Raw genomic sequence first — 72,089 nt, 5'->3', positions numbered from 1 at the left:
TGCTTATTGCAATAGGTTTGGCGGCGATAGCTGTGAACATGGCGTGCGATGACCCGGGCGGAGATTTGCTGGTACTGGAATAAGAAACCGTGAGCACTGTCATTTTCATGCGAGACGGGCAACTACATACTGTTCTCGATCGCGCGCACATCGCACTTTTTGTTGTTCACATGGAATCTCGCGGCGTAAAAACATATACGATCGCAGTCTGCAGCAGAAAACGGCGGCGCATTTCGGTTATTGCCTATTAGAAGCGTGCTCTATGCTTCCGATGGCACCACGCACTATGAAATGGATTGGCGAAGATGCTTATCGCAATAGGATTGGTGGTGAAAGCTGCGAATGCCGTGTGCAATGACCCCGGAGAAGATTTGCCAGTACCGAAATGAGAAACTAAGTGCATGACAGCGTTTTCACATGAGATGAGCGGGCGAGTATTGCGGTGAAGCTGCCGCAGCATGCAGCTATATGCTGTTCTCGATCGCGTGCGCCTAGCACATTTTCTTGTTTACATAGCATTTAGCTGCCGCAAAACATATCATACAATCGCAGTTTGGCGACGTACTGAACATTGGTGCTGCAAATTGTGTTTTCCGGGAACGTATGAACCAGTAAAGAATAAGTGTAACTTTACTGAATCATTTTTGTGTTCTCAATTGTGTACGTTGGCGTCGGGAAAACATATGTAACAGGAACATGTCAACGAGTTCTATTGTATAAGGAACAAAGCTTCTTGAAAGCCTACACAGCGGGAAGACAGAATTGCGGAAGAACCCAAATGTACTTCCTTCGATCATGAACTGTGATTGGCTGCAGGAAAAATATCAGTTTTGATTGAACAGCAGTGCAGACTTCAAAGGAAAAGGTAGAGCCTATAGCATTAGTATTTCCAGTCTATCCTCGTGATTACAGACAATAATTAGATCCAGACACTATGCTGTCAGTATTGGCTCAGTGTGAAAGAAGATGGACAAGATTTTTGCAAACTTTGGGCATTTTTATACAGGAAAGGACACTTATTAGAAGGAGCGAATGATAGCAGTTAGTTGGGCTTTCTGTCCAACATGGCTAAAACAGAGCTTGATATTACTGGCTGCACAAATGTGGTGTGAGGCCCCACTGTTTGTTAGCAGAGGGTGCTGCTCACATTTTGTGCAACATTCACAGTTTTCTCCTTGCCACTAATGGCCAGGAAAAATTTGAAACAAGTTGCATGTCCACGCGTAGAAACATTCACTGTGGGGGCATCCATAAAGAGAAGGGCCAATGTATTCCGTACTGGAATGCATTCTATGTGCTCCCTTCTCTGTCAATCTGCATCTTTGTCTTTCGTCAGGTTAGGTCACATTTAAGAAATTTCATCCGCTTTTTCGTGCAAGCTTTCAGTGGATAAATTATGCATGAAAACAATTTACCGGTTCATCGTTGTACAGTCAAACCCTGCTATAATGAACCAATTCATGCATCTGAATACAGTTTGACACGTTCCTACTATCATTATATATAAATTTGGTATAATGAGCACATATGAGTTTGTTACACACACGGTAGACCAGAACTGTGCAACAGTGCTTGGACACCTCATGGTGAGCTGACTCTCGCAGCAGCACATGTAGGGTAACACCACAACCCTATAGGATCTGGCTCTCTACTGGTTTATGTGTCGTATTGCAAATTACATGGTTACCTCCGTTAGCCACTGAACATGCTGTCAAGATGCTCAGCTAAATAATGATGATGATGATGACTTGTTAAGAAAACAATGCTTGGAAAGCATGTGTGTTGTGTGGAGGGGGGGGTTGCTTTTATAACACACTTACAGTCGAAGTTCAATATACTCAAGGTTAAGTTTGTTCTAAGGGATTCCTTTTGCATGGATATTGATAACAATGTTTTGCATTTTTGACATAATTTGCTGTACCTGGGCATGTTATAATTGGTTTGACTGAGTGAGCACATTTGGCTGAATTAGCATTCTAACATTTTCTTGGACGACAATTGAGCTGAATGGCATAATTTTCAGAGCAGCCAGTTAGAACAATGAGCAAGGAAACAGTGAAGCTGATGCAGACAGCATAATATTTCTCACTCACTAGTGCAGGCATGGTAGCATGCAATTTTCTTTGACATTATGGCAAAGCGTTTTGTCATAATGTGACATAAATGACAAAGCATTTTGTCATTTTGTTCAAGGGAATTTGACCTGCTATTCTAATGACTCTGGCTTCAAGCTCTTCATGTGCCAATACATCTTATTTTCCCTTGTGTTACTAATGGTATAGAGGGCAGAACGTACATTCATACGTATGCTAAAAAAGTGTGAGCTACCTCCTTTGAAATATGATAAATGTTCTCCATGGGCCACATTTTATAGAACTCACTTTTCTGGTCCATTCTTTTTGCTGTTTTCATTGGCTCATGCTGGCACCACATGCTGTTACCACCGTTATTGGCCACTCAGCAGACAGGAAAAAAAAACATAATTCCATTACTACAGTCATTCTGACATTCACCTGCCTGTACCCATGTAATGTTTAACGTACGATAGAACTATTGAATAAATGAAATAATGCTTTCATGTGAAGGGCATTTCATGGTTCTCCTGCACACTCAATAACTTAAATGGATGGCTGGGCACACCTACCTTTACAGCCGTTCTCTGCACATTTGTGTTAAGCATTACTTCGCATAAGTACAATATCAGCATTCAAAATTTTCTGTTTCATTGCTGTAGGCTACTGACACTGCCCACGTGGCAAGTCAGAGCAAGAACTATCAGTGCCTCGTGCGGCAGGTCGAGTCAACATCAGCACGGAGGGACCAGTCTGCGCACATTGTGCTAGCATCGAAAGTGCACGGTCACTCTTGCTTAGAGCAACAGAAATCTCGTGAATTTTGCTTTGCTACTTCAAGCCAATAGCAAACTTATTTGCTTCCACCTGCGACAAATGTTGTACACTGCTGGTCACACTTTCGGCTTGAAAGAACATGTCTTTTTTTTGTGTGTGTGCTTGCCGGAGTAGCAACATTCAAAGTCATGGAAACACACCAAGTGTTCCTTCAGATGCCACATCATATATGAAGTCATTCTGTGACAAAGCAATTCAACAGTCTGCGAGCATGACTCAGCTTGGTATTCATGTAGTTCACACTATCGTGCCATTGCTTCAATACTCTTTCGAGTCCTCAATTTTCACTAACTTAGCGTGCTCAAATTGATTACCTCTGTGCATTAGCTTGAAAAGTGGCAATGATGAAGTGTGCCCATAAAATTCCTGCCACTGAAATGTCAATGCATTTCGCTGGATCACTGCTACTGCAGCCACAGTTTGAACAAAGCGAAATGGATAAATAAGATTTAGGGGCAGGTTAAGGTAAACATAAATTTGGATTTTCTGTAATACGGACTACCTCAGATGGACTGCTGGCGCATTATTAGTATGCATTGCAGCGTTATTGCAACTCGGTGACGGCGATCGCACGCACCAAAGGTAATTGAAATATATGAATGGAATTAACTTGTCTCAAGTTGCGAATCCAGGTGAATAAGTCCGGTTTGCCAGACACCATAGCTCCAGGTGAACAACACCTCGCATGCGGTGTGCTTCAATGGATGCTGAAGTGACAGGAGCCTGCTGTGGCCACTAGCATAAGAGTAGAGAGGCGATGAAGTCAATGAAGCCTCAGTTGTATAATCAGGCGAGGCATTAGATCGCCCGGAGCAATGATCTAGAGAAGATGTCTTATGTTAATCTCGATTTATTAGGCTGTTTTCTCACCCTAACATGGCAACGAGGACATCTTTACCAAGCCTCTTCGGCCAGGCAAAAGAATGACACAAACGTCCGGCAACACCATTAGGAATGCAATGTACGAGCACCGAAATTGTAGTGTATGACGAGTTGAGGACTGCCTACTAAAAAAGGCCCATGAAGCGGACTGAAAAGCGTAAGTGTCGGCTCCCGTGTTGCAAAAAGATTTGTTCTGCTATTGAATGCACCAATATCATGCTGCGCCCTAACTGTTTTCAAAGCCGTGAACTGTGCTGCCTTACAAGGTGCCTATTCCCCGTCCATCCCACAGTTGCACTTCTGCTGTGACAGCTGGTGCAGCCCTCGCCGGCAAACTCCACTGCCAGGGGCATATACCACAACGTTTGGCACGCACTCCTTTTTGTCTGAGCAACCTGAGCTTTTCATATGTACTGTCCAGAACTGAGGTGAAGTGCGAGTTTAATTAGGCACCTTAGGGTTGTGGGGTCTCTCACACCCGTACTCTTGGGACAAAGGAACGACAGTACACACTAGTGCAAACAATCACAAGGGCATTTGTTGCACCTTTCATAGATCAATGCCTGCTAGCCGAGCTATCCACAAAACATGCCAATGAGCGCGCGACAAATCTAGAAGTCTGACTCACCGCGACCGGAAGCGAGCGAATATGTTCGCCCCATGCTGGATCCCAAGGCCTGGTCGTTAGCGTGTATGGTCACGCGAATCGTGGCGCGTTCGAGGGCGGCTACGCGAGGCGGTCTCGCAGAAGCATGGGTCGGCGCGCACGCGGGATACGTCCCCGCCGCGCGCCGACCCGCCGGGCAAAAGGGTCGCTGCACGTGCGGCACGGCCGTCCCGCTTCCTGTCTCGAACCCAACAGCCCGAGCGCCTTGTCTCCCGACGCCCGAGTAACCCCGCAGCGGCGCGACGCTCGCGCCATCTCTCGCACCGCGCTTCAACCACATTGACCGCCGCTGACGTCACGCTGGCCACGCGGCGAAGTGGGATTACAGGAGACGCGCTATGCGGGAAAAACATCAGGGGACGCGCGAGAGTCGCGCATCCCCACAGGGTAAGGCCATATAGTTACCCATGTTCATGAAAGGGCCTCAACTCAAATCGCTTTTAGGATTTACCACAGACCAACATGCAGTGTCTCTGGACTGAGCTGCACGGACATTTCAAGCCAAATGGTGTGATCATTAGTTTCTTGAATAAGAAGAATAAAATCTCCTTTCCAGTGCCTTCAAGTGATCAGATGTGACTACATTGTGGTTGTCTGAGCTATAGCCATGCACCATTCTTCCCTTTTTATATGTCAACCCATAGAAGAGAGAGAATTCTCGCACACAGCCGTCGTGCTGCTGTAAGAAATGCGCACGGATTATCGGTAGCGTGCAATGAGTTTTAATGCTATCAGCATTTTTTTGGGAATTTCCCCCCGTTTGCGATATCTCTATGTATTTATATGTATGTCCACGTCTAACCTCTTTCCCGCCAACTTAGATCAAAGTTACAACTTCACTACAATGGGCAGTTTATAGTCAAACAGTTAGCGCCTCGGGCTGCTGTGCCGATCGAGGGAACCGGGTTCAAAACCAACCGTTGTACCAAGTTGGGTCATTTGCTACGTATGTGCACGGTGCTCCTCAATGAACATATTTCACTGCAACTTGTGTCAATGGGTATGTGACACTATGTGCTGCATTTTTTAATAAACATTATATAAGTCCTATAATAAACATTTACGCGCTACTAGCTCACAGATCGATCGCTAGCAATAAAGTCGCCAATCTCTGATGAATGCGCAGCCAATGTTATGGCGTAACGCCGACAAAGGATAGTCCCGGAAAATGAGAGTCACCTAGCTGATCCGTGTCCTCGATCCTGAGAAGAAATTTCCCACCGTACTTTCTTGCGAATAGGTAATTGTAGAGGGCTGTCCTTAGGCTTCCCAGGTGCATCTCGCCGGTGGGGCTGGGCGCAAACCGCACTCGAACATCAGACATGGACCGCCTCCAGTGGCACAAGTCGTGCAACGAGAGGATCACTCGCGAGCGAGCGTACTTCCTCCATGACCACATATTGAATCCCGCTTCTGTATCGGCCGAGACGAACAGATGCGCAAAATTAGAGCCCGGACATGGACTGTCACATGGCCGAAGTGGGAACACAACTTCGCAACGACTGAATTCAGGATTCAAGGTTTCGATTCGCTAACACTTTGGAAAAGGGATGCAGTACATACACAGACGCTGTCCCGCAGTCAGAACAAGTCGAAAACATCGTAGCGACAGCAAAATTGAATAGATCTCCTGTGGCACGGCGCAACAACAAGTTTCGTTCGCAAGTCGCGGTCATAGAATCGCAGCGACGCCATGCTGCACTCCCAGTTTCGGTTTTGTTGCTAAGATGCTATAGACCAGAACACAACAGCCTCGCACCCAGACTAACCGAACGCATACTCTCGCACACAGGTTGCCCGATCGACCGGCGCCATTTTGTACTGGGCTGCCAAAGTGTGTTCGCCGGCGACCGGCACACATGGCGAGCGTCAGCTCTAGGACTGCAAAGTGCGGAAATGTGCCCGTTCACGCGGATCCAAAGTACAGGAAGTCATCTGGGCATCATTGCGTCGTGTTTGGATGCCAAAACAACCAGCGCAAAAGGAGCAGGTTGCTTAGCGCTGTTTGCGAAGAGCACAACACACGTAGGGAATCGTGCCGGTGCGGTGTTTTCAGCCTGCACCGATTTCCATCCGCCACGAAGAATGCCAAGCTGCGCCACCGGTGGATAGCTGCAGTGAATAGGAAGATCTACCAACCCAGTGAAGATGCACGAGTGAGTATTCGATCTCTGTATATTTTGGTGCCACGTTCAACTTTGCGCCCTACGAACGTAATATGTGTAACACGCAGGTTTGCTCCGAGCACTTTCTGGGCAACAAGCCTACAGAGCAGAATCCCGTGCCGGTGCTTCGCCTTGGCTATAACAAAACGACAAGCCTTTTCGTGTTTTTAGTCATGCAGAGCTCCCGACGGTTAAGCGGAACAGTAGAGTTTGCGGTTAGCGATACTTGCAGCTGGTGCACGGCATGACCATTAAGCGTGAACGACAAGTTGTAGGCCATAGAATGTTGCCCTGCTGGTGAGCGTTATTGCTATGAAAGTAAACCGAAGCCTGCTCGTCACGTAGCATGCGTCCACAAAAACGTAAACGACGACTGCTCGTCGCCGAAGGTGCTCGTGCAGCGCGCCTGTTTTTACGAGCTGGTGTTGCAGGTGTCATTCGTAACGAGTTCATTTGAGCTTCCTGAGCTCTAAACTGCGCGCGGGCTGTTATGCGGGGTAAAGTGCAAGATTTTTTCGTTCATATAGCGAGGAAAATAAGGTGGTTAGTTATTGTTGTATTTTGTAACAAAATTTTGCTCGTTCTCGCCAGTTTTTTTATTTTACTGTTTTCTAAGGGAGCGCCAACAATCCGATATGGCCTCGCACAGGCGAAACAGGTCTGATACCATGTAGCTGCAGTTGGTGGGGCTAATTTAACGCAGGTGTGGTTGTTGTATTGTACAAAGGGGTCCCTGATGATGCAGATTTAAGTAGGGATGGTAATTTTATGTGCCCTGTCATGGTTTTTGCAGCAGCTGTACAACACTTGCATCTGTCACGCTCACCCTGTTATACGGGCTTTGACTGCACGTGTAGTTGAGCATTGTAACTACTGTAGTTCCTCATTTTCCATTGAGTGCAGGTTTAGCTTCGTATGCTGCTTGTTCGAGTGCTGTAGGCTTGTGTTCTGAATGTTGTACTCTTAAGTGGTTGCTCGATACAATTGGCCTGGTGTATTTTTCATTTTGAGAGGACTTTATATCTTCGCAACAGTGATGGCATGGGAAAGAACTACAGCCGTTCTTACTATAACATATATTTTGTTTTCAATGTGCAGGTGGTGAAGGGCAGGCGTCTGCTAATCAAACAGTCTATAAGCCCAGTCATACGACCTCGCCAGTTGGTTGCCAAACGCGGCCAACCCTGTAGTGACCATGACAAACAAGACCAAACTGAAAGTGCAGAGGACAATGTTCTGCGTGCTTTATTAATATATGGCACCAACACAGTGCTGTATATTTCTTCACAGGTTACGTGCCAAAAATGCGGAGATATTACAGCTCACACGTGTTCTAGCATATAGCGCGCGGTTTGTACAAACGTAATATCGTACTTGCCTGTATTCGCTTCTGCAGCCTGCACATCACTCAGTGTGGCCATTGCGGACTTGCATGAGGTCTTGAAGTTTGATTGGATCGAGACAGCGAAAATTACAGGTTAGAAAAAACGCGACACACGCCTTCCGCCCAGCTGAAAAGCCCAAGTTTCGCTTATGCGCCGGCTCGCATCTCCCGGCGTGGCAGCCCAGACCTGCTACTTCGCGGCGTTTCGGATAGATGGCGCGACGAGCGCTCATCAATATGGCGGCGCGCTTTGAATTCACGGTGTTCTGGTGTATAAGGGGACATTGCACTAGCGCGTAAAAAAGGACTCGGGCAGGAACATTAAAAAAGACACACCGAACGCTAGTTATTTTTTCTTACGTTTTTTTTAAACATGAAAGACACACCGAACTAGCGGTGTGTCTTTCATGTTCCTGTCCGTGCCCTGCTTTAAGCGCTAGTGCATCGCTAGTGCAATGTCCCCATAGAATAAATAAAGAACTAACTTATATGAATAACCACCAACTAGACCAGCTTTCTGCCTTAAGCTAATTGAGAAGAATTTACAATTTTAATGCAACATTCTAACCGGTGCAAATGAAGCAAACTCTAATAGGATTAGAAGAGCTGCATAGTTCGTCCTCTTTGTTTACCCTTTTACACTTTTGCTATGCAAGTGCTTTACTTTCTGTATGATTGAAAAACGATTGAAAGTCTCTCCCATGAAATTACTCCGGTCACGACCGCTGGATTAAAAAAAAAAGAAGAAAAGAGAAGGAGCGGCCGTGCTGTGTTTATGCTAAGTGTCTAGAAATATATATAGTTTGCTTTTTTGGTTACCCTTGCGCCCCTTGTGCTACACTCCGAAACCATAGTTGAGGGGGGGGGGACGAAAGAAAAATACATTACGTTCCTACTTGCGCTTCGATGCACCCGCCCCAGCGCTCATAGAACTTCGGGGTACAGCAGTGTTCTGAGGTTTTCGGGGCAAGGGCATCAAGGGTGTGATTCCATGGTGATTCCCAGTGACTCCGCCTAGCAGTCACATCAGCCGAGTATGGACGCTCGAAGATTCCAAAAGACGCAACGTCGTTATTCAATTGCTGCGCCCTGCGACGCTTCTCTGCAACACTGGCGGTGAGCTAAGAGAAATGCTTTTGTTCGTGCGTACCCGTCACGAAATGATTCGGGTATGCATTGACCAGAATGGCGAAGATTCTGGAATTGTTTGGAAGATTCTTTCCTTTCCTAGAAACCCGAAAATAAGGCCTGTATACAGACCTTGGAAAATTACTTATAATTTAGATCATTTGTTGCGCCAATGGTTGTACCTAATATCGGTTCACACTAGCACTTAATTATTTTGATCGCGATTAAGCTCGATCTGGATCGAAGTTCTCGACTGCGATTGGCTCCCTCGCGCAGCTTGCGCAAAGGAGCCAGTCATGACCGAGAAATTCGATCCGCATTGGGGTTGATCGCGATCAAAAGTGTGCAGTACGTGTTACACCCGTATTTAACACCAACAGATATATATGGTGATTATGAAGGAGGAAAGAGACGCTTAAATTCTGCAGCCCATCAGGACGGCGCAGCGTCATAGGGAGAGGGGAGTAGGAGGTAAAGAGGAAAAGAGAGTAATGGATCAGGGGGCTCGTCCGCACATGGCAGCAGAGGAGGCAGGGACAGGCAGGGGCAGGTGCGCTCAGTGGTATTCTGCTATCCCATAGCCTCCACTCCACTAACCCCACAAGGCTGTGTAGTGGCGGGAGATGGTAGCGGGGTGGGAACATCAGGAAGGCCCTGCAGTCTATATGCTCGGGTGACCCTCGAACATTCCTCTGCTAGGGCCAGACAGGCGCATAGGTGGTGTTCGAAGGTCTCGGGATCGCCGCGTCGTCGACAAGAGGGTGAGACCACCAACAGATGCTTAGCTTCGATGTGTCGATCATTTGCCTGCATGAGGCGCCTTCTCCACTTTCCTGTGCAGTCACCAACTGCGTGCGCCTCCTGCTCCTGCAAAAACACATATAGTTGGGCGAGTTGCTTCAGCACTGCAGGCGTGTAAATGCGTCTAAGACTGGGACGAAAGACACGTAGCGCGCATCGTGCGACTTGTCCTTTCTTTCGTCTGCATGTCTCTTATAGACGCATATACACTCCTGCAATCTCATGCACTACGTGTACTCGTCTTGTCATTCAAAGCAATAAAATTAGAGCTGAACGTAATTAAAATAAGTTAATCTGCAGAAAATCTGCAAGCAGGAGCATATATATGCTTCTGCATGCGTGTTATTTATACGTACCATGCACATTTTTTGCGGATGAACTTATTTTAATTATGTTCAGCTCTAATTTTATCGCTTTGAATGGCAAGACGAGTACACGTAGTGCATAAGATTGCAAGAGTGTATATGCGTCTTAAGAGACAGGATGAAAGATAGGACAAGTCGCGCGATGCGCTACATATGTCTTTTCTTTCGTCCTTGTATCTTTGGCGCTTTTACACGCCTGAAATGCTGAAGCAATTCGCCCAACTAGCTGTATGTGTTGCATAATATTATTTGCAAGATTTATATGGCAGTGCTCGTTTTGAGGTGCAGATGAATTATGCAGCCTCAGCCCTCGTTCGCGCCTGCCATTTCATAAGTTTCCTACGTTAACACTATATATTTCTGACCAGCAGAACCACTTTGAATGCATGCAGCTAGCTTCGAACGAAACCGTGCAGGCTGAAAAAAGCTCAAGCCATGGAATATTGGTGTTCCCCTTCAGAAAGGATCGAATGTGATCGACTGCTGGAATTCAGGTCACTGGGCACAGCTGTAAGTGGAAGTATAGAAAAAAGTAAAAGGCTGATATTTCTTACTTACTAACTTACATTTTCTCATTTTTAATACAGGCACACAAACATCGTGGCACTTAAAATTATAAGTTTGATAGTTGAACAATAGCGCATGCGTGACCCTCAAGAAGAAAGGCTACGTTTAGATAAAATAACTTTGTAATATACCGAATACCATTTATTGCTCGTGTTGTACCACGTAACGGCGTCCTGCAGATTCTTTATGTACACTAGGGTTAAGACAACAAAGCGCTTTTTTTTTTTAATTGAGTAGGTGTGCGGCGCAAGCGACAGAATCGGCGCCCCGAATGGCTCCGATTACGCCCCGACGTTGGTCAGAGAATGGCGGCCGCTGTTGCAGCAGATGGCGCAGTTGTCCCCATCCTAATAAGCAGAGAGTAGTTTGAATTAGAACTAGCGCCAAGGCGCCAAGATCAAGCGTTTGGGCCATAGTTTGTGCGATGCGCCGGTCCGACCTAAAAATTTGACAATGGTTTGATCTACTTCACTAAAGTAGAGGTCAGTTGTTTGATCTTGTGATCAAGCTTGCTAAGGCCACTCTGCCCGTGCTAAGTTCACTTGTTGCTCCGGTTAGCTTAACGTTAGAGAATAAAGGCCGCCCCACATTCAGCGTTTTCCCGGCGTTTTCTGGCGTTTTGTCACCCGGCGTCGCTCGGCGTCGACGCTGAGGCTGGCGCCAAGCCAAAACGTCGTGCTCAAGGGACACCAGATCTCGCCGCCGCCGTCGGAAGCGGCTCGACAGCGCCGACCAATCAGCGCATGGCAGGGCGTGGCCGCGCTGCTGGCAACTCTTGCAAGAAACTTCCGCAGATTCGCAGTTCGCGCCGCCATTGCTGTTTGTTTGGTTGCTTCAATCATGCTACCGGCGAACATCGATAACGAGCTTCTCATAGCCATTGTAGAAGCAAGGCCGATATTGTGGCAGACCAAACACAAGGAACACAAGAATCGTGTTAAAAAAAACGTTTTGTGGATTGAAGTCGCCGCCATCGTCCTGCCGGGTGTACCAAATGAGAAGCAGGAGCTTCTTTTTTAGCAGCAAAAGCTGCTGCCTTCTTTCCGTGATGTGGCGTATGGCGTCTAGCAATAAAAAGCACCTACTTCCCCCTCTATCATAGAATAAAGAACCCTCGATGCTCAGCTTCGCACGCCGACGCGCCGACCGCTCGTGATGTTCACGCCGATATTGCTGCCAGTTTTCTGAAGCTTAGCCTTGTGTAATTTTTCTACACAGCCCTGAATATTTTATTTAGCGTAAAACTATGCAAAAGGCATAAGTATTGCATTGAAGAATACTTATGACAGCTCTTTTCATTGATATTACACAATTAGCTTAGGAGGTATCTGGTAAAATAAATCTGGTCACATTGTGCGACGCTGCGCTGGCGCTGGTCCGCGTGCCCCTCGTGTGGCTCGTGTGGCGCCGTTCAGAAGACTTAGAAGACTAGCGTACCAACAATCCTCGCAGCTCCGAACACAGAAAATCGGCAGGGTGAGTTTAATTGTCAGTTTGCTTCAGTTTTAAGAAATAAAATATTGTTCTAGCCGGGTCTATCGCATGAAGTGGAGGGAACGGACGCAGATCCTTTTGCACTTGTGCATTCTCTTGTGCTTACGCCCTGGGCCCCTATTACTTTCGGGGATACTCATCCTGACTTTCGTAACAGTGTGATTACACGTCACTAGACTGCGTAAAGTGTCGGAAACGCTAAGTGATCGACTGCGAATATTATTCGGGTCTTCCTGAGTAAGCAAATAAATAAATAAATAAACAGATAGAAGTATGCAATATCAACTTGTCCGACCCAACGTCCGATCTGCCTCTGTGCTATTTCACACGATGTGGCCAACGCATCTGGGAGAGTGTTGTTTAGCGCACGGGCTAAGCCGGCGTTATAAATGTAATTTACAGCTTCCATCCTCCAACATTCACCGCAGTTTGAATTCGTGAGCCTGAGTAAACAGCGCCATAAGGTCTGCAGTAGTCGGTAACGTAAGCTGCACCCCGAACGGCCCGAAAGTTTCCAATCGCGCTTTTGACCGTTGGGAGGATCTAGAAACAGTTGCCTAGTTTTAAGATAGCCACAGCAACGCTTGTGTAAGAAACACTGCACAAGAAGAAAAGAAAGTGTGCCTGACAGTCTTCATTTTCTCAGTATACTTGCTTTGCATTTGGCACACTAGCGAGAATGCAAGGGTGCAGCTGTAAGTTTATCTAATAATCAGAAACTTGTGGAAACTTGTTAGGCATCTAAATTTTTACCTTATTGCGAATGTGGTTGTTTGCCTATTGGCGACAGGCCGGGATTGACTGGAGTGTTGACAGCGGGATGCGGAGGGAATCATTGTTGGTCGTCATTGAGCAGCGTGTGCTACACAAGTGGTCCGGGCTAGTCCAGCTATACAAAAAACAAGAGGTTTCCAATAAGTTGGCGTGCTAGAACTGCCTAGCGCACATGCACTGTCCATCTCAACCAGAATTATGGCCACTTTGAGATCCCCTGCATAAGCATATTTGGTTGGAGCCAATATGAAGGCAATAAGTCATGCGGAGTGTTACATGCACTGTGACAATGAGCATTCACTCCTAATGAGATTTTGTCCTACTGCAGTCATAGAAATGTCATAAGAATTTGCCACCTGTACAAATGACAGTATCATAAGCTTTCTGCTTTTTGAGGCAAGAGCAGGAGCATTGTAAACTCTCGCGTGGCAACAGCTATGCTATGAAGGTGTAGTTGAACGTATTGTGTAACACTCAGGACAGCTCAGCATTGACAGTTGCAATTGACATTCGGGAAGAAGCCCTTTGGCTGGTGCAAGTAGTGCTATATATGTCGATAAAAACGTTTCCCAAGAACTCGAAAAGTGCTAGAAAGGATCGCGGAGTCAGCAGCCAACTGTGCACTTTGCTGGCATGCAGATCTGGGAATAAAGCCTACTGCTCACTGGATTTCCTTTTTGGTTCTTTTTGGCCTGCAACTGGTATTGGTTATTTTAAACATTGCACATCATTTCAATCTAGGCAAAGGTCCATAACAGGTATCATTGTAAAAAATAAACTTAATGAACAGACTGGAATTCTCAAAGAAAGCTACATTATGAAAGATGTCATATTTCTTGGTTAAATTTTACTGCTTGGAGCTTTTTAATGTACCCTTTGCTTGGGGCTGAACTTGTTTTGCACTCCTCATTGAAATGTTGCTGTAGAAGTAATGAAGTGAGCCCTCTGTAGTAACCACTGTTAGGCAGCGGCTGAAGATGAATAAAAAGAAGTGCAGTGGAGCAGAATGTGTGCCCGAGCAATGTCGCAAAGGTTCAGAAAAAAAGAAATTTTCGGCCACGTTTCTCAGTTCTCATCTCTGCCTCGTCCATTATAGCTAAAGTGGTGATCCTGTCGAACATGCCGGCAGCCTAGGGTGGTGAACAGCACGCATGCTGCCAGTCACATGAATTCCACAGCCGCCTCTGCTGCCGGGCTCGCAGCTCGAATCGATTTCCCACGTTTCTGGTCCACTGACCCTGGCCACTGGTTCCTGCAGGTCGAAGCATATTTTACTGTGCAATGGATCACCCTTGAGCCACCACTGTAGCTATGACGGTTAAGGCAGAGATGAGAACTGACAATCGTGGCAGAACGTTTTTTTTTTTTGAACCTTTGTGATGTTGCTTGAACATAAATTCTGTGCCATTGCACTTCTTTCCCTTCATCTTTAGCTACCACTTCGTGTTGGTTACTACATCTATCTCTTGTGCTCAGCAGCAGCACTCCTAAAAAGAGTCGCTATGGGGGGGGGGTGCAGTTCGTGATACTATCTACCACTAGTAATTGTAGAAATTGTGCAGTGTTAGTGGTAGAAAACATGAGCGAGCTTCATTTCTAGTAAATGAACATCTAAATTTATGCAGGTTTCAAACACAGTTAAATTAGAACTTCAGATAATCGAAACCAGTTTTGTACATTCTATTGAGGTCAGATCAACAGGTGTTAAGTGTATGTTGTTTCCTGATTTCCTTTTAATATTGCATGCACAAGACTGCAATTCACTTCTACAAAGTACTGCACTCCAATGTGTTCTTGTTCTAACATTGTGTCGTAAAAAGGGCTTTCCTTCCTCCCCCTTCCCCATTAATATATCTTTAACTCGTTTACAAGTCATGCTAAATACTCCCAGACAGTGCTGGCGATTGGCACCATGTTTGTAAGTGCGAACCATCATATGAGCCAAATAAAATTAATTAAAAAAAAGAAAAACAAGAAACTGCACAAAACTAACCTGTCAATGTTTACTGGCTGTCAAATTGCCAGCAAGCATCATTTTCTGTTAAGAAGTATGGTAATACCTGCCCCCTTTTTTTGTTGCAGCATGTCAACCACTTCCGCAAGGTGCCAGCCCCAGAGGAGAGAGGTAGGGATGTGTGTCTGTGTTTGATGCATGGTTTAAACTGTGTTCTTAGCGATTTAGGGGATGGAGAAGGGGGAAGGGGGAGTATTCCTTTCTGTCAAGTGTTTTTTTGCTCTGCTGGAGTTGTGGTTTACAAGTGCAAATTACTTAGACTGCTATTTGTGTTATCGAAGGAGGTAGTTGACTTGCATGATTCACACTCCTCAGGACCATATCTTTAAATGAATTATCTGGAATTGAAGAACAGATGACCCAACAAATCCAACCACTCACTGTGTGAACACACATGAACAAAGGATCCTGTACAAAATGATGCATATGGAAGCAGATACAGAATACTTGTTGCAAAAAAGATGTGTCATTCACCAGTCGTAAAGTATTTAGAAATAAGTTGCCACTAGTTGCCTAATTTGCCAGCATTAGAGGCCTACAGGAACAATAAAGAAGGGCATTAAGTTAAGCGAGGTTATAAAGTCATTAAGGATTGCTAAGTTAGCTGTAGTCAAGCTAGTTAAGCTTCTGGAATACCAAGACAGGCAGTTCTATTGTGAATGGAGGCTTGGAAAGACAAACACATGAAAATAAAAGGTAGGTGGTGGCCACCTTGTTGTTCCTGCACCGGCACTGGCAGCGTGTGCTTAAGATTAATTAATCATTTAAGGCGGGGTGAGACTTTGAAAGGTGGTACGGAATAATTGCCGTCAGAGGAGTCATGAACATGGTTGTGCTTTTAAAATTCTTTGTATGGCATCAGCTTTAGTTGCGCTATCTATAAAATACAAAATTAAAAAGAAGTCACAATTCAGTGTTTGTTATTTTGCATTTTCACATATGTGCAATTCTTTAATGTAATTATTATTTGCAGAACTTTCATATTTTGCAGATGAAAGGACAATGGTGTCCTACACAACTAGAACTATGTGAGCAGCAACATTGTAGGAATATTGAAAAAGGCATCAAATAGATCCTTCACAGATGCAACATACTCTCCGAAGAGGGCTCACCGCCAGAATCAAACAAAAGAAGAGTGCACAAGAGTGGAAGAGATCCCCCTAGTGACTGTAAAACGCACTACATAGAAAAAGAAAGTTGCAAAGGCAAAACTTATGTCAAAGACAAGTTGTTTTTATGTGATGAAAGCTTCATACGAAATTGGGAGTTGATGGCAGGGCATGCCCACTTTCCGGTTGACACAGCCACTGAAAATTAATTAGGTAAATAAATATTTTAAAAGTTGTGATATGTATTTTTTTAAAGCTGAAGACATGCCATCAAAAGAATGCACAATGCGAAAATCAATATTTTGGATTGCACACAGTCTCACCCCACGTTACCAAGGTTTTCACTGCATTCTAAAAGAATTATTTAAGTGTGATAGCAACCTGAAACATGCGAAAATATTTCGAAATTTGTTTACTTGCTTGTTTAGTGGTGCCATGCTTTGGCCATGAAATTAAGAAAGGGGAACCTGGTCCTTCATTTTCTCTACTACTAGTAATGTCTTTCTGCCAGATAAACTTAAATGTAATCCTGAAAGAGCACTTCACAAATCTAAAATGACATAGCGTTGCTCTTTAATCTTGCTTTTACGGTATTTTCTGTGCAAGTTATGTCAAGGCTATGCAGTAGTCTCTCCTCATATTTTTTTTTCTGAACTGGCTTTGACTGCAAAAGCTACATTATTTTCTTAATGCTTCACCCATGGCAGTAGGATTTTTAAATTAAGCAGCCTTTAAAGAATACTGGCAGCACGTGTATATTATATTTTTGGTGTCATTAGGTAGCTGCTCACACTGCTATTATAGTATGAAGTCAGAGTTCTAGTATGGAACGAATGCACACCTGCCAACTCTCCCAAATTCTTTTTCAATGTTCACGAATTTATAGAGTTCTATGATTTTATGAGCGTCATGTTAAGCTCCTGAAAATTAATTTGGATTCACAAAAATGTTTCAAAGGTTCTGAAAAATCAGGTGGCGCAAGTGCGAAAAAAAAAAAAATTGTATTGGCACCTGTGCCACCCTGTTGCGTCAGCCTAAGGTGCCGTATGAACGAAAGAGTACTTGCTTGAGCAAGCCTATTCCGACAAGTTCCTCAAGCAGGTGAAATTGGCAACAGCAAAGTCTCTGAAAAATTCACTGTGTGTGTTGCTTGTCGATATGTGCTGTTTAATTTTAAATTTGCTGCTGCTTATGCGGTGCAAATAAAGGCAAATGATCATTAACAAAGTGCACATGTATGCCACAAAATGTGTGTGCTCAGGAGAAACATAGTAAAAAGCGTGCTATACCGCTGTCCCTTCTGTAATGTTCACAAAGTTCTTACAAATCCTAATGTACACAGGTTCGCAGGCATGCAATGAATAATGCATCACACGATCAGATCAAGATGCATGGTAAATCCAAAAATGTCTTCGGCAGAAGCTGGCCTCAGCCGAAGTTGCTGCAATCAGAAGTGGTAATTGTGTGACATCACAAATTAGTGTGGTCCTTACCAGCAAGCCCAATTGGGTGGTGAGTGCAGGCCACGCTGTGAATCCTTGACCAAACGCTGAGCGCACATGTTATCTCCTGCGCTGCCAGATTGGCCATGGCCCTCCCATCCCACTCTGCGGTCTTTTGCACTCAACATGGGACGCACCTCGATTAGACAGCCATCTGCAGTTGCTTCTGTGGATGTGCAGGGCATTGCCCCCACTTTCTCCTTCCTTATGTCCCACTTTTACAGCAAATGGGTGCTTAACTTTGGCAACACAGTTATAGTGCGGCCTTCATCAAAAGCATCAGGCTGTCTGGTGCGTGCTTCGGTGACTGCAACCACACCTGATTGCTGTTTTGTCAAATGTAGCCTGCTTGATGCCTCAAGCCACACTGCACTTGATACTGATTTTGAACTGACTGTGTTAAAGGGGATGTAAATGGTTAAGTTGTTACATACTGGGGGAATGGGGCTTCATACGGAACTGGCAGGTATTCAATGAAAAATAAGAAATGAAAACAATATAATTTTGGCTTCAGCAATGGAGATGGGGCATTCAGCAGTCCGCCATTTTAAACGAAATAACTGGCCAATCTCTAAAACTGAGCGACTACTTTGTGATGAGTGATTGATACATGCCACTGTTGTGTGCCTCTGTTTGCTTCATATGTTCGTGTACTATAATATAATTTGCTGCAAGTGATGTGGTTGCTGCAAGATACTAACACTGTTGCTTTCTCTTGCCATAGAACCCATTATCAGAAGTGTTTACACTGCACAATTATTTTGTTACAGTCTCAGCTGTTGATCAAAAACCTGGAACTACTGCACATAGATCCCCTACATGGTGTCAGATTTGAAGAGTAAGCACACCATAACATCTTTTAATATCCTGAAACACATTGTAGGGTAGCAAACTGGATCTTCCCATCTGATTAACCTCCCTGCCTTTCCCCTTTCTTGTCTTATGAAACACATTATAGTTTTCATCATCAGAATTGTCAAGTTTCCTTGTTTGAGCATTACAGTGTAATCATACCATTTGGAACTGAAACTATCTGGTGTCTTTTATTGTTGTATTTGTATTGGATAGTTGTATTTGTTTGTACATTTGTGTACCACGTAGTACACACTATTTCATTCCGCTCTGGAATACACCTTTCTATGTTAATTATCAGGAGCTTGGATAATGCAACACTGAATAGCTTACAATTCGCTACAAGCTTATGCTTTCATATGCTGGGAGATATACATGCAACAGTCATTTATCTACATTTTTTTTTAGAATCTTTAAAAAACTAGACACATAGAAGGGTAAGCCGGTTTGTCATCCAGCTGTCACCACGCGTGCTATATAATTTTTGTCAGTAGAACATTTTATGTTGGTGTACAAGGTATCGAAACAAAATTTTTGAGATGCAAGACGACATTTAATGTTTGACTTATCCTATGCACTGTTAATGTGCTTTCATCCACATTAGGCCAGAGAGGTAGCATTGTTTTACCGCAGGTTTCTCCCAAGAATCTTGAAGTTTCAGTGTGTACTGAAAACACTGCTAACGAAGCAAGACTTTTGAGATTTGTTTGAATCAACCAGAACTTGAAGTGATTCAAGCTTGAATTATTTCATGTATACTGCATTGGACATGATATCCACAAGGTTGCCAGCAATCTCAGGTTATGTACTTATTTGTTCACAAGTGCAATTAAAACTGTGTGTATAATATGTGGTAGCAAAACACAGAAAGTAAAAACAAGTGCATGTGAGCTGCCCCTTTTGTTACACCCTTTCTTTCTTGCTCATATGATGTAGTTTTGACACTCGAGCGATTCCAAATTTAGATGACTGCACAGCTGCACTGCATGAAGCATTGACATATTTTGTGTGTGCAAATGATGTGAGTATGTTTTGAAGGTTGTTACTGGCCACTTCACATTTCCAGAATACTGAATTGCACTTGAGTTGGCCACAAATTTTGTGCAATTGACTCTTGCTTTTATCTTGCTTAACCAGGGAAGACTTCCGAGGCAAGAATGCTTCCACCACCGTCCGACACGTGCTTCATGGTCTCTACTGTGCCTATGACAAGAAGGCAGCGCAAAAAAAGTTGAAGTAAAATATTTTGCTTTACTCAATCATGTAGTGCAATTTGCAAGCTAACTTAGCAAGGGGTCACCTTAGCTTAGATACCATATTTGTTTGAACTTATGTTCATATGCTGAAATGAGAAAATAAATAGTAATGTAATAATTTTAATAATAGTAATAACAACCAAATTCCTTGGATGAGAGCTGACTAGAATAATATGCGATGTTCTGTGAACAGGTGGCTTTATTATTTTATGCATGAATGCCATGCCTCCTCAAATTTATTAAATGTTTTCTTGAAAACCTGTTGTTACAAATAGTGCTTGAAAAAAAGGTAAATGTTGTGTTTTCACACCTTGCTGCTTTGTACATCTTGGACTTGTTAGATTCAAATGTTTTAAACGATTTCAAAACATTCACTTTTTTTGTCACATCACTCATCATCGTCACCCACACCAGCAACATTTGATTGGTCATCACTTTGTTTGCCACACAATTGACTTCAGTTCTGTCCATTGCTTACGAAATGCACCACTTTAGGAAAGGTCAGAAGGTGAGTCACAAGAAAGCGCTCGTCCTGTTTGATTCTAGTCTCCATCTGTGTCACTTCAAGCTACAATTCAAAATCATGTCACAAGATGAGTCAAAGCTAGAATGACTTGTCCATTTTGCCACCTATCCTTAAGATGCATTCGCACCAGTGATCCGCAGAGGTCACACAACCAATTGCGAAAGCTGACCAAGGAGCGAGTCACGGTGACCGTCGTTTTTACTGGTAAGCACAACCTGCACATCACCGTGCTGAAGTCTCACAATTGGTGACATCTGTGTCTGTTTGGACTGCCATCGTCATGTAAATTAAACACCATTGTATACTGATGTCCTGCTCCTATGCCACTGATGGGTTCAGTTGTTCTGTGACAGCAGTGTGTGACTGACCTGACCTGAAATAGTTGCTTTTCGATCAAAGCAACCACTTGTGATCGGTCACTTTGTGACCAACTTAGCCACGCGACCTCTGCGAGTCGTTAGTGGGAATGAGGCCTTAATGGCGTGTTGTTGCGATTCGTCAGGTTTAGTAAATGGACTTTGTCAGTCAGCCAACTTGTATAGTGATGGGGCTGTAGTCCTTTATCATATTGTTAAAGTGCACATGATTAACGCTTACAACATGTAGAAGCCTCAAGCCCCCATAATACAAAACCTTGAATCACACCCTTAAATCTAAGGCTTTTGTCTTAAATATTTTGTAATGTATGATATGCTAAGATTTGAATAAATACAGCACGTTTATGTGTGGGCTCATGCAGGAATGTCTGGCCAGTCAAGCCTGGGGAGCCTGACAAAGAATTTCGTGCAGTGATTGTTACCTGGATCTCAACGCTGCAAGTAAGTAGGATGTCCATCTTTGAGTGCTTGAAACACTCACCTCAGCTGTGACCAGACACAACATAACAATAACACTGGCTCTATACTCACCCTCCCCTATTGTCAGTAATATGATTTGCAGATGAACCGAATTTATGGTGCCTTTATTTATTGGATATCACCACAAGCAGTACCTCAGAGGAGTCTGTTACTGTATAGGTATTTACCACCGTTGCTGTACATTTTTAGTTGCCAAGTCATTTGGATATACTTGGACATTTGGGTAAACTGACAGCTCACAATAAAAGGCCATTTTCAGGCAATTATTGTTCATAAACATCAAGCCTTGCTGTGATCGTGCGAGGAGTTGGTTTGCCCATCTGTTTTGACAAAGTTACTGTAATGCAGTAGTTATAATGCAGGAAATTAGTCATTGAGCAGATAGCGTTCATTTGCTTGCGTGCTGGGAATTATAAGAGGATTGGGCATAGAAAGAATGGGTTATTTTTGCAGTCTTTACTTCTGCAGCAGGGGATGACTAATGCAGTGCAAAAAAATTACTGACTCAAGAAGATGACATGAAAACGTCAGTGTAATTATATTTTACTCTTGTGCCCGTGTTGTCTTTAAGCTACACAAATACTAATCTAATATGATGTACCAACGAGCCTGATTTGCAACTCTGGGGCCCTATAACATAAAACTATTCCAATCTGTTTTTATTCCAAATTGGCCATTAGCCTTCCTGTTCGGTCAGAATTGTTCGGGTTCAGCCCGTATGGGCAGGCGCCACACCCATATGGGTAAAGTCCGAGCCATTTTCACCTATCACGCAGGTCTGATGGCTGATTTGGAACAAAAACAGATTGGAATAGTTTTACATTATACCAACCTTGGTCACTGGTATGGGTTTAGTGAAGTTTATATTTAAGTTGAATTTGTTCCTCTGCAATATCTCCACCTCATGAATACAATTTTGTCAGGAAAAATTAGCTAGCTATGGTGGTAAGAATGAAACGACTGTACAATATTTCAGTGACAAAGTGTACTAGACATAGCGAACAGGCATTTTTAAGGCCTGCAATTAATGTTGCCATTTTCCCTTGCGTATCCTTCTGATAAAACAGCACCGAAAGTGATCTCCTTGCTCATAAAATGAGAAAGAAGGTCAAATATGCTGAGCTGACATTCTTAAGTTGCGTAAGTTCTGAATATCATGGTAGAGACCCTGCAAGTACTACTAGAAAAAGAAGTGTCTGAACTCGTGGTCCTATACTCGCGGACAACTTTCTGTGGCTGTGAGGGGAAAGCTACAAGCGCACCAGTCTTAGGGGGGGTCTTAGCTACGAGCGCAGCAGTCGCCAGTCATCTGCAAGCCTTCATGGAGTGTAGATCGAGTTTAAGGTGAACCCTTTTCAATGTGCCTTGTCATCTGCGCAGTGAATTGTTTGTTAAAACAGCGTTATGCAGTGAAGTTTTGCATCACACTGGGTAAAACTGCGAGGAAGACCCATGATATGATCAAGACTGCTTATAGGAGTGATGCCATGGGTCGATCAAGTGTTTTTGAGTGGCACAAATAGTTTTGGGAAGGAAGAGAGCAAGTTGAAGATGGGCAACGGTCAGGATGCCCTTCAACGGCAGAAAGTGATGAAAACTTATTGAAAGTGCGCAATCATTTAACTCTGACTGTAGATTAAGCGTGCAGATGATATCAGAACAGTTAAACTGACCAATAACTGCTGTGCACGAAATTGTGACCGAAAACTTCGGATTGAGAAAAGTTTGTGCAATTGGTGCCAAAGGTGTTAACCGATGAACAAAAACAAAGACGTCTTGTGATTTGTCAAGAACTTCTTGATTGTGTTTGTGACCATCCAAATTTTCTCGACAGTGTTGTCACCGGAAACGGGTTGGGGCTTTTTAAGTATGACCTCGCGACAAAGTGCCTATGCTCTGAATTGCACACCTCCGCCTCACCTCGCCCAAAAAAAAGCTTGCATGAGCAAATTGAAAATGAAATTGATGTTGGTTGATCATCTTTCTTGACGGAAAAGGAGTGGTTCACAGAGAGTTTGTACCACCTGATCAGACTGTGAATGCCACATTCTATGTGGCAATACTTGAAAGACTGAGAAAACGAGTCGCTCGCCGTGTCCGTCCAGAAATCGCTGGATCATGGAGGCTCCATCGCGACAGTGCGCCGAGCCACACCACCTTTGCTGTCATGGACTTCCTGACCAAACATGGCATCACACTGCTTCCCCAGCCACTCTGCAGCCCAGATTTCGCTCCTTCAGACTTTTTCCTCTTCACCTGACTGAGAAGGGTCATGAAAAGACAGCACCATTGCTTGGTCCAGGCCATTCAAGAGGCAAAGGGAGCTGAAGAACATTCCAGTTTCTGCATTCCAGGGAGCCTTCAGTGATTGCAAAGTTGCTGGAAACGCTGTGTTGATGCAGAAGGGGCATATTTTGAAAACTATTAAGTTTATGTGTCAAAATTGTGGATAAATTAACAAAAAAAAGTTCAGTCCTGCTACTTTTCAGACAAACCCTGTAAGACCAGCCACACAGTCAAACCTTGTTATAATGAAATGGGTTTTAATGAGCTAATTTATATAATGAAGTAATCATAATACCGTTTGTAACTCACATAGAAAGCCATGCATTTAAAATCTCATTTTAATGAAGCAAGTATTTTCTTTAAAATAGACATAACCAATCTTTTTTTAGTTCAGAATGAAGGTCTGCTGATCATCTTAAGTATAAATCTGAGGGTGTGCGACAGTGCTTGCGACTTGTCTCATACGGTTGTTCAAAGCTCCCTTGAGCTGTTGGCTATCTGGTAACACCGAAAACCGTCCAAGCTGCTGAGTCAGTGGCCATGCATGCGCTCTTCCGCGGCTGCTTCGCATTGCAGTCTACCAGTACTGCTGACTCCTGCACTCTCCTGCACTTGTGTTTAGTTGGGTGTGTCATGGGCAAAGGTTGTGTGCTATTACACCAGAATATAGAGCAAACATTGAAACGCATGGCTTGCAGTATGAGGAGAAAAAGTGCTTCGGAATATGCTGCGCTATCCGACTGCAGCTGAAACAAATAGCTGTACGTGCATTGTAAGGGGTCTTCCACGTCCTGGGATTGTATTTCATAATGATCCATTGCATTTTTCATATATATTTCTTTCTTTGTCATCAGTTCAGAAGAAGCCAGGGCAGCTGTCACTGCCAGGGTCAGGCACTCAGCACAACGAACAAGAATAGAAAATGAAATGGATTATTTCAAAATATGACGTCGGCTCATGTTTTTAGCGATTGCTATGCTTATCAGTGTATCATAAAAGTTCCAGTAGAACACTGAAAGCCTTTCATTTCGTATGCAATGCTCGTTGCTGGATGCCACTGTAAAAAGACCTCCTTTTATCAACTATATGGACACTCCAGGCAAATTTTCGCCATCGTTGTAGCAGTGATGTTTCGTGTGAAGTCCAAGTGTGATAACATGCCATCATGCCCTGCACACCGTATGCTGTGAGTGTGAGGAAAAGCATGCGAGGGTGAGCTGGGAAGGATGGTGGCCTGATGTGCACTGTCTTCTTGTATGCCCAGTGTTGGAGGTAATGTAATCATGCGTGCAAGGGGGAGCAAGTGTGTTTCCTCTTGTAGCCCATGCGTGGCAACAAGATGAAATTAATTAGTTAATTAATTAGTTAGTTGAATTGAACTTAATTAGTTGAATGTTTACTGCACTTTATATGACTCGTAATACTACGAACTTTATTTCGTGTACTTGTCTAGTACCTTGCTATCGCTATCAATGCTTTAGAACTACGGCTTTCTTTGTTTGCTTAGAAGCATCCACTCACTTACAGCGACAGCTGTTGTATGAAATCAGAGGCTTGCAGTATTCAACTGGCACACTCACTATATGTTGGACTAGTTGTGCCATTACTTTTGCTCTCACAATGACGGTAAAGACAAATTAGTGTTGACAGCAGCATTAGAAAGAGCAATCAGCTCACTGATGAAGACAAAAAAGAAAACAATCTTTTGCAATCCTTCAGCTATTGACAGTGTGTTTTTCCATTGGCTTACCTGGTGGTTACCAACTGCACTCAACCTCCTTCCTTTCCTTGCGGCTAATGTCGGCCATGAGGGCAGACAACTGCTATAGTGATGTTATATAACATAGTAAAGTAAGTGCCACCCTTCCTTCAGCTTCATTTAGGGAGGTCCTGCTGTGCTTCAAGGATTGGAGTAGAATTATTGCGCTTATCCGTCTTGTGAATTTATAGAGGACATCAAGGTACACAGAAATGACTTCAAAAAACAAAGCAACGCACCAAATGTAAAACCTTGCAAACAAACGTAGATTGCGACAAGGAAACAGGGCTTGTTTGGCATTACCTTGAAAGCTGCCATGGAAGCAGTAAATAAACTTCCAAACTTTTGCTTCAGCAAAATTTTTTCAGAAGAATGCGGGGTACTTATCGATGCTGTTTTGACTGCTGCTTACAGGAAAACCACACTGCTGCCCGCTTCCTTCAAGGATTCAGCGCAGCTCTCCTTCTGCGCCCAGGAACACCACAGTGCTCAATGTTCCTGACTGAGCTGTCCACCTTTGTGCTTCAAGACAGGCTAAAGGATAAAATAGACCTGGCCAATGACTTTAGTCATGAAGCTGTGAATCTAAATGTTATCAAGTTTGTTACACAGAAAAATAAGTCCACTTTTATCAATTTGCAAAAGCAACACAATGCAATTGAAGCAAACTATGCGGATGAGGAAAGGTTGGTCAGCATTTGTTACTTTGCGACTTCTTCCAAGCCTTTTATGTTTGTTCGTCTAGTCTGGCTCTCCTTAGCATGCTACGTAGCATCTGGTTAGCATGCTGAAATGCCATGTAATCGAATAGAAGGCAAATTTTGCATGGACCAAGCAGGAGTGGGAATAAGCAAGATTTAGTACATAGTAAAGGGGCCATGACACCAAATTTTTGAGCTTGAATATGCATTGCACATTAAACCGTACATATCCCACAGCAAGCCGGCAAAGTTTGAGCCCATTTGGTGTGGTGGAAAATTTGTATTTGAATTCTTTTATATCACTGTTGAACCATGCAGCTGTGTGGCAACACAGATGCATGATGAAATGAAGTGTGTTTGGCCATTAGTTCTGCATGGTCAATGTGCATGGTATACCCGTAGTTTCGTATTCGAATGCATGTATCAGCAGTGAGCCTGACATAGTTTCTGCAGGCCCAAAATAGTTTTTGTTTGTTTGTTTGCGCTGTTTTTATTTTGCAAGTGGAAGAATTCTGGGCACAATGTGATTGTGACACCTTTGCTGTGCTATTGGGTGCCAGAGTGTGCCGAGCTATAAAGGCCAACCCACATGTATGCTTGCCGGCGTGCCTACACATGCGCAGATTGTGTGGGACAGATTGTATGCATCCACATGTGGTGCAAGCACAGGTATCTATTCCAGACATATATCGGTGCTTGGCTGCTTTGCGTTTCTGCGCACCTGGCTATGCAGATACCGTTAGCACTTGGTGAGGCAGGTTTATGTCATGCGAGAGAATGCGCTTTTTCTTACATTTTGAGCTGATATAATGACTCTAGAAATAAAACAGTTGTATTTAGCAATATTTCAGCGTTTTGAAGCACTGTCAGTAACAAAGTACGAAACGATGTCTTTCAAAATGGGTATGAGTGATCCAAGCAGGCATGCACTGGATTGGTGAGTCTCTTGTAGATGCAAACTGTAATTTCTCGCGAGGCGCGGCAAATACAAGGTGTTAGGCGTGAGCTTACGTGCCTCAGCAACTACACATGTGGTCTGGCCTTAAGACCCTGGCGAGGCACATATGCGGTTTCTGAACGTTTCAGAGCAGACAACAGAGTAGTGCTCGTGCAGATCAGCCATGCCAAAATGCCGATTACTGCTGGTGGGAGGGCCTCAGAGGCAGTGTATTCAAATTGAAATATTTGGTTAAAATGTGCGCTGAAAGCCCAGTTAGTTTGTGTGTAATTGTTTTGGCACCTTTGCTCTAAATTACAATGATAAACTGATAATAGTTTAATAACCATGTTATTGCCCCTTGAGTATTCAATACAAAATACCCATCTAATAATACCAGGTGCATGTTTTTTTTAAAACTGAACCAAATGTTTAAAAATTGCTTGTGTTAAATATATAGCACATTTCTACTCCTGGAGCTTGATTACCTAAAGAAGCAGACATTATTTTCTTGAGAAGCTTAAATGCTTAATTCACTAATTAATCATATATTATTAAATTAGGTTTGTAATTAATTACTTTATGGCACATGTTGCAATTTATAAATTATAGCCATTGGATATGCAAAATATATCCATATAAAACATTGTGAGGACTCCAGTTTGGAGATCAGTCTGCTAAAAATCTGCGGCACAATATATTAGTGTTAGTTTGTGCTTCAATGCATGAAAAGGCGTTTTCATTAAAAATGAAAATGGATCAACAGTGAATCCTTGCCTTAATTTTGGTGGCACTTCTCTCAAAACTAGTGCCTTTTTCAAATTTTGTTCGAAGTGAATGCACCTTCAGAGCTCATTGGCTTGAAACATAGTTTGTATTTATTTTTATTTATTTGTTTAAGAATACTTACAACCTTATCAGACATCATAACTGGAAGGGTACATAAAACATGTTGTTTATAGATTCTGACAGCAAGCTGGCAAGAAGTGGGCAAATATGCTAGGAGCACGGGCATTAAAGAATGCGCATGCGCAATGCCATGTCTCGGAACCAGGCGCTTGGTTTGTCGGAGGGCGCAAGAATGCAGTCGGGCACATGCTCACAGATCCCATACTATTTGCCCCAACCTGTGCATGCGCGACATTTAGTGAAACACCTTTTTTCAAATTTGCGTGTGGGTATTACATGAAAGAGTGGGGGGGGGGGAGGCCTTACATGAGTAGACACTGTTATTGTGACATCCGTGTCACCGATAGCAAGTTTTGTTACCTATAACTTGAACTAACTTGAGCAAACAACTTATTGAAGTTCTCTGAATTTCATTGAAGTATATTTTTATTTTACTCGTATGCATGCTCACTTGATCCTTAATTTTGTTTCCCCGTCTTATTGTTTCTGGCAGGCACTTGAAAGAATTGCTGTCAGACTTAAATATGTCACTGCGATCTTTGAGAGCTGAGGTGGAGAAGTAAGTTACCATTGCATTTATATTACTTTTTGTGCTGTTTTTAACCTGGGGTGGATGCTTGGCATCGTTCATATAGCTTCGACGTGACAGATAAAGAGGTACGAAGATTCCGTACACGAGCGCAGACTTGTAAGCAAGTTTTACAGCATCATTGTTGCAATGCACGTCGTTCATTGTTTCATGGTGACTTGTTGACAGTCAGCCCTATCCAATGCCTCCCTGGGAATTCACCAGCATTGCAACTAATAAGCCAACCAAGTTTTGATGCAGTGATATAACTGATATCATTGACGAACACAATATCATCTACGCATCATGCACTAACACCTGCGAAGTGTATTTGGATGCTGCTATCTTAGCAGATGGCAGGAGGACATCATTCCTTAGTACTAGTACGCATTGTTTCATCAGCGCTGACTATCTACGGAAGCCAGCGCTCTAGTAATGGAACTTCAAGCCATCTATGATGCTGCACTAGATGTCACATGTAAGCTGCCTACAATCAGACAACTAGATATCTTTACTGATTCTTTAGAAGCTATTCAAGAACTCGACAAGGCTTACAAGGCGATGGAAATCTGCGAGATGATACACACTATGAACAGTAAAACAACTACTTGTGTCAGGGTACACTGCATTCAAGGCCGTTCTGTGAACCCTCACAGCATTGTGGCTGACCAGCAGGCACACTGCCTTCCTAATGCAGGTCGTCTCTCTATTCCCCTCCCACCTGAACCCTTAACTCACTCCGAGCCCGTAAAAATTTTCTCAGGCAGAACACGTGCTCTTATGCCACCGCTTATGTCTGCTCCCTCGCCCTTCACCTTACTAGGGTGGAGGAAGTTGTGTTTAGGAGGCTTCGGACCGGGGTGGCCATTACAGCGGCTATAATCTCCGTGTGGAACTGGTTGCATTTAGCACTGTGTGCTACATGTCCATACAGCTCGGCCCCAGTGATGGAGGAACATGTGTACCACCTAATGTAGACGTGTTCAGGCTTACAGTCGGTACGCTGGCGTTTCCTGCTGCAAACCGGCCTCCGCTACAGTGTCACAACCACCTATAATCGCTATGTGATAACAGATTTCACAAAACACTGCTTATATTCATACATAACATGGTCCTTGCAGCACATATATAATACACATACATGCATCAAAAGAAAAAAGAAAAAGCTGGCAGGAAATTTTTCCGCCGGGACTTACGGGATCCTTTGTTATACTATCCATGTGTTGTAGAGTCGTTCTTTGTAAAGGCATTTGGCTATATGTTCCACTTAGCATCAAGCGACAAAGAATGTACTATTGCTTGTTCTCAGCCTTTGCGTTGTCCTTCACATTTTCTTTCTTTCTTGACGTTTCTTAAACTTTGCACAATATCTTTATAGTATATATCCTCTATAAACAATATGAGATGGCACATGAGTTGTGAATGCCTGCAAGTGAGCTGCTGGGAGCATTATTGTTTTCCTTTTCTTTCTTCCAGGTACGTGCCTGATGAGTCCTTTGAAAGGCTGACTATGGTGCGTTGCCTTCAGTGTTTACAAGCACAGCAGCAGACCACTGCAATCCATAGCTAACAAACGATTTTCTGAGATCTTGTCTTTACTACAACAGTGGTTAGAAGCTTGAAACTGGGTTTGCTGTGACCATCACTCCTTTTTTATACCGTCTTCATATTACTGTTGTCATTATCTTCAAGCCATCTCTACTTCTTTATCTCCGCCTTCACCATATGAAGAAGCAAAGCAAATCTTCGCTTACAAACCTCCTTTATCTGTTCACTTCATGTGACAGTGACTAAGAGAAATTGGGCCCCTCATTTCCCCTTTTTCTCGTTCACACACACACGCACGCATGCATGCGTGCGCACACGCACACTGTGTTTGTTTGTATTCAATCACCTAAGCATTGCAGAGGGGAGTGGGCTAACAACAAATTAGTCTATTTCTAAATACTACTTGGCAAGAAGGAACATGTGGGAAAAATATCCACATGGCTATATATCACACCAAAAAAAAGTAACAAAAGAAGGCTGATAGCAAAGAACAACAAATATGTAATGCAAAATCATTAGAGAAATACGAATCACAGAAGCTCATAACTAAAATCAGCACTATCTAGTAAGGCAGCTAATCTAGTATAATAACTTTAAAAAAAAGCGCTAAGGGAGGAAATCTCACATAGAAGACAATACAGCTATTCACTGCATAGAAAGGGAAGAAACCAGAAATGCCATGCCTTCATTTATGCAGTGTCATTGCTGGAAAAAGAAAGAGTATATGCTGCTGGAGCAACTTGCAATTGGGAGCTATATGCACTGACCACTTGGCTACAATAAAAATTCGAGCTTGGCTAGTTGTGTCGGATATTATGCATTACACAGACTCTGAGGAGGGTGGCATGTGCGCATGTCATATTTTAGAGGCTACAGACGGCAGTAGTGCTGTAACCGACAAGTGCGAAGTTGTGCACATTGCAAAATTAATCAGAAGATGGCGGTGTTTGCTGTGAGAGCCTTTTGCTGTCTTAGTAAAGTAGTTCAGAGCCAGAGGAATGTCTAAAGTGTGCTACTGACTTTTTTTTTTTTTTCTTCCGAGAAGGGAGCAGGTGCTTTGATAGCAATTTTTAGCAGAGCTGTCTGTTTGACAGATGCTTAGTCAAGGTGTGCAAAGATTCCTTCATACTTGGCATCTGTCTGGCTGCTCTGCTAAACACGCTGAATATTGACACGTGTACTTATCTTTATCGGGCGACCACGTTTGGCCGCCTAACAAATGTTATCGTGCAGCGCAGGACGCGCCTGCATGTAAAAGAAGTTTCTGGAAAGTTTTCGATGCTTCTATCCGCTGTCTGTTGTCGTCGAACTTTGTGTTATCTGATTTTATCGCGTTACGCGAATAGTGTAGAACTTTGTGGAAGACACGCGGGTCTCATCGGTTAATCTGGAACATTCGACGGCTGATCTATAAAAGCCGACGCGCTTTACCCGCTGATCAGATTTTCGACGATCGCCGACCGTGTTCGCCGCTATCGTTGTGCTATAAGTGTAGCCTCTTTTGTGGGCACAGGTTCGCCCAATAAAAGTTAGTTTTGTGTTTCACAGTATTGCTACTGTGTTCTTTGACGTCACGACCACGTGACATCTGGTGGAGGTGCTTGTGCGTTCATGTACCGAACGCCCCCGCAAAGCCGCGACCCAAGCCCGAAGCCCGAGGATAAAACCCATATCGCCCAAGACCAGCGTGCTAGCCGCCGACTGCAAGGACTGCCCCCAGAGCACGGACTTCTACCTGAGACGAGCAGGAAGATTGCCACCAAGGCCACCCCAATGGCATCCCCAGCGTCGCCCGTCGTGCTGCAGCAGCCCAGGGAGCCCCCGACGTTCCGCGGTTCAACTTTCGAGGACCCGGAAAGCTGCTTGAGACGTACGAGAGAGTCACTACGTTTAACAACTGGAACAGCGACGACAAACTGCGATATGTCTTCTTCGCTTTGGAAGACGCGGCCAGGACGTGGTTCGAGAACCGAGAAGCCACCTTAACGACCTGGGAACTCTTCCGAAGCGGCTTCCTGCAGACATTTGCAAGCGTCGTACGCCGAGAACGAGCGCAAGCGCTATTAGAAACGCGGGTGCAGCTACCTAATGAGACGACCGCGATCTACACGGAAGAAATGAGCCGTCTCTTCCGCCACGCCGACCCTGAAATGCCCGAGGAGAAGAAAGTCCGCCTGCTGATGCGTGGTGTGAAAGAGGAACTTTTTGCCGGAATGGTACGAAACCCACCGAAGACCGTCGAGGAGTTTCTTCGCGATGCCACCAGCATCGAGAAGACACTCGAGATGCGAAATCGGCAATTCGACCGCCACACGAACTCTACAAACTACGCCGGAGTTCAGTCACTGGCCACCGACGACCTACGCGAGACTATCCGCGCTGTCGTGCGGGAGGAGCTACAAAAGCTGTTCCCATCATCACAGGCTCAAGTGGCTTCGATTGCCAACGCCGTGCGTGAGGAGCTCCAACAACAACTTGGAGTAGCCCCTGAATCACCCCAGCCTGAGCCGCAAGCGATGACCTACGCCGCCGTCGCATGCCGTCAAGGTCCCCCTCCGCGACCGCGCCAGGGCCCTATCACGCCGCAGTTCCGTCGTGCGCCGCCGCCACCGCCAGCACGACCACCCGTCGCCCAGAGCACCTACGCGAGGAAGACGGACATTTGGCGCACTCCTGACCACCGCCCGCTCTGCTACCACTGCGGAGAAGCGGGTCACGTCTACCGACGATGTCCATACCGGGAGATGGGACTGCGAGGTTTCGCCGTGAACGCTCCGCGCCCGCAGCAAGGTGAACGCCCCCGCGATATCGCCGATTACCTCGGCGCTACTCAGTGGAGCTCTCGACGACCGTCGCGTTCGCCATCACCAGGCCGCTACCTGTCGCCGCGGCGCCGACCATACACTGGCCCAGCCCGGGGCCGCTCTGCGAGCCCATACCCGGAAAACTAAAAGCAGCAACCGATGGAGGTGCGGTTGCTGTTCGTCGAACTGACGAAGATCCTCCGCCGCCGACGAAGACGACGAAGAGACCATCTCGACGACATAATAACGACACGCCGCCGTCCCGACGAAGTCGGGAAGCCAAGACTACACCGACGAAAGACGACTTGACGACGCACCGTTCCAGCTTTAGTTCAACACGACGCAGCCGTGATCCGACGCCAAGACGTAACTGCAACGCCAGACAAAGAACCACCGACCTCGACGTGCTTCTCGACGGCCACGCAGTTACCGCCTTAGTGGACACAGGGGCCGATTACTCCGTAATGAGTGGACACATCGCCGCCCATTTGAAGAAAGTTAAAACTGCATGGGAAGGCCCTCAAATTCGAACCGCTGGAGGACACCTCATTACGCCGACTGGAGTCTGCACGGCAAGAATTACCGTTCATGACCGGACTTACCCTGCCACCTTCGTTATCCTCCAACAGTGTTCACGAGACGTCATTCTCGGCATGGACTTCCTGAACCAACACGGCGCAATCATCGACCTGAAGTCGAAGTCAATAACGCTGTCGGAAGATCAAGCGATACCGCCGGAGAGCCCTCGTAGTCACCACGCCTTGAGGGTGCTCGAAGATCAAGTGAGCATCCCGCCTCGCTCCAGCATTGTCATTTCGGTCGGCACCGAAACACCCGCTGACGTAGAAGGCGTCATCGAAGGCGACCAACGTCTACTGCTCGACCGTGAAATTTGCGTCGCAAGAGGGATCGCTCGACTGCACCGAGGAAACACGAAGGTGTTGCTGACAAACTTCAGCCAGGAGTTCAAGCACATCAACAAGGGCACGACGATCGCATACATCGAGGAAATCCAGAAAACCAGCGATGCGTTTGTCCTCTCCGATTCTGTCGCATCTACCCCGACGACCGTAGTTCCCGAGCCAGACTTCGACATAAATCCAAGTCTCCCCATGATTAAGAAGCAACAGCTCAGAAGTCTGCTTCGACAATACAAAGACTGCTTTTCGACGTCATCGAGGATTCGACAAACCCCAGTCGCAAAGCATCGCATAATAACCGAAGAGTGCGCTCGACCACTCCGCCAAAGCCCTTACAGAGTTTCGACGCGAGAACGCGAAGCTATAAGACACCAAGTCGACGAAATGCTGCGCGACGACATCATCCAGCCGTCGAAAAGCCCGTGGGCTTCTCCAGTAGTTTTAGTTAAGAAAAAGGACGGAACCCTACATTTCTGCGTCGATTATCGTCGATTGAACAAAATCACGAAGAAAGACGTATACCCCCTCCCACGGATAGACGACGCATTGGATTGGCTCTGCAATGCTAAATACTTCTCATCGATGGACCTCAAGTCTGGCTACTGGCAAATAGAAGTCGACGAAAGAGATCGCGAAAAGACCGCCTTCATCACGCCAGACGGCCTCTACGAGTTCAAGGTTATGCCATTCGGACTGTGCTCGGCGCCTGCAACGTTCCAGCGCGTCATGGACACGGTATTAGCAGGATTGAAGTGGCAGACCTGTCTCGTTTACTTGGATGACGTCGTCGTCTTCGCCGGAAATTTCGACGACCACCTCAAGCGGCTTGCGACAGTACTAGAAGCCATCAAGTCGTCAGGGCTTACTCTGAAGCCGGAAAAATGCCGCTTCGCTTACGATGAGCTTCTGTTCCTAGGCCACGTAATCAGCAAATCTGGTGTCCGTCCAGACCCGCAAAAGACAGCTGCAATCGCACAGTTCCCGCAACCCATCGACAAGAAAGCAGTGCGTAGATTCCTTGGCATGTGTGCCTACTACAGGCGCTTTGTCAAGGACTTTTCACGCATCGCCGAGCCGTTGACACGTCTAACTAAATGTGATGTTGAGTTCAAGTGGGAAACGCCGCAGGCCGACGCATTTGAAGAACTCAAACAACGCATGCAGTCGCCGCCGGTACTTGCGCACTTCGACGAGTACGCCGATACAGAAATCCATACTGACGCCAGTAGCCTAGGCCTCGGTGCCGTTCTAGTCCAGAGGAGAAACGGAGTCGAACAGGTGATAGCTTACGCTAGCCGGTCGCTGTCAAAAGCGGAAGGCAACTATTCTACGACCGAAAAGGAATGCCTCGCCATCATTTGGGCTACAGCTAAATTTCGCCCTTATCTTTATGGCAGGCCATTCAAAGTTGTCAGTGACCATCACGCGTTATGTTGGCTAGCGAATATAAAGGATCCTTCAGGACGACTGGCGCGGTGGAGCCTCAGACTACAAGAATACGACATCACTGTAACCTACAAGTCCGGACGAAAACACTCCGATGCCGACTGCCTATCACGCGCCCCCATTGACCCGCCGCCGCAAGACGACGAGAATGACGACGCATTCCTTGGAATGATAAGCGCGGAAGACTTCGCTGCACAGCAACGGGCAGACGCGGAGCTAAAAGGCCTCGTCGAATATTTGGAAGGGCACACCGACGTTGTCCCCAGGGCGTTTAAGCGCGGATTATCTTCCTTCACGCTTCAAAACAATCTACTCGTGAAGAAGAACTTTTCACCAGTCCGCGCCAACTACCTTCTTGTTGTCCCGTCAGGACTTCGTCCAGAAGTATTGCACGCCCTACATGACGATCCGACCTCTGGACACCTAGGATTTTCCCGGACACTATCGAGGATACAAGAAAAGTATTATTGGCCGCACCTGACCGCCGACGTCGCCCGTTATGTCAGAACATGCCGAGACTGTCAGCGACGCAAGACACCGCCGACAAAGCCAGCCGGATTACTACAGCCAATTGAGCCTCCTTGCCGACCATTCCAGCAGATCGGGATGGACTTGCTGGGACCCTTTCCGACGTCAACAACCGGAAATAAGTGGATCGTCGTGGCGACGGACTACCTCACCCGCTTCGCTGAAACTAAAGCATTGCCGAAAGGTAGCGCAGCCGAAGTCGCAAAATTCTTTGTCGAAAACATCCTGCTGCGACATGGCGCCCCAGAAGTCCTCATCACCGACAGAGGAACGGCCTTTACAGCGGAGCTCACTCAAGCCATTCTGAACTACAGTCAGACAAGGCACAGGAGGACAACGGCCTACCACCCGCAGACGAATGGTCTTACGGAGCGGCTGAATAAGACCCTCGCCGACATGCTAGCGATGTACGTCGACGTCGAACACAAGACGTGGGATGCCGTCCTGCCGTACGTAACATTCGCTTACAACACGGCGGTGCAAGAAACAACACAGATCACGCCGTTCAAGTTGGTTTACGGCAGGAACCCGACGACGACGCTCGACGCCATGTTGCCGCACGTCACTGACGAAGAGAATCTTGACGTCGCTACCTATCTCCAGCGCGCCGAAGAAGCCCGACAACTCGCCCGCCCACGGATCAAAAACCAGCAGCGTACCGACAGCCGACACTACAACCTCCGACGACGCTTCGTCGAGTACCAGCCCGGCGACCGTGTTTGGGTATGGACCCCGATACGCCAACGAGGACTGAGTGAGAAACTACTGCGACGCTATTTCGGACCCTACAAGGTCATCCGACGTATTCGCGCATTGGACTATGAGGTCGTGCCAGACGGCATTTCGCATTCACAGCGGCGCCGCGCACGACCTGAAGTGGTCCACGTGGTGCGTCTTAAACCGTTTTACGGATGCTAACGAACTTCCCTTATTTTGTTGTTTTCTTTGCTACGAGTGCTTATTTATTACTTTCGTTTGTTTGCAGCATCGGGTCGATGCTTTTTAAGGGGGGGGGGGGTAATGACACGTGTACTTATCTTTATCGGGCGACCACGTTTGGCCGCCTAACAAATGTTATCGTGCAGCGCAGGACGCGCCTGCATGTAAAAGAAGTTTCTGGAAAGTTTTCGATGCTTCTATCCGCTGTCTGTTGTCGCCGAACTTTGTGTTATCTGATTTTATCGCGTTACGCGAATAGTGTAGAACTTTGTGGAAGACACGCGGGTCTCATCGGTTAATCTGGAACATTCGACGGCTGATCTATAAAAGCCGACGCGCTTTACCCGCTGATCAGATTTTCGACGATCGCCGACCGTGTTCGCCGCTATCGTTGTGCTATAAGTGTAGCCTCTTTTGTGGGCACAGGTTCGCCCAATAAAAGTTAGTTTTGTGTTTCACAGTATTGCTACTGTGTTCTTTGACGTCACGACCACGTGACAATATTTCACATCTTTCTGTTTTTGTAAAGTATCGCACATTTGCCAGCGGAATGGTCATTATTGTTTAAAAATTTCTCGCGAGTTTTTGGCTGTTGATTTCGTAACATGAAGTAATTGACGGGAGTACTTGGCAAAAATATTGCTACGTACCTGTGGAGCGGTAGATAAATAAATGGTGTCTGTGTTGTTTTAAAGCTCTTTAATGGACACATGTAATGTTTTCCTTTTACTGCCTTTCAAGATCCATAAGGAACTACGTGATCAGAACGGACTTATTTCTACAAGAGTGGAGCAAATTGAAGACTACTGTGCTCACCTGGTAAGTGTTGCACCATACATTGCTGTTGGCTTTGAGGTTTTTGTAGGGAGAGAGCCGGTGGCCTACATGGTAATTGGCCATACCAGATGCTCAAGCAGATGAGAGAGAACAAATTTGTTGAGAAATGGCAGAGAGGTCAGTCTGTGGAACTCCTCTCAAGCCTGCTTCTCTGGGCCTGGGGAAAGAGACAAAAATAGGTTCCTAGTGCTTGATGGCATCTCTCCAGTAAAGCTGATGGAAGTTTTCCTTGAAGATCCATCAAGCTAAAGTGCAGTAGCTGTGCGCAGCCATTGCCAGAGGTAATCATCTGCATGCTGCACGGGCAGCAGTTTCACCTCTCCTCCACTCTTTCGCTCGTTCAGTGTTCTGTATTATGTTTCTGCTTTATTGCATTGTGTTCACAAAGTGGGATGTCACGTGGAAGTGTTATTGGAGTGTTATGGTGATGCTCCACATTCCTAGAAGTTCAACTTGACGTTGTAAGTTGGTTCTTACAGCAGCAGTATCTGAGTGCTAATGCAGAATGCCTGGTGATTAAGGGCATTATGTGATAAAAACTTTATGGCCACCTACTTAATTCATCACCAAACTGTGGGTCAGTTCCTTGCATCCTCCACAGGTCTTGTGAGCAGGAATGGTTGCAAAGTTTTCACAGCTGCGAAGTAGCACTGCTCAGAACTATTGTATACTGTCCAGAATGGCTTATTCAATAGTACTACTGGAATGGTCATTGAATAAGTACGGATGCTTGCTTTATGCACTTGTTAAGTGCTTGGTGGCAGTGCTGGAAACTTAGTGAGAAAGTCGATAAATTTAGCAAGTTTTTAGCCACCTTAATAACAACCTTGCCTTTTTGGAGTCCTAGCAACTTTTATATTTAGTGATGTAAATACTAGCTAGTAAATTGCCCTGGTAAAATTTCTCAACGGGCTTCAGCTAAGTTCAGTGCCCAACTTCCTGTTTATTCCAAAGGGGGTGCATGCACCTCCATTTAGTCACTACTTCTAAACCAGAGAACTCATTATTAAAACATTTGGTTGCATCAAAGCTGCTTTTCTAGGCGAAGCACAGTCTTAAGATCTGACACTGTTTTAGAAAATTGGGGGTTGTTTTCTCTTTTCACATTCCGACATTCGAATTGTTGACTTGCCACCGAAGTAGGTATTGTAAAGCTATAGTTTAAAATATATCTGGACAGACATAAAGGGATAGCTAAAGCATAAAAAAGACAAATTCTCGGCAACTCATTATTGCAGTCATCACTTGGTGTCTTTTCACTAAAAACAATGTATTGGGCTGCAACTTGGGGACTTTGCCTGAAACAAAGTTACCAGGGCCGCCTGGTGGCCAGATAACTGAAATTTTTACTTGACAAGTGTAGCAGACAGTTGTCCGTATTACTTACATTCTTTTACCTCATTGCCTTTTTTTTTATGACTGTCTCGTACAATATGGTGTGGCGTGCTGGAGGTTGTACTGCGCTTGCTCTTTATTTTCAGTAAAGAAGCTAGGGAAGATCACATTTTAAGTGTTGCTCTTGAGTGTAGACTGAGGATGAGTAAGGCATGTCATGTTAGACCCCATCAGGCACATCGTGCATAATCAGGCTTGGCATAGTGCAGCAGCAACAGTAGCAGCACTGCTGGTTGCTGATCTCTCTGCACCAATCATCAGTGCTGTAGGTGCTCTTGGTTTCTGTCTTAATGTTGTGTCCGTGCATCGTACTGAATCTTCATTTCAAAGTGCAAATCTGGTCACTCTTCCTTTCTTCCCCCCCTCCCCATTCCTAATTTTGTGAGGGTGCAAGCAGAATAATGAACTGGACGCATTGTTCACTGGAACATCGCTCCTGGCCATGATGACAGTTTCACTCTCTTCAGGCTGAAAAGCATGCTCAGGGCCAGCCAAACATGTTGCACAACTAGTGCACTTTTGCACTGCAACGTGTTTCATAAAAGAGTTCCTGTGTGTATTCATGTCCTTGTTTATTCCATATTTTGTGCAACTTTCTTGGAGCACAGAAGTATTATAAGTAGTTACTTATGGTGGTTGTTATCAGTTATTGTAAGGTGCCATTTACAACACCTTCTTCTGAATGACTGTGCTGGAACGTATAGAGATTTGCATAGTCGAGTGCAAAAGTTTAAAGACGAGAGGTGCCGGTAAAAAAATTTTTTTCTTCGCAGCCTAATCATAAAGGCTGAAATCGAGTGGCACTGCCTATGTGTGCATGTTTGACCAGCATAATGCATTAATACAATTTCACTTTGCACAGCTGTGCTAGAAGAAATTTAATTTTTTTTGCTGATTCTGCGGTCTCTAGACTTTTGCACTCGACTATACATGCAAAACAAACTATTCTGTACACTCACCACTGATAAAGGTTGCTGTGGCTCTGTACTTAGGTTACTTTGACAATGTATGCTCATATTTAATGTTTGGCTGGGACACAGCAAAATGCTTTAAGTGCAAAGCAGAACAATTTCCAGAAAAAATGAAGTCAGAAATCGACGAAAAAGTAAACTGGCGAACCTTTTTGTTTCATGAAAAAAATAATAAATAAATACATTATTGATTGATTGATTGATTGATTGATTGATTGATTGATTGATTGATGAAAAAACATGGAAAAGCCTGTTATAGTTTGTTTGTGACACTGAAAACTAATAAAGCAGCTTTTGATTATGACTGGCCAAATTTAGGAGCGATGAATATAATACCCAAAGGCTCTTAATGTATCAAGCTAGTTAGGTCATGCAAGTAATGAGGTGATGTGCACCTACATATCAGAGCAAAGCTCATTAGGTACACATCCTTGTGGGATGTACAAAGCAGAAATTTGACAGCAGTTGTAATTAATGACTAACATTGCTGGTAGTCATTGAATTGAATGTCATTGCTTTCAGGCAACTGCAACATCATTGTAATACCATTGTAATACTGTATGAAAGAACTATGGTAATACATTCCAGCTGATTTGGTTCTTGTGCTGGCAGAAGAAAAAAAAAAAGATCATTGCAATTAACAGCCTGAAACACCACTATTGCAAACCATTCTTATGCTACGATATTGTTGCATGTTGCATGCCTGCAATGGAGGCAATGGATAGGAAGCATCACTTTTCATGGCCTAGTAACAGCCTAACATATTAATGTCGTACACAGACAAATTACATTATATGAATTTTATTATATGAAGTTTATTATATGAATGCCTTTTAAGGTTATGATTTCTATGGCTGTAAGCTAATTGGGGTTTCATAGCCGTAAAGCCTTTGGTGGTGCTAGGATCGAGCAAGCCAGCTAGCGTAGTAAGTTGCTAGAAATGGAATCCCATGTTTGGATGATGAAACAGGAATGTGCCTTTAGCTCGTGTGCCAGTGTAGGTTGTAGTGGTGTTGCAGTTTCAATCAAGTGCACGAAATCACTTTTACAGAATGGGCTCATTACAATTGATCTGGTTGGGTGAGTGAATTTCATATTTTGCTTTCCAAGTGTTTTTAAATGTCTCCTGCTCTGTTGGACATTTCCCCTGGCCTCTCCTGCTGTAGTTATTTTTGCATCTTTGGAAAACTTCACTAACATGGATGGGAAAGTTGGCATCCATGTGAAAGCAGTATGAAGGCATAAAGTTGTGAATGAAACCATGCACATTCCTTAGTAATGCAAGCTTCACATATGTGAATATTCTGATCTAGGAATCAAACCGTGTGCTGGTGTTATTTCACAGCAGTTGCTCTACCAAACTGAACTAACAAGGCGGGAGGCTAGTGGTAACAACTTGTAGGGCTGGATCGTTTATTAACCAAATGAGTTTTGCAAAAAATTCGCAAGGCATTGGATAATTCAGGAAAAGCGAATTCCAGCGCTAGGATTGTTTTTCAATGCAACCTTGCCGTGCCATTTTGCTTGCTTCCTGGCTAGCTCAGCTGGTGTAACCTTCCTAGAAAGGCTGTACACCAGCTTCAGTCCTCAGATCAGAAATTTATCTTCAGCATGCTGTAAATCGTTCTTTCTGGGTGACCTCTAAGAGCTTTTTTTTTTCTCTTATTCTTTATGTATTTATTATTTTTTGCCCCTTTTGCAACCAGAATTTTTCCTTTTAGGAATATTACTCCAGACCATGTAGATTCCCACACAACTGTTACCACGTCGGTAATATCCACAGTGGACTTTCTCTTATTCTCTTAATTTTTCCTTCCCTTTGCCTTTCCCCTAGTATAGAGTAGCCAACTGGGCTTAGTTTTGGTTAACCTCCCTGCCTTTCATTTATAATTTTGTCTCTCTCTCTCCACATAACTGGTAATTTCACTAATGTCTTGCAATCCATGTTGTAATCATTATAATGCTGATCCACCTTTCCGTGCCTCTTGCTCTCAAGTTGTTGCCACAATCGGCAATCTGTTGTTCTTCAGCATATACTTTTGCATCTTTGTGCATTTCGCATTCGCTGCCTCACACTTGCATCTTAACAAATGTATTGAGCACCATGCTACAGGTTTTGCTATGTTGGTGGATACGAAGGCATTGAAGCCAATAAATAAACTGCATTGCACTGTATTGCAGTAGCATCTATTGGACATGTCATCACTGCGTAATGGTTGAGTTGTAATCGCATCCTTCTTTTTTCGTAGAGGACTTGAAAAGTGCAACACAATCAGCAGACAGTTTCTTGAAGGATTCAACAGTAAAGGTAAGACTGTCTTACACTTCAAATTTTCTCTTCAGAGAACCCAGCTATTGGGGAAGTGACGCACTAGTGGCATGCACGCAAGTAACAGCATGTGTTCTGCATGTGCCCAGCGTCATTCTCTCACAAACATTTCATAGTCAAAGAAGTAACTGTGACTTCTGCTTTAAAGAAATATGTAAAAAAGCAGACAGTATGATCTACTTTGTGGCGACACATTCCGTGACAGATGTTCTGTGGGAACAGTCAAAACATCAGTTTTTTTCTTTTCTTTTTTAAAGAATTTAAACCTAATTGGTGCTTCCGACTTGCCAGCATCACAAGGCATGTGGCATCAAAGTGAACGTGTGCTGCGCATTCCCACCATTACATGTAGATCTGACACTCTGTTGACTTTGTGTGCTGCACAACTGCAGACGTATCAATGGCACCACAATGTTGCCACATGATGCATGGTTGCTAGGACAACATAAAAATGATTGTGGACAGGCTGCTTTGACCATTGTTTCCAGAGGTACTCCAGAAAAAAAAAAAAAGAAACTTGACTTCCGCCAGACTTTTTCCAATACAGCCATGACCCCTCCTAAGCATCACTTTCTTTGGGATTTTAAGTTTGCAGTGCCACCAGCCATGTCATCCTGTCCACAATCCTTGCTATGTTGCCATATCGTTGGATACCTGCATGTGATAGCAAAAAAAAAAAAAAAAGAAAGAAAATCTTGAGAATCAGAACTTGCACTTGTCTATGTTGCCTATTTTTGGTATCATTTTCGTTTACACGCTGTCAAGTATTGAATTTGTGAAGTAAGCTATGTTCTTTCTACATGAAGACTGCGAAGAACAGCACCTCAGTATAGCAATGGCAAACATGCATCTGGATGCCATGAAAAAGACTGTGGAACGACTGCAAGTGCAGAGGCAAGTTATTGTTTTTCTCTAAGTGAGGCTCACATCTGTCCTCACATCTCACCTTAACATTTCTACTCAACATTTTTTCAAGGCGAAAGCCTTTCTAGGCTCATTGTATAGTTTGTGTCAGCATACCTGACCGTCGGAGTGCCCACCAAGGGTGCGATCGGAGATGGTTGTTCGGCGCGTTCGTTCGGTTACCGGCGCGCGCGATTGGCCTACTCCGCGCCGACGTCGCCAGCCGCGGGGCGCCGCCCCGTTTTTGGTGACGTCAAAATGACGACACGCTCCTGTCAATCATCCGCCCACCGAGCATTTCGTCCGAACGCGACGGGAGTTGGGAAGTTTGGAGCGATCATACGGCTTCGCATGGCGCGTCTGGTGGATTGGATTGGATCCAACAGGCGGCCTTTTCGGCTGCGGAATGGCAGGTTTGAATCCAATTCATAGTTTAATTCTAGAAAATGGCGCTTCCGTTGGAAACTTAGGCTGTTGAGCTGGCTTTTCTAGAGGAAGGAGGAGAGCGGGTGGCGGTGCGAAACGCGTTTGAAGAGATGGCAGAAAGTGAATTCCGGCGTCGTTTTTGTTTCTCGAAACAAATAATTCGTTGGTTGTACAGAGAAATCGACAAGATCATCGGTGCCAGCGAGCCACTGGGATGTTGTCGCTGCCTCTTGAAAAGTGCGCCACTCTTCCCGTCGTTTTTTTTTTCTTTTTCCTTCTCGCTGTGCGCAACACCACCTAGGGACGACGCGAAGAACCTAATAATTATAAATTGCAGTAGTCACACGTACTACTATTTGAAAACGTGTTTGGGCTTGAGAAGAAAAAAATACATTTCTTTAGATAAAGATTTAATTCACTTGGAAGACGAGAAACATTTGGTATTGTAGTACACTGTTTGCAAGCAGACGACAAACGACGCAAGTAAACTTCCGGGGAGGTCACCGCTTCCTGATTGGCTGCTCTCTCCGCCCCGCTGTCACAAATTTTGCATACTGCAACTCTGTGACGTTGCAGCAACTGAACAGAACGCGTATCGAACAAAATATCTCCGATCGCGCCCCAAAGCGTCATCACGCCATATGAAGACCGATTAAAGAATGAGAAATGATTGATAGTGACAGTTAGTGACTGATAATGTTATAATAGATATCGGTAGAGGTTAAGAATGACTTGTAGTGACTACTAATGACTCCAAAATGGCCATATGTCTAGCAAGTTTGTAATGACCACAATTGATTAGAAATGACTAGAAATGTCGAGTAATGAGTAGTAATGACTAAAATAACTACTAATGACTTGTAATGACTACAAAATGACCAGTGTGCCTAACAACAACTTGTAGCCACTACAATTGATTAGAAATGACTAAAAATGCTTAGTAATAAACAGTAATGACTAATAATGACTGAAATGACTTGTATTGACTACTAATGACTGTGATATTGCCAACATTTCTTACGACGGCTTGTAATGACCACAATTGATTACAAATGACTAAACATGCTTAATAGTGAGCAGTAATGACTAAAAGGAAGAAAAGAAAGAAGAGGCAAAGAGGAGGAAGAGCAGGCTTTCACTGTTCAGCTCTTCAGAGAGATCTTAAGGGACCCTGTGATTTTTTACCTCGGTATACATCGTATTTGGTATACAATGTACACAGATCGCACAGAGACATGAAGAGAACACTGCTCTTGGAGTAGCTTACGCCAGGATAAAATATGCACACTTTCTCGGGGAAATGTTCTATCTCTGTGTGTCCTTGCAGCTGTTGAAGGACTGAATGCCTTAAATGGAAAAGTGCCTGCTAATTTCTTGTGATAGCAAACACTGGGATCATCGTTGTCAGACAATAGAGAGCTTTAGATTATGGTACTCAAGTGTAGGGGCATTGGAGTCCCCTCGCTCTTGGATATGTCTGCAGTTATGTACCTAAGCAGAACAGCGTTATGGGTTTGCAATTCCATATGCAAATTGATGAGCTTGCAGTGCTATCAACATGTAGTCACGGTTGTGTTTGCATTTCTTAAAATATAAAACTAACCATGAAATAACAAATGAAACTAATACATTTTCATGAAAGGCAGGTAATTTACATGCCAAACATCTCTGTTGACGCGAAGCAAACAATGTATTGGTGTGTAGGTTGTGGTTAAAGGCGAGTCGAAGCAATCCAAAAGGCTAAAAAATTTGGTGTCTGTTACAGCATGCTTGCTGCAAAAGTGCATCGTGACCGACTGCATTGTGATCTGCATTTCATTGCCTTCACTTTCTGGAGGAGAATGACATGCATTACGAAATGCTGCCGTGAGATTGGAGAGTGTGATGGCACAACCAGGTTCAACATCTGTTGTTATTTTGTGAAAGTATGCCTTGGCTAGCCCCGTCTCAGTCACTTTCCTGAAGTTCTTGTTTATGGCCGGAGTAACAAGACTTCTTGGGTACAGCACGTATGCGCCGCCATACATGCAAGCCACTTGCGTCCCCTAATTTAAAGCTCTGGTGAGTTGCAGTAATTGAATATGGGTCACTGCCGCATTTCTTGCAATATAGAAATTTTATTTTCAGGAATTACTGCAATAGCTGACTACATCTTTTTTTCCTCCTTAACAAAAGCTTGTTTCCTGGGCAGCCTAGTCTGCCAGATTTAGGCATCACTCTGCTAGATTGAGACAGCTTACTTTGCGTGGTCACTTTCAATTTACCTAGTTTAGGTGTGTAATGATTGCTGAATTGAAATATTTCCTAAAGCCTTGGCAGCATATAAGACAATGACAGAGAAAGATACGGAAATGCTACGGTGTGTCTTCTGTGCACTCATCTTAGTACATACTGAAATGTCTTCTATGTTGTGGTATCAAGTCCAAGAATCAGCATCATTGCAGGAAATTTTTCATGCATTACGAGGGTTGTTCAATAAAGGTTTTCCTTGATCTACTTCACTTAGGCATGCATAAAAGAAATTTCACACAGTGCTAGGCATGCATCTTGTTAGGCCAGATAAAAACTCAGCTTTTTCCTAATAGCTTTTCTTTTTTAAATGCTGTGAATACTGAGGAATGTGAGATAATGGAGCCCGTGGAGTACAAGGCAGTTAATAACTTTCTCTTTCTCAAAGGCAACAGACTGCAGCAATTTATTCAAGAAATAACGACAGTGTATGGGACAGATGCCCTGTCATGTGATTGCATCAAGTAGTGGCATCAATAGTTTAAATGTTGGCAGAATTTGGTCGAAATGGCATTTACTCCGGTCGACTTCATTCAGCCATCGATTGGGACACTGTCAGAAAAGTTGAGGCTGTCATTTGGAAGATTGCTTCCTAACAATTCAAGAACTACCTAGTTGAACATATCAAGATCAGTGTAGGGTCCGCAGAAAATATTATTCAGCAACATCTGCTCATGAAAGAGGTGTCAGCACGTTGGTTTCCTTGCTTGACTTCAACAAGGAGGACCGTGCGACTTGTAGCCCTGAACTTTTGGCCACATGCCTTAAAAACCAAGTTGACTTCTTTTTGTATGATTGATCACACTGGATAAAACGCAGGTTCATCATAGTGACCCAGAAACTAAATATCAATGTAAACAATAGAAGCACTGCGACTTGCTGCCCCCCTGAAAGGCACGTGTGCAGCCCTCACCTAGGAAGGTGACACTGACAGTATTTTGGAACTAGCAAGAAGTGGCAGATTTGTCGAAAGGTGTCACCGTGATGGAGACCTACTGCGCTAACCTGCTGACAAAGTTGGGGGAAGCCACGAAAACAGGCAGCCATGACGTGCTATCAAATAAAGGCGTCCTGCTCTTGCAAGACAACGCTCCTGCTCATAACTCACATGCTGTGGAAATGGAAGCACACTCTAGGGGTGTGTGAATATTTGAAACTTTCAAATAACTAATTGAATAGTGTCTTATTCAATTCAATCTTCAAATCGAATCATCACTATTCGTAAATGCAAATATTTTTCAAATACATTCAGAATATTTCAAAACATCAACTGCTCCCAATTGAACATAATATTGGAGAAAAAGTACCGTAAGTTTTCACTGTGTCACTGAAGTAGCCATACTTTACAGGCTGCAGCACGATTATTTGCGATTATTTGCGATTAAATGCTCCATTTCTGCTTTTAATAAACAATGCTTCATAATGTACTACGTAACGACAGAAACTTGGTTTAACAATACTGGGATGTGAGCATTGTTTTATAATAATTGTCATTATTCAAAAAGTATTCTGTATTTGATTTGCTTCTGGCACTATTCAATTCATATTCAATTCGCTCTCAACAGTCACTATTTGAAACAATGCTTCGTAACGTACTACGTAATGACAGAAACTTGCTAAATTTAAGAATACTGGGATGTGACCATCGTGTTATATGTAATTGTCATAATGGCTGTTCGTTATTCGAAAACTATTCAACTCATATTCAATTCGATCTCAACGATCACTATTTGCACACCCCTAGCATGCTCCTGTGAATAATAAATTCTTCGTCATCCCTTGTACTCACTGATCTTGCGCCTTCAGATTTTCACCTCTTTCCATCTATGAAGTTATTTTTGAAAGCAGGCAATTCCCTAACGATGACGTGCTCATCGCCCAAGTCAAACCATGGTTCCTAGGCCAGCGTAAGGAATTCAAGAGTGGTAATTGCATCTGCGTAAAATGATGGCACAAGTGTGTGGCTCTCTGTGGCGGCTATTTCTGTTTTGTAGGAATCTGTTTTGTAGTAATTTGGAGACCAGCTATGGTACGGGACATGTGTATTCAGAATATGGCGTGATTCCATTTAATGTACTGTGCATCATTTTCCTACCAAGTTTTCAGCTGTCAATGTTGTATCATTGCCCTTTTTGGCCAAAGAAACTCCATAAACTCCATAAATCGTCACCATAAATGTTATATGAATGTTTGCAAGCCATCAGTGTATGTTGTGGCACTACAGGCAAATACTAAGCCGACTTGGACTCCCAGCACTTGTTTTGTGCTAAATAAAAGACTTAGTCCACGGGGAAATTGCGTCTGAAAGGTCCACACGCATTTGGCGCAATTCAAATCGCCTGCCTCCGAGTGAGAGTGACGACATTACACGCGCCATCACAGCCCTTTACTGCCATCAGTGAGTAAAAGGCGCCCGACAGATGGCGCTGCAGTTTTCTGTGCAAAACGCAAACGCCCGGCCATGGGGAAACCGAGCTAAGACAGAGCATTGGGATTTGCCACTGCGGCTGCTCTTGGTCAAGTGACATAAACCGTTCAGGAATTATGCGGCATCACATGGATGTCGCATTCTCTACCACTTGCAATTTGTGCGAGTTTCACGAGCCAGCAAAACCAGCGCAGCACTATGAGATAACAAAGCTACTGAAGCGCGAAAGCGCAGGCGACGCAGAGTGGAGAAAATAAAACCTTTCAGCCGCCTGCATTGTTGTCAAGGGTAATGTCAGTGAGTTCTTTTTATCTAAGAATCAAATAGAACTGGACAAGCAGCATTTTATTTTGTCTCATAATTCAATAATCTTTTTATTACGACTGGGTGAGTACTAGCAACAGGATTATAATGAGGAGTGGTTTCGTCACTGGGCTAGTACTTGAATGTCCCGAGGGAGTCTCTAATTGTGCCCGGCATTTACCTCAATTTCTCGATTACTAAAGCTCTGTTCATGATAATACTGACACCTTAGACATTCTCGAGCATTAATCCATCACTTTAGTTTGACTTAATATTTGCCTTTAGTGTCCCTTGAAGGATGCATATTGTGAAACTGGCACCATTCACAAGATTTCTTCTGAATAGAGTCCTTGGGCCTTCATTGGCTTCCAACTACACGTTCATGGTGTATGTGCTGAGTATTGATCAGACAGTTAACGAAGTATCTTATTTTTAATCACCACAAAATACTTGACATCGGCTGCAACAATTAAGTAGGTAATGTGTTGCTAAATAAACAACCTAGCTTTGGGAAGTACCCAAAGCATTTGCCTGGTCCATTTACTATCTTGCAGAGTGTCTAGTGTTTAAGCCAGTGCAAAACAGTTTCCTCTTTCCTGCTGCAGGGAGACCTTGGAGCGAATGAAAGCAGACATTAAGCAACGCTTGTATGAGACCACCAAGAGCTTGCCCACAGAAGTGGTTGGAAAGGTAAGCGCACCTGGCTTGATGCAAGCACGTTTATTTCAAAAGTGCAGTCTTTATGGAGAAGTGTCATTCTTCTTGCCACTGTTGCTGTAATGTACTTTGCAAGAGTTTGGTGTTCTTATATAGGCTATGAGGTTACCAACAGGGCATTTACAGTAGTATTAGTAGTTTTCGAGTGTACTAGGACTATGAATGGGGTGGTCATATTGAAAAGATATAATATTTGATAAAGAATAGGAAGAAAATTATTTGCGCAGCTTTCAGCAATTTCTCACCCTTGGTAGTGGGGGGTGCGAGCGTTTAATTGGAAAGTATGTTGGCAAAATCATGCAGTAGCATTGGTGTGCTACTGGAAAATTTTTGGCTCTTAAATGCCTTGCACCATTTCACTGGAAGTCTCTGCACATGCCTGCAATAGCATCATAGTGATTCAAATTATAAAATTAATTTCTTTCACTTTGTTCGAAAACAAAGGTGCCTTTTTTTCTTCTTTTTTAACTGCTCCTTGACACTGCCACTGAGGGTGAAGATGTTTTAAAAGTGGGGACGGCAGTGAAATATAACTGTGCCTATGTAGGTGAAGATGGGATGAAAAAATGTCTGGTTTTGTAAGTTGTGGCCACCAGTCCTGCTCCGTCGTCCAAAGTGAAAGTAGTGGTGGTTGAGATCTTGAAAGCAGTACCTTGTATTCATTAACTAGGAAACATTCTGCTGACTAAACTGCTGAATTGGCAACACTGCTACTGATCTTGAGGTTGCTGATTTCATTCCTGGCCACAGTGTCTGTGTTACAGTGGGGGCAGAATGCAAAAGCATTGGTGTACTTAGATTTTCGTCTACATAAAAAAAAAAAAAAACTCATGTGGGCAAATTTAATCTGGTGTGCCCTCACTATGTTGTGTCTCTCACAGCTTATGTGTTTCTTAGGGACATTTACAATTCCAAAAATTTCCAATTTCTCTTTCCCTGCAGGCACCTGAAAATACCTCTGCACAATTTTTTTTGTTGCCCCTAGTTTAAGCTTTTACATTCAGCACCACACTCTGCATATCTGCACAAGAGCGTCTGGTGCTTTGGATATTTTGTTGCACTTATGTTTTGTTAGCAGGCAGGTCTAGCACCATAGTTGCATTCTGTTGCCCATCTTTTTAAATAAGGCGGTTAGCATCAGTACTTGCCTGGTTAATCTAACAATAGTATTGAGCCACTGTTGTGTTACCCACACAAACCATTGGTAGTAAGAATTCATCATCAGTGGTTTGGTGTCACAGTGCACCAGTAGAGCACACTGCAGCTGCTGTTTGTGCTACTTGTATTTTTTACCACGTGTGGCAAGTTACAACAGCAGCTTACATTTACATTTCCCACGTGTTCTTTACTGGGTCCCGTAGGCAAATATACAGTTAGGGGCTCGTTAATTTGCTGACAGTGCCAACAGGGTTTTTTTATCTTCCATTTAAGGCTATAAAGAGCAGAAATAGACTGCAATTTCTAGTTGTCCTAACTAGAGGTGATTTCCCTCTTTGTTGCTACAATTTCTGAAAATTCCCTCTTGGTAAAATTTCGGCTCAATATTCTCCCACCTGTGCGAGGGGAATTCTCTGCTTGGAACATCAGTGAAGAAGAGCTGCTGTGCTAAGAGTCTTGTGGTCGCTTTGTCACATCACTAGCCAGATTTGAGAATGACTAAGAGCAACTAAAAAAAACCTAAACTGAAATTCGTAAACGTTGACTGAGCTGATGGTCTTATACATTAGTAGTAGCTTATTGTCTTGAACTGTGATAAGCTGAGCAGCAATGCTGCTGGTAAATTGAGGGGCTTTGCTGGCTACAATAAACTGCCAAGTGGGGGATTAAAAAAAAAAAAAACCTTTTAAAGGTTCCCTGTACCGTTTTTTAGGGAACATTAATGAATGTGCGCTGCACCTAGTGCACACAGCCGTAATATATTTTTGAAGCCTGGCGTGTTGGTGAGAATCCCGCAAAGTTTGATACAGCAGACTTCCAATTGACTTCATTTCACTTCATTCAATTCGATTTGGGTTAACTAGATTTTTTTCAGTTCGTTCGATCTTGGCTGAAGGTCTTGGCTGGCGCCCATGCATTACTATGGGCCCAAACTTTTCTTATTTTGATCCTAAAATTGGCTTTTGCCAGATAATTTGAACTTGATTAGTCAGTGCGCACGTGCCTGACCTGTATTGTGACAATATTGACCTCTTTAGTGGTAGCGTCTGGCTCGGCGGAGTTAGGGGACAGCGAATGCGTTGGACACAAGTCATCTCCCGTCGAAAACGCCCATTTTCATCCTGTCCTAGGAAGATTTTCAAGCAATAACCGTATTTCACAGAGTCTGATTACAGTATTTACATAATTCTAACACGCGCATTTTTTTTTTTCATGTAACATTGGGCTGAAAATTGCTTGCGCGATGCAATCGGACACGATACTAAAACCACCTTCACGGCGTTCACATGATTAGCACTTATGTATTGCCGCAAAGCTGACTTTAGGAAACCGGGCACCATTATGCAACACGCCTCACCCATTTTTCTTGCCAAGAAATTGTGTGTGCGTTAGATTTCTACTTTGTTTAGAAGTTTTGACGTTATTTCTACTTTAGTTTACTACTATGGGCACGTTGAAAGGGGGCACATGTTCGACTCGGGGGCGTGTCAGAAACAGGAAAATACTGCCAAATGAATAAGCATATTCCAGCGTTTTTTCTGCATCTTGTTTAATTCGATCAGTCTAGTTGGTATCGTCGATATAGTTAACGGAAGTCAACCGTACTGCATTCTCCCATCAATGCTGCCCATCAACTAGTGACTGTTGCTGTTAAAATTCATGACATCATGATGCAGTCAATTTTTTTTAAAACTCCAGCAAGGTTGACTATTTCTTAAACACGGCCTGTTTTTAATCTTGCTGCTTTCACTTTCCGCAGGAATGTGCCTGCAAGTTATTTTAATGTTGTGATCATATCAAACGACAGAATATAAAGCCACAGAAAACATAGAATTTAATTGTTGTGTTTAATTGAAATGAAAGAGAATCGGGCAAAGGTAATTTAAAGCGAACGAAAGATAACTTGTCACAAGTGGGGACCCCAGAGCCACATTATGCGTGTAGTGCTTGGTCAGTTAAGCTACTGTGGTGCTATCTCTCCAATACTTTCTGTCATTTGATATGGGTGTGACTAAAAAAATAATCAAGCCCTTCAGAACCCTTGATCTCGCTCATTAAGTGTCACTGTTATTCAGGAGCATGTAATGTATAATGGGCAGCATGCAATAGCGTAGCGTGCCTTTGTAAACAAGCCTTATTTAGCAAATCTTTTAGCAGGATTAAAATGCTTATAATCATTTGAGAGATGTATCAGGGTTACGCGGACTTATTATTATTGGGTTACTGCTGACTTTTTTTTTTTTTTTTCGATGGGGCGAAATGCGAAAACACCCGTGTGCTTAGATTTAGGGGCACGTTAAAGAACCCCAGGTGGTCAAAATTTCCGGAGTCCTCCACTACGGCGTGCCTCATAATCAGAAAGTGGTTTTGGCACGTAAAACCCCAAATATTATATTATTATTGTTATTATTACTTTTTTTTGTTTTGAAGTTGCTGCCATGGTGCGTCCTTTTCAGGGTTTGAAGATAAAAACCGGTTTCACGAAGCCATGAGTCAACGTGGAAGACTTCGACAAACTTTCAGCTACTGATGGAAACTGCAGCAGCACACATTACTGATTACATCTTTTGTTATTCTTATGAGAAAAGTGGAGTATTTTTCTATGCCAAATGTCTAAGAAGTCCTGCACACTGAAGTGTTCGTGGCCGACGCAAAGAAAAGAGCAATACAGAAACTTGCTTTTCCTTGTGTTGTTTACTTGCAGAAATACCATGATGTGTTGTGCACAAGCCCAACAAAGCCATCAGCACAGATACAGGTTTCACTTGACATGCCACTTCTCAGTAGTCTGCACCGGGCAATGTGGTCACACAAGCGCAAGCCTTGGTACAATGAACATTTCCCACTAGCAGCACTCACTAAGGCACTCCATTGTTGCAAGACAGTACACAGGATGGAACTGTTAGTGGTGAAGAAGAAAATTCACTCCCGGTAATATATTGCAAAGCTTAGCCATCAACACGGCACATAGATAACGAATATAAACTGCACTGCCCGGCACTGCACTTCTGGAGACAAGGGTTGATGCTTGAGTTGCCCATTGAAAGCAGAAGGAAAAGGTGTCTGCATATTCATCAACCCTGCTTGTAGTAATGTTTAAGCAAGCTGCAGCATAGATTAGTCTTACCTGGTATGCACATGTTTTATCAGGATACCAGGACAACTATGTTAATTCTGACCTTTAACAGCTCTCTTTTAATCTCGATGTCCTGCAAGGTTCTGTCTCCTGATTTTCAGTTGACAGTAATGCTAAAACATATGCATACTAGTTAAAACTCTGCCTTCTTCCAGTTTCTGTACTCTTTTACCCAACTTGTCTATATTTCAGAGGACCACTATTTTTGGACAATCCTTGACAATGCAGACTTTGCTAACATGCTTAACAAACCAGCTGACTGTTATTTGTTTTAGAGAATGCCCAGGCTGAGGTTCTAAAATCTGGTACTATTGTACTGCATTCACTCTGTAGAGGGGCCTGCATCTACTGTCTGATATGTGGCCTTGAGTCCACTATACCCCTCCTCCTGTCATACAGTTGACCAAACTACAATGTCCTCTGAAAGCAGTAGCCTTTCAGAAGCACAGGTTGGATGGAGAGGATAGGTTATTTGCAAACAATGCTTCCACTGCTCATACAAGAACTGCTTGCATGATATGGTCAGTTAAGCCATGCAAAGCTCATTTAGGCAGCAAATGTAGGCATCCGTCTGGACTTCAATTGCATGTCTTTTGCAATGTTCTTACCACCCGAGACCAAAAATGTGCCTTCCTGGCGCTTTGTAAAAATGCTGCATTTTTGTCTGGCCTTTCGTCTTAGAGTTATACATACAAAAAGTAGACATTCTCCTCGGGAAGTTGCTCGCTAATCGCCGACAAAACGAGGGCCTTGCTAGCTAGCTGCATGCAAATGGCAATTTGGAAAATTACTCGAAGAAAAATAGACTAATATCCCAGGGCTGAATGCAACAAGGTGCACCATCCAACATTAAAAGGTGCCCTTGTTGGGTCTTATGTGCTATGCAACAGGATGCATAAAATGCAAATTTTGAACAAGTTATGACAGCAGTGTTTATGATCCTGGCTATATTGTCACTGCGGATAGCACTGGATCAGTCAGGGCCATGACAACCACTAAACGGGCAACCACAATGGAAGAGACCAGATTAGAGCTGTGTGCGTTTCTTGTTAAAGAAGTACAGACAACTTTTAATGCCCAAATCCACATCTCTTGGCCTGCAATGAACGGGATCAAGTGCCCCCAAACTATTGTACTGTATATAGACTCTAGTGCCGCTTCCAACATCATATAAAAATAACAGTGGTACCTGTTGGCACTATGAAATGTTATAAAACTTGTCCACATCCCATATTCAATTCTGAGAGACCGCATTTACAGACTTTGCAAACCATGCAAGTCTTTTGGACAATCCATACATGCATCCTGTCCATAACAATTCTTTTTGAACATAGACACAAAAGGCAATAACAGAATATTGCATTATTCGCATTGAAAGCATATGACCTGAACTTACGACGTGATGTGCATGAATGTTGCAAGTACTATTAAATATTGCTTGTGAATGAGCAAACTTGTAAATGTTTCAGAGCAAAATGGAAAAAAAAAAAGTGTCTGTACTTCTTTAATGCACGGTCTGCATTCAACACAAGGCATTTAGTCTAACCTTGACAAAACGTACATGGATATAACGAAGGAAGTCTAAAACGTTTCTCACCTACATAATCTGCATGCAGTGACGGTAGTTTCATCTTAGATGTGACTTCGTTTGATAATTAAGATTCGACTATTTCATCACGCACTATCAAACTTGCTGCACTAAAAAAATGTTGGATTCATCTTGAAGCCATGGGGCAGTGTGACCTAGGGTGAGGTAAGCAAAATTTTCAAAACTTTTCAGAAGAGCTTGCAATCATTGCTGGTTTCTTAATGCAACACCAACACTACCAAAGATGACAATGGCATGTAACAAAACAGGGCACAGCATAGAATGCTCGAGGGGCACCAAGCATGTGGTCATCATTCATTAGAGGCGTCCTGAAATTAACTGAAGCAAACAGAATGGATAAAACATGCTTTCTCATTATTGCTCGACAAGTAGAATTTCTGCTACTACTTCTCATAAAGTCAGAATTGACCCTCGGGTCCTGGCATAACCACATTTCTGCACTATATTGAACAAGTAGACAAAAAAAAAAAAAAGCTAACAAACCAACCCGTCATGTAAAAGTGCCAAGAGCACATTTTGGCATGCTTAGGAAGGTGTGTATGGATGGTTTGCAAAACTTCCAAGACAGTATCTCAGCACAGCGAAAATTCCTTCAAGGCAGCACGCCCCATTCTTGGATGACAGTCAGTTGCAGTACGCTATGTTTGAGTATGTCATTGCTTAGTGCTAATAGCTATATTGTGCTAAAAGTCAGGCATGCAATTTTGTCAGCACCCTTGAAACAGCATCCCTGTATCCCTAGATGAGCCGTGATTCTAAGCACTTCCATCATTTGACAAAGTGTAGGACACTAGGCCCAATGTCTGAAGTAGACATTGCATTTCAATAGTGCTCCTTGGCAATTTTAGCGATGAGTTGCTTGAAAAATGTGTTCCCAGCCCACTGCCTTGGAGTAGAGTAGATGCTGAGAAAGCTTGGTAGTTAAAGTGTTTTAGTGACAAAATGTTTATGCAAGAATCGCCAAGGGGTATTATTGAATCACAGCGACTACTTCAGATGAATACAGCATTGTGTTCCACTTTCTCAAACTGGAGGAATGTATGAGAATACGTCATAAGTGCATTGGGACAATGCATGCATCCTCTGCATATCAAAAGCAGCCAGTGCTGCATCAAAATTTTGGCTGAATTTCCTCGCTGTTGCTGCCACAGGTAGAATTTTTCACTGTTCAAGAAAGTTGACTGCAACATTTGCAAAGAGTTCACTGCCATGTTTGCATGATTTGGAGGCTGCATTCTGCAGTCTCCGGATCTTGCCAACAAACTACTGTGTGTTTTCAAGCCTCTGGGAAGTTCGAATCGGCGGGTCACAGTTATTTTTGGTGTTTGTCAACGACATAGGCATGCGAAAAGCACAAGCTGTGCACTGTGCATCTTCCAGTTTTATCGTGCTCATGTTTTCAAATTTTTCAGTGTGTAAACTAGCTTGGTAGTTACAAAGTGTTCAAGCCTAGTGGTAGAGACGCACAACTTCCAGGTTATCCATTCGGGTAGATCAGGCAATCTGCGTGACCAGTGCATGAGGAAGGCCCAATGACAAAATGTGACCCTCATTTTGTAATCTGTCAATTGCTTCATCAAATGTCTCTTAGGTGCTATACTGCACAAAACCAGCATGTAGAAGTAAGGCTGTGATGTGATAGCACATGCTGCTCTCTGCTGACTCACTGTGTGCACTTACGTAAATGGACAGTCCCATTTGCAGCCCTAATTTGAGACACTAGTAGACCTTCAAACTGAGTAAATGCACTCTAGTATCCACTGTCTGTGCAGCCATAACAATGTGCCCTTTTATTTCATCTGTTTCTTCTTTAAACAATTTCATCGCTCCACTTGCACTCTTTGATTTGCAATATTTCCCTACTTTCAATGTAATCTGTGGAACACACATTGGCATCACACTTTTGTACTTTGCTAACAATGTTCTTTGCAACATCAATATTCTTTAAATTTTTCCAAAGTAGAGTTAATAAAAATTGTGGTGTTTCCCTCTAGCCTTTAAAGAGACCACCAGTAAATGCATTGCTGGTTTCCCCCGACTTATATTCTAAAAGGAGTCGCTTGGGACAGAATACAAAAATTACTGCGGATTTGTAATGTCTTTCTTCACGTATAATTATCATCATAGTCACTATTACTGATGTCTATTGTCCTCCTAATGATTATGTTTCACACCAGAAGTGTTTGTTGGCAGGTACGATGCAGTTTCACTGGCCTGCTTTGCATCAGCTACCTGTGCCAGCAGCTCTACAAGGACGTGCCAAGCCATTTTACAAAAGGCTGCATTGAAAAAGGAAGATGAAGAAAAAACAATTTCCAGCAGCGGTCACACTGGAAGCCTCGCTTTTCTGTATACAGCACAAGCCATACAAAGCTCTTTTCACCAGCACTCATTCAAAGTTAGCCATTCAAAGTCAGTTGCCCAAGTAGGCGCAGTCAGCCTCACAAACACTCCACACACATTTTCTAATGCTCATGTTGATTACACAATGTTGTTGTTACAAGAAGAAAATGGGAACAAAATTTGCACTATCAACACATCTCGACAGCACCAACCACCTGATCAGCCTAGACTTGCAAGTTGGTGTGACATCACGGGTATAGTGGCATGGCAACACTGGCAAATGAATGTAAATGATGTATGTCACGACTCTGAGTCGTGTCTTCCTCATTCACACGTCACTTGTCACCATGAGTAATTGGTGATACACTGAGAAGACATACTTAACTGGTAATCTTGGAAACAAGAAATAGTTCCTTATCAGGTTTTAATATGATAATGAGTTCACTTTCTTTACACTCTTTCATACGAAATAATGGATGCAGCTCTTGACATTCACGATTAGGCAAATTCTTTGATCCTTCAAGCACAGTCATCACCATTCATCACATGAGGTACCTTCAGAAGGCTTGCACCTGCAACCTGGCTGCTGGAATAATTAACAGTATCACTCGGGACATTACAGCACAGAACAGAACTTTTCAGACGCATGCACACAATCTGGTTGTTACAGTGACTGATAAGCAAGTGTAAAATCATTGGGACAGGAAATAAGAAAAAACAACCTGCATATAACAGCTTAAAAAAAGAAATCCACATGGTATAATGTATAACAAATAAATAACATGGTAAGCTTTTCTTCCCACCTTTTTCAATGATGCATAGAAAAAAAAAAAGACAGCCATTGCCAAGTGCAAAAATGCACAGAGTAAAAATCATCAAAGCATTGTGGCAGTAAAGCGTCACACATCAGTGCACATTACTAGCAGTAGTCTGCATGATAACCCCCATTAAACCCCAAGTTCCCTTATAAAAATGCTGGCAAGTATGCTCTCTTCAAAAATATCCTCTTGATATTGCCATCTGAACCTGTACAAAATAATGCCTGAAAACGGAGAGCCAACATGTCAAGAAAAAAAGAAAAAGGGGTACAAAGTAGAGCAAGAAACAAAAACATTTGATCAACCTCTGCAGTGGCAAAATGTAAGCACTGAACTTCAAATCAATATTCCCATTTTCAAAACACTCGCGAGTATTTGATTTTCTGCAAGCATTTCAACAGTACGCAACAAGCTCTATAGGCACAAAAAGGAAACAAAAGCACTTCTGTCAAATGTAGCTTACCGCTTCACCTTGTAGTGGCCTGGTGCATTACATGACAAATTCAAGCTGTCTTGCTGGTTACAGTGAGTTAAGACTTAACAGCGATAGGCATATAACAGGCAGGGAGGTAGGTTTTTCTTACATTGCAGCAGTGGAAACAACAGTGACAAAGCAAGAAGACTCGTCACTTGCGCTAAAGCGGTACTGGTATGCATTTGCACAATATTTGGATGCGGAGTGGGCCAACACTGTCCACATGTACCAAAGACGGCACCACCACCACCACGAGCTAGCAGAGTGCATGCTGCGGTAATTTCATCACAGTCACAACGGCAGCGAAGCCATCGCAATCACGGTTGTACAACTGCAGCACCTGTGCCACGCACTGCCAAGAAGCACCACACACGGGGGGGGGGGGGGGGAGGGGGTGCGCTTCCTGGGGCAATCGTATTAAGGCCCTGACCAGCACATATGCACTGATGTGCAAGGACAGATCAGGTTGCACCATGTCGACACCGTGTCAATGCGATGGCACGAGAAGTGCTTGCCGGTGCACTCCACTGTTCTTGCAAAGCACAAATGCAAGGGGGGAAAACCACACCACATCAGTCACTCCTCATGCCAACGGTGGGGACCTTGTGTCGTCTGGCTAGTTGGGCAATGTGGGAGGGACATGGAGAGAGTTGCTCCAGTTGCCACCAGAGCGCGCACGCCGCATTATCTTGCCACTCATGATGAGTCTGCCAAAGCCTTCCTGGTGCGCGAAGGCGTAGCCCGAACGCACTGAACGACGCCGGCTTCCCTGCCGCACACTTGTGGCACGGCCCAGTCCGCTCTCTGGTGCACCTTCGCGACGCAGTCGGCGCGCCCGCCGCTGCTTGAGCCGCACGCGGTCCGAGAGCGTGGGGAAGACGTCCGTGTAGAAGAAGCGGAATGCGATCACAGGCAGCAGCAGTACGGCAACCGTGAGGAATGCCACAAACCAGAACTGTGCCGAGCCAAGCGTCATGCGCAGAGAGCCGAGGAACTGGTTACCCACAAAGTCGGAGTTGATGAGCAATGTCATAGCCAGGTAGAATGCCACAGACCCCCAGATGACAATGTGGTTGAATACAGTCCAGTACGACGTGTCCAGAGCAATCTGCATAGAAAAAGACAGGTGAGGACAGTTAATCTTTTTCAGCTGCACTTCCTACTAAATATTTATTGAGGTACATGCATCTACACCCAAAATATTTCAATGTGACCTTGAAGCAAGTCAAATGGGCATGCAGAGATGACAGGGTGCTTTTTTGTTGTGCAGGAAACTCGAATTCCCACTGACTCTTGAAACACATTTAAGACTGTGAACCAGAATCCTCGCCTAACTTATGGCCAGCAGCCAACTGCCACGTTCAATGTCACGTCTGCTTTTCAAATGTGATATCAAGATTCAATGTCATTTTATGAAACAAAACACAAAAGATAATTGTACTTAAGCATTTGCACGACCTTGTGATGCCTGAAATCAAATAAGCAAGAGCCTGTAACATAATCGATAGTTGGCAAAGAATGACAGGATGAACACTAAATGCAGCATTGACACTGTCTTAATAGCCCAGTTAGGGCAACAAAAATGCTGCTACTAGCTGGTTTCATGCCTGCTTGCCTAATGCTAAAAAAACTAAAGTGCAGCACAGTTTGGAAGCCGTTAAGAACATGTCCTAAAAGTGCATAAAGAAAAAAAAAGGAAGACCTCTTAAGCCTGAGGATAAACCTGCAGGGGTGGCATCATTTTGTAGTGCAAAGCTTGCACCACTTGGTGCATTGGCTTTCTATCGTGCCAGGTGCACTGTGAAATTTGTCAGTGAGGAGGTTCAGGTGAAAAGCTGTGGAGAGCTTATTCACCTTACTGCAAGTGGTTACAGTGAGGGCATCCTGTGGAAAGCTATTAGGAACCGAGGAAAAATTATTTAAAATCTGATGAAAATCCCATACCACGAAATAACAGAAAAAATAAGAACAAAAGAGAACTGTGCTCTCTGGCAGCAATGTGTTCGAAGCACGAGCAAAATACCCAGGTGGCTGGCTGTGCCAACAATAGGGCTATCACGCGAAGCAGTTATGTTGGTAGTTTGTTTCAGATGTGGTACTACATGCATCATGGAGGCACTGAAGTAAATGTTGAATCAAATCAAATTCAAATTATTCCAAATGTGCCAAAGCAACACCTGAGCCTGTGAGGGGGACACCATTGTAAGGGGCAGTGCATTAATTTTGACCATGTGGGCTACTCTAAAGGAAGACTAAAGAAAAAAAAATGGGTCTAGCTCTATTAGCAACTTACACTTGTGCAATATCATAACTTTTGCCATGAGAGAGGAGGCTTTGTAAACCAGAAAAGACAAACACGAAAGATGGGTGGAACCTTGAAGTTCACGTGCCAGCTCGCCGTGGCCATCATAGATTTTGACCGCATCTATTCGAGCCTAATTAATTTATCAGTGAAGATGGACTGCATTCTATACTAATGGGGCAAAGGGAGAACTTGGCAAGTTTCTATCATTTTCACTGCGGCACAATGGTAAAAAAAAAAGAGAAAATACTTTGAAATCTGTGATATTACACCAATGTACTGCGTTGTTGTTTTGGCACGAAATTTGAAAGTTGTAAGTTTGGCATACATTTTATTTTTTCTGAGCTTTTATTGTTCTGAGCATTACTAGTTTTTACTTACACGAGGCAGGCTTATAGTAGCTACTCAAGGAAGCCTAGAACTGCACTCTGACTACTATGCGATATAACACAACGACATCTACAGTCACTGACCGATTTTTCGGTCGCAGACAATGCCGCGAAAATGTGAATAATCGGGCAGCTCGAAAAAGCAAATCGAGACGATAAAACCAATTTCATTGTTTCTAAGAGTGCCTACACAGCAGAAAATTGGTTTACAGATTTTCACACAGTGTTGTGCTCCAATAAAATAATGTATACTTTAAATCTTGTGATGGCCTGAGGCTGCAGGTGTGCTCTGTGTTCACCCATCATGCAGCCCAATGTGCGTTGCAGGTTGTCACAAACTGCAGATACTGCACATGTGTGACCTTGATTCTTGCCACTGTCAGTATAGGCTATAGTGCACAAAATCAGTGTGGAGCTTTATTCACTTTATGCTCATATGACAAACTTATGTCGTTCCGTCCAGTAAACGCATACACAAACTTGGTTGGTGTTCACGGAAGTGGGCAGCTGATTGCCCGTGAGTCCAAACTCTGCTTTCCGCACATGGATGTCAGTGAAGCCAATACACGTGATCGCACACTTTATCGCCTAAGTGGTAAAAATTTTTTAAAGGCGAACATCTCGCAACGGCTAGCTGCCCGCCACACCTGCTGGCTGGACCTGACAAGCGCCGCCACGCTGCTTCATAACAGTAAGCATCCAAGTTTGCAATTTGGTGCCGAGTGTGGAATATGGTGATCACACTGCCATTGTTGGCAGGACAGCTAGTGCCATCTAATAGTGGCTTGGGGAAATTAAGCAGCATGCAGGCATATGCGCGACGCTTAGTGAAACGTTTCTTTCAAATTGTTGCACTTTGAAGTAGGAATGTGGGCCTTACACAAGTAAATATGGTAATCACCTTCTTACCGTGAAATTAACAAAGATGAGGTTTTGAAAACATACTCTATCAATATAGAATAGAGAAGGGCAAATATCAACTTTTTCGAATACGGATCGAATATGAATAGTAAGTATCGAATACTGAATTGAATTTCAGATAATCAAATGCAGATGCATATATGTACAGCAGAAATATTATGGAACTGCTAAGTGCGAAAAGGAAAGCTAAACATCAGATAAAAGGGCATCAGTCTTAAGCACAAGATCACTAATTGTCACGGAAAAAATTGCATGAATAGCTTTTAAACATATTATAGCATGGTTGCAAACAAGGTTTCCAGGAATGAATGGCTACTGTATGACAAGCTATCCAAGAATGCTAAATAAGTGCTTGGCGAAAAATGATCAGAAGTTGTGGGAAAAAAAAAAGAACCGCTAAAGGACTTGTATGCCATAGACACATGTAAAAAGGTGCAAAGGAAAATGTCTGGTTGCAGTCTAAAAGACAAATCTCATATATGACTATAGAGTACCAAAAAACATTAAATGACAGACTACAAGCAAAAATAACAGGTAATATTGACTACCACTACGAAACCAAAAATAAAACTTGCATTACCCGTTGTGCTTCTGCAATGGTTCGAAACGTTTTGTCGTTATTTCAATTCTGATAATTTGTGATACTTTGTTTAGCAGAGGAAGAACAGCAACCAGGCTATAATAGCTGGTTCCTGTGAAATATTTGTATTTGGTAGGTTTTGATTATTTGAAAATACCAAATAATTATTTTTCAAAAACGAATACAAATAGAGAGTCTAATACAGTCCACGCTCATCACAACGGACCTGCGTACAACAGACTTTTGGATAAAACGGACCATATTTCAGCTTTAGTATGTTCTACCTCTTTTATTAAAGCAACGAAGTTCACTTTTAACGGACCGAGCTACAACGAACTATCGGCTAGTGTGAAAGAAATTGGCAACAATTTTTTTCAAAATCGGCCTTATAAAACATACTTTTGCCATGTTGACATGGGCTGACAACTGACTTGCGAGGGTCAGCTGACGATTGCAGGTCCACATTGCGCGCGCGAGGAATGAAGTAGGGGCGCAAACACACCATCTTCTTTCGTGCGTGCGAGGCACAGGAGGGGTGCGAAGGTGAGGCGAGAGAGAGAGGGGGTTCTACTCCAGCGGCTGCCTTATCTTGAGAGCGATCTGCAATGTGGACACAGTAGCTTCGCACGCGCTGTGCTTTCGACGTTTAGTTTGCGTTGAAGTGAGAGAGAGCGCATGAAGGTCCGTTTGCTTGCCTCTGCTGCCGCGCTTATCTTGCTTCATTTGCTATCACAACTGACGCTTCGCCTTTCGGGCAAAACTGTGTCTTTTTTGTTTGTCACTCACTCTTTGCAATAAAGTTGTTGGACATCGCGACGAAAGTTTCGGAAGTGAGGCATTTCGGATATTACGGACTCGGATAAAACAGACATTTTTTTGGCAGATTATCAGGGTCTGTTGTAACGAGAGTCGACTGTACATTCGATTTGTATTCGGAACTTCGAATATTCACCCACCCCTAGTGTACAAATCATGTGGTGTTTCTCTTTAGTGTCCCTTTAACAATCTAAGACGATGAGCAAAACGTGAACAAGGTGAATGCAGGAGCCAACGTTTCGACAAGTGGACTTGTCGACAAGAAGACAAGTCCACTTGTCGAAACGTTGGCTCCTGCATTCACCTTGTTCGCGTTTTGCTCATCGTCTTGAATTGCCATCTCCCGCATTCCCCGTCTTTAACAATCTAAGTACCACAAGTGTTTCTGCATTTTACCAGCATCGGAATGTAGCTGCCAAAGCTGGGAATCTAATTATCGACCTTATTCTCGGCAGCAAAATTCCACACTGAGCCACTGTGGCATGCAAAGTCAATGCCACGTGTGCGTGTGATTTGGAGGGAGGCAATAGGAAGGCCACTGAGAACATGACTGCAGTTCGTTGTGCTGTGCTCTGGGGGTACAGTAGATAAGACCTAAAGCTCTGGACCATGAGCATGACAAGAATCAGCTTAGTTTTAAGCACTCACTGGCCTAGCGCTTCTGGAAAAGGGCAACAATAGGTGTAGATGAAATTTGATGTCAGAAAGCTTCACTGTGGTCTACAACATAAACCACAGAAACATGCATTAGCTATGTATTACCACTTGGGCTTTCTTAAAACACGCACGTAAACCTAAAACAGCTATGTTTCTATTGCAACAGTAATTGTACGAACACTTGAGCCGCATTTGCGCTGTCGGCGTTGTCGTGCTGTCCTGCTGTCCGCAGTGCATGCGTGGTCCACGCGTGGAGGATTAGAAGGCCTCCAGAGACGCAAACTGCGTTTGACTCCAAAACGCGATAAAGTCAAGTGAACACACCTTCGCGTTCCGCTCAATTGGCTCTGCCGAACCCAGGGCAGCGTTCTGGCTTGTGCTGCTGGCACGAGCACAGTGCGCACACGCATTAGCGTCCCTGCTGGGATGCTGTGTGCATATAAAGCCATGGTGAACGCAAAGCTAAATTTGTGTTGTCCTTTCTGTGGATGCTGACCTGTTTTCCCTCGATCTCATCTCGCGTGCCACCAAGGCACAATACCTTAAACACTGTAGGCACACTCCTTGTCACACCAGCGTTCTGAAACATTTTCAGTGCAACGCTAAACTTGGCAATTGCTTTGAATGCTTTGCCTTCAAGCAAAACTTGCAATAATTTTTCTTTCTGCTTCTGCTGGAATGTGGAAATGACGGTAACCAGGTCGGAATCAAATCAACGACCGCATGTTTTGTAAACAGGTGCCTGTGGATGGTTATGAGAAAAATGTAGTGGGTGCAGAGTGTGCTGTTACCTGGGCGTTCACAACAATGACGAGGATGGTGGAAACTGTGGTGCCTAGCAGCTGGTGCCCATCCAAGTTGACTCCGTCAGGCGCAATGCTGTTGCTGAAGGCACCGTATGGGATGAAGAAAAGCACGAAGGAGGAGATCACTCCATGTGCGACACTCTTCAAGAACTCCACCTTGTTGAAGAGTAGGTTCAGGTGGCCCGGCGTGAACAGCTTGGGATAGCGCATGGAGTTTACGTCATTGACATCCTGAGAGAAAAAAATATATACACGTATTAATGATAAATAAAAAAATAAAGATAGAGCAAGGCAAGCCACCTTGCAATTAGGGAAAGTTTGTAAAACGTTTCATCATTCCCTAGTCTTAGCAAACAAGCCTTTGCATTCACCGGCCACACCGAGCAGTTTCTTCAATTGCTGGTCATCTAGCCAAGCTCAGGCACATCTGACAATTCCAGACTTCTCCCACCAACTCCACGATGCACTCTTTTCCTTGTATCCAAATGTTATGGCCAGTTCACTATCCACGACTTTGGCACACTTGATATTTCAAGGCCTACGGTGTTTTCTGGGCCCCATGGATAATAATTTTATTCGCCGCATTTCATATTACAAAAAGGCACATCAGAGAGTTTTGCACAGTGAAACATGGCAGTTGAATTCCGATAAACTTACTTTGTTCATCCAGGCATATTACATTTATACATTAAGTAATGCAATACGGACATAAATGTGAAAAAGCAACTTGTTGATTCACTTATCCATATTCATTGAGCATCGACAGCTGGCAGTTAGAACTGCGAAAGATACATATTTAAACTCAATGAAATTGATATACCACAAAAATTCAAGCAGAATAACATTGAAAGCTGCTTTCCCAAGTTCGTAACCACACAAAGAAGGTTGCATTATATTAATATGAATCTAGTGCTTTCAAATTTCCTACGACTAATACAGCGCCTGAAGTAGGCGCCTTGTAAAAGGTGAGCACCACAGCCTTAGCCATTTATTGGTCAGTCATTACAAGCTGCAACAAGCAAAAAGCGTGTTCTGAGGTTTTCTGAGGTTGAGGAATCCTTGTGGCATGGGATCGATTCCAGCCGGCATAAGTTAAGTTTAAGGGATCCTTTTAGTAATCGTGGATCGGCACACTCCCAGTGGCACATACCTAGTTACCCAAGATGACGTGAAATACGTACATGGAAGAGAGGCAGTCACCTACTGGCACACACCCAGGGACCTAAGTAGGCTCAAAGTGCTTTATTGAAGACCAGCACCGACAGAGTGTCGGATACCCAATGCATTTATGGCGTAGCTCGCTAAAGTGTTCGCATCAAAGAGGTTCATTGAGGACCGGCACACTCCACAAGCATATGTGGCGCAGCCTTCTAATGCGCCAGTTTTCTGAGGCTGAGGAATCCTTGTGGCGTGGGATCGATTCCAGCCGGCATAAGTTAAGTTTAATTAAGGGATCGTTTTACTATCGTGGATCGGCACACTCCCAGTGGCACATACCTAGTTACCCAAGATGACGTGAAAGACGTACATGGAAGGGAGGCAGTCACCTACTGGCACACACCCAGTGACCTAAGTAGGCTCAAAGTGTTTTATTGAAGACCAGCACCGACAGAGTGTCGGATACCCAATGCATTTATGGTGTCGCTCGCTAAAGTGTTGGCATCAAAGAGGTTCATTGAGGACCGGCACATTCCACATGCATATCTGGCGCAGCCTGCTCATGCGCCAGTTTTCTGAGGTTGAGGAATCCTTGTGGCCTGGGATCGATTCCAGCCAACTTAAGTTTAAGGGATCGTTTTAGTCATCGTGGATCGGGAGACTCCCAGTGGCACATGCCTAGTTACCCAAGATGACGTGAAAGACGTACATGGAAGAGAGGCACTCACCTACTGGCACATACCCAGTGACCTAAGAAGGCTCAAAGTGCTTTATTGAAGACCAGCACCGACAGAGTGTCGGATACCCAATGCATTTATGGCGTAGCTCGCTAAAGTGTTGGCATCAAAGAGGTTCATTGAGGACCGGCACATTCCACATGCATATGTGGCACAGCCTGGTAATGCGCCAGTTTTCTGAGGTTGAGGAATCCCTGTGGCGTGGGATCGATTCCAGCCGGCATAAGTTAAGTTTAAGGGATCGTTTTAGTAATCGTCGATCGGCACACTCCCAGTGGCACAAACCTAGTTACCCAAGATGACGTGAAAGACGTACATGGAAGAGAGGCAGTCACCTACTGGCACACACCCAGTGACCTAAGTAGGCTCAAAGTGCTTTATTGAAGACCAGCACCGACAGAGTGTCGGATACCCAATGCATTTATGGTGTCGCTCGCTAAAGTGTTGGCATCAAAGAGGTTCATTGAGGACCGGCACACTCCACAAGCATATGTGGCGCAGCTTACTAATGCGCCAGTTTTCTGAGGTTGAGGAATCCTTGTGGCGTGGGATCGATTCCAGCCGGCATAAGTTAAGTTTAATTAAGGGATCGTTTTAGTAATCGTCGATCGGCACACTCCCAGTGGCACAAACCTAGTTACCCAAGATGACGTGAAAGACGTACATGGAAGAGAGGCAGTCACCTACTGGCACACACCCAGTGACCTAAGTAGGCTCAAAGTGCTTTATTGAAGACCAGCACCGACAGAGTGTCGGATACCCAATGCATTTATGGCGTAGCTCGCTAAGGTGTTGGCATCAAAGAGGTTCATTGAGGACCGGCACATTCCACATGCATATGTGGCGCAGCCTGGTAATGCGCCAGTTTTCTGAGGTTGAGGAATCCTTGTGGCGTGGGATCGATTCCAGCCGGCATAAGTTAAGTTTAAGGGATCGTTTTAGTAATCTTGGATAGGCACACTCCCAGTGGCACATACCTACTTACCCAAGATGACGTGAAAGACGTACATGGAAGAGAGGCAGTCACCTGCTGGCACAGACCCAGTGACCTTAGCAGGCTCAAAGTGCTTTATTGAAGACCAGCACCGACAGAGTGTCGGATACCCAATGCATTTATGGCGTAGCTCGCTAAAGTGTTGGCATCAAAGAGGTTCATTGAGGACCGGCACATTCCACATGCATATGTGGCGCAGCCTGCTCATGCGCCAGTTTTCTGAGGTTGAGGAATACTTGTGGCCTGGGATCGATTCCAGCCAACATAAGTTAAGTTTAAGGGATCGTTTTAGTCATCGTGGATCGGCACACTCCCAGTGGCACATACCTAGTTACCCAAGGTGACGTGTAAGACGTACATGGAAGAGAGGCACTCACCTACTGGCACATACCCAGTGACCTAAGAAGGCTCAAAGTGCTTTATTGAAGACCAGCACCGACAGAGTATCGGATACCCAATGCATTTATGGCGTAGCTCGCTAAAGTGTTGGCATTAAAGAGGTTCATTGAGGACCGGCACACTCCACAAGCATATGTGGCGCAGCCTTCTAATGCGCCAGTTTTCTGAGGTTGAGGAATCCTTGTGGCGTGGGATCGATTCCAGCCGGCATAAGTTAAGTTTAATTAAGGGATCGTTTTAGTATCGTGGATCGGCACACTCCCAGTGGCACATACCTAGTTACCCAAGATGACGTGAAAGACGTACATGGAAGGGAGGCAGTCACCTACTGGCACACACCCAGTGACCTAAGTAGGCTCAAAGTGTTTTATTGAAGACCAGCACCGACAGAGTGTCGGATACCCAATGCATTTATGGTGTCGCTCGCTAAAGTGTTGGCATCAAAGAGGTTCATTGAGGACCGGCACATTCCACATGCATATCTGGCGCAGCCTGCTCATGCGCCAGTTTTCTGAGGTTGAGGAATCCTTGTGGCCTGGGATCGATTCCAGCCAACTTAAGTTTAAGGGATCGTTTTAGTCATCGTGGATCGGGAGACTCCCAGTGGCACATGCCTAGTTACCCAAGATGACGTGAAAGACGTACATGGAAGAGAGGCACTCACCTACTGGCACATACCCAGTGACCTAAGAAGGCTCAAAGTGCTTTATTGAAGACCAGCACCGACAGAGTGTCGGATACCCAATGCATTTATGGCGTAGCTCGCTAAAGTGTTGGCATCAAAGAGGTTCATTGAGGACCGGCACATTCCACATGCATATGTGGCACAGCCTGGTAATGCGCCAGTTTTCTGAGGTTGAGGAATCCCTGTGGCGTGGGATCGATTCCAGCCGGCATAAGTTAAGTTTAAGGGATCGTTTTAGTAATCGTCGATCGGCACACTCCCAGTGGCACAAACCTAGTTACCCAAGATGACGTGAAAGACGTACATGGAAGAGAGGCAGTCACCTACTGGCACACACCCAGTGACCTAAGTAGGCTCAAAGTGCTTTATTGAAGACCAGCACCGACAGAGTGTCGGATACCCAATGCATTTATGGTGTCGCTCGCTAAAGTGTTGGCATCAAAGAGGTTCATTGAGGACCGGCACACTCCACAAGCATATGTGGCGCAGCTTACTAATGCGCCAGTTTTCTGAGGTTGAGGAATCCTTGTGGCGTGGGATCGATTCCAGCCGGCATAAGTTAAGTTTAATTAAGGGATCGTTTTAGTAATCGTCGATCGGCACACTCCCAGTGGCACAAACCTAGTTACCCAAGATGACGTGAAAGACGTACATGGAAGAGAGGCAGTCACCTACTGGCACACACCCAGTGACCTAAGTAGGCTCAAAGTGCTTTATTGAAGACCAGCACCGACAGAGTGTCGGATACCCAATGCATTTATGGCGTAGCTCGCTAAGGTGTTGGCATCAAAGAGGTTCATTGAGGACCGGCACATTCCACATGCATATGTGGCGCAGCCTGGTAATGCGCCAGTTTTCTGAGGTTGAGGAATCCTTGTGGCGTGGGATCGATTCCAGCCGGCATAAGTTAAGTTTAAGGGATCGTTTTAGTAATCTTGGATAGGCACACTCCCAGTGGCACATACCTACTTACCCAAGATGACGTGAAAGACGTACATGGAAGAGAGGCAGTCACCTGCTGGCACAGACCCAGTGACCTTAGCAGGCTCAAAGTGCTTTATTGAAGACCAGCACCGACAGAGTGTCGGATACCCAATGCATTTATGGCGTAGCTCGCTAAAGTGTTGGCATCAAAGAGGTTCATTGAGGACCGGCACATTCCACATGCATATGTGGCGCAGCCTGCTCATGCGCCAGTTTTCTGAGGTTGAGGAATACTTGTGGCCTGGGATCGATTCCAGCCAACATAAGTTAAGTTTAAGGGATCGTTTTAGTCATCGTGGATCGGCACACTCCCAGTGGCACATACCTAGTTACCCAAGGTGACGTGTAAGACGTACATGGAAGAGAGGCACTCACCTACTGGCACATACCCAGTGACCTAAGAAGGCTCAAAGTGCTTTATTGAAGACCAGCACCGACAGAGTATCGGATACCCAATGCATTTATGGCGTAGCTCGCTAAAGTGTTGGCATTAAAGAGGTTCATTGAGGACCGGCACACTCCACAAGCATATGTGGCGCAGCCTTCTAATGCGCCAGTTTTCTGAGGTTGAGGAATCCTTGTGGCGTGGGATCGATTCCAGCCGGCATAAGTTAAGTTTAATTAAGGGATCGTTTTAGTATCGTGGATCGGCACACTCCCAGTGGCACATACCTAGTTACCCAAGATGACGTGAAAGACGTACATGGAAGAGAGGCAGTCACCTACTGGCACACACCCAGTGACCTAAGTAGGCTCAAAGTGCTTTATTGAAGACCAGCACCGACAGAGTGTCGGATACCCAATGCATTTATGGCGTAGCTCGCTAAAGTGTTGGCATCAAAGAGGTTCATTGAGGACCGGCACATTCCACATGCATATGTGGCACAGCCTGCTCATGCGCCAGTTTTCTGAGGTTGAGGAATCCTTGTGGCCTAGGATCGATTCCAGCCAACATAAGTTAAGTTTAAGGGATCGTTTTAGTCATCGTGGATCGGGAGACTCCCAGTGGCACATACCTAGTTACCCAAGATGACGTGAAAGACATACATGGAAGAGAGGCACTCACCTACTGGCACATACCCAGTGACCTAAGAATGCTCAAAGTGCTTTATTGAAGACCAGCACCGACAGAGTATCGGATACCCAATGCATTTATGGCGTAGCTCGCTAAAGTGTTCGCATCAAAGAGGTTCATTGAGGACCGGCACACTCCACAAGCATATGTGGCGCAGCCTACTAATGCGCGAGTTTTCTGAGGTTGAGCAATCCTTGTGGCGTGGGATCGATTCCAGCCGGCATAAGTTAAGTTTAAGGGATCGTTTTAGTAATCGTGGATCGGCACAATCCCAGTGGCACATAACTAGTTACCCAAGGTGACGTGAAAGACGTACATGGAAGGGAGGCAGTCACCTACTGGCACACACCCAGTGACCTAAGTAGGCTCAAAGTGTTTTATTGAGGACCAGCACCGACAGAGTGTCGGATACCCAATGCATTTATGGCGTAGCTCGCTAAAGTGTTGGCATCAAAGAGGTTCATTGAGGACCGGCACATTCCACATGCATATCTGGCGCAGCCTGCTCATGCGCCAGTTTTCTGAGGTTGAGGAATCCTTGTGGCCTGGGATCGATTCCAGCCAACTTAAGTTAAGTTTAAGGGATCGTTTTAGTCGACTCCCAGTGGCACATACCTAGTTACCCAAGATGACGTGAAAGACGTACATGGAAGAGAGGCACTCACCTACTGGCACATACCCAGTGACCTAAGAAGGCTCAAAGTGCTTTATTGAAGACCAGCACCGACAGAGTATCGGATACCCAATGCATTTATGGCGTAGCTCGCTAAAGTGTTGGCATCAAAGAGGTTCATTGAGGACCGGCACATTCCACATGCATATGTGGTGCAGCCTGCTAATGCGCCAGTTTTC

General features: G+C 44.3%; 2 protein-coding genes across 8 annotated transcripts; one reads left to right on the top strand and one right to left on the bottom strand.

Moving 5' to 3' along the window:
- Nucleotides 1-12,206: 12,206 nt before the first annotated feature.
- LOC142566599 (uncharacterized) lies at nt 12,207-58,238 on the top strand. Of its 7 annotated transcripts, none has more exons than XM_075677440.1 (15): nt 12,207-12,344; nt 15,219-15,261; nt 18,532-18,599; nt 19,751-19,849; nt 21,135-21,213; nt 25,712-25,983; nt 28,338-28,403; nt 29,889-29,925; nt 37,339-37,416; nt 40,852-40,880; nt 42,050-42,108; nt 42,936-43,023; nt 49,084-49,168; nt 53,058-53,284; nt 57,292-58,238. In XM_075677440.1, exons 2-15 carry the CDS (start codon nt 15,220-15,222, stop codon nt 57,794-57,796), a joined length of 1,734 nt encoding a protein of 577 aa, XP_075533555.1. In that variant the 5' UTR covers nt 12,207-12,344; nt 15,219; the 3' UTR covers nt 57,797-58,238. The 7 variants fall into 7 exon arrangements, with proteins under 7 accessions (XP_075533555.1, XP_075533556.1, XP_075533559.1 ...); XM_075677441.1 differs by having other exon boundaries at nt 42,936-43,027; nt 49,088-49,168; XM_075677444.1 differs by lacking the exon at nt 53,058-53,284 and having other exon boundaries at nt 42,936-43,027; nt 49,088-49,168; nt 57,292-57,486.
- On the bottom strand, nt 57,830-65,433 carry LOC142566601 (phospholipid-transporting ATPase ID-like). Its single transcript, XM_075677447.1, has 2 exons — nt 65,191-65,433; nt 57,830-59,842 (listed from the first exon to the last, which is right to left on the bottom strand). Exons 1-2 carry the CDS (start codon nt 65,413-65,415, stop codon nt 59,351-59,353), a joined length of 717 nt encoding a protein of 238 aa, XP_075533562.1. The 5' UTR covers nt 65,416-65,433; the 3' UTR covers nt 57,830-59,350.
- Between the last annotated feature and the right edge of the window lie 6,656 nt (nt 65,434-72,089).

Source organism: Dermacentor variabilis, unplaced genomic scaffold, assembly GCF_050947875.1.
Source record: "Dermacentor variabilis isolate Ectoservices unplaced genomic scaffold, ASM5094787v1 scaffold_13, whole genome shotgun sequence".
NCBI lineage: Eukaryota > Metazoa > Arthropoda > Arachnida > Ixodida > Ixodidae > Dermacentor > Dermacentor variabilis.
Note: the sequence above shows the minus strand (reverse complement) of the source record. Positions and strands in the feature narration are given on the sequence as shown.

Coding starts and splice junctions, on each gene's coding strand:
- LOC142566599 (XM_075677440.1), top strand. CDS start 15,220: ATGTCAACCACTTCCGCAAGGTGCCAGCCCCAGAGGAGAGAG. Junction 15,262..18,531: donor GCCAGCCCCAGAGGAGAGAG/GTAGGGATGTGT, acceptor ATTTTGTTACAG/TCTCAGCTGTTGATCAAAAA. Junction 43,024..49,083: donor GAACGACTGCAAGTGCAGAG/GCAAGTTATTGT, acceptor TTCCTGCTGCAG/GGAGACCTTGGAGCGAATGA.
- LOC142566601 (XM_075677447.1), bottom strand. CDS start 65,415: ATGCGCTATCCCAAGCTGTTCACGCCGGGCCACCTGAACCTACTCTTC. Junction 59,843..65,190: donor TCATTGTTGTGAACGCCCAG/GTAACAGCACAC, acceptor TTTTCTATGCAG/ATTGCTCTGGACACGTCGTA.